The following is a 72,089-nucleotide window of genomic DNA, read 5'->3' as shown; positions in this document are numbered from 1 at the left end:
GGCGCAATAGAAAAGCAAAGTTGATTGGTGAATCTGCCTTCAAGACCTCTATGGATATAGACAATGGCAATGAAAGACATGCAATGATCGAAAAGTTTGATCATAAGAGAAAGGCGATGTCTGAAGTAGTTCCATGTGTTGTTCCAAAAGAGTCAATTTGCTTTTATTGCCAAGAGAAGGGGCATTGGAGATGAAGTTGCCCTATTTACCTAAGAGATCTAAGAGATGGGAGAGTCAAAAGTATGACTACGCTTTAGGTAAGAATCCACTATCTAACTCCATTAAGTTCCTATTCATTGATTCTTAATACATGATGTGATAAGATTGCATTTAAATGTTTTGAAGGATCGGTGAAAAGAAAGGAAGTTTGATAAGAGAGCAAGATGAATCTAATCACAAGAGATGGATCTCGATCTCATGGACTTGAAGATTGGATTTTGAGCTTAGATAGTTATGATAGAGTTGTTAGAAATTTTCTTTTACATAGTTTTCAATAGATTTTGCATTGTAAGGACAAATGTTTTTCCGCTGCTTTTATAAATAAAATAATTTTTTGACTTATTTATTTATTTGTTTACTTACTTGCAATGAAATTGTTATGAAAATTGATGTTTGCATATTTCTACAACGAATGGATATGATTCTTAGTTATGTTATTTATGGAAGGGTCAAGAATTTACCAAATAGGGAGAGTTTCTCATCGCCCAAGTTTCAATTGGACCGAAACTTGGAATCATGCAACTTGGTTGCACGATGAATGAGAAATTACGTATTTGGAAATTAGACTAACTCATTGACAAAGTGTCAAGTGAAAGGACTAGGAGATCGAGTACATAAAGTTGTGTGTTGATCAAGTTCACCATAAGAGTAACAAAGATATTCGTCATCATTTACTGAAGGTTTAGTAAATATGATTATACTTACAAGATTAAGTGTAATTTTGAATTGATTAAAGGGTTTAGATCAATAGCAAAACGAATAAGAAGAATCAAGTAGGCAGAAAGATAAGAGTTTCTCCATTCTAAGAAGAAGGGAGAGTAGCTTTTATGCTTTATGATAGGTCTTAATGATTAAGAACCATATCTCAATTGATCTTCTAAGTGAATCTTGGTACAATTGTATGTCCAAGAAGAGGAATCAAAGATTGAAGAAATGGTCAAATCAAGAAGTCAATCATACTTCGTTCCAAAACAAGTCTTAAAGTCAAGATTGTGACATTGAGTGAATAGTATTAAGAAGGTTTATAACATTCATCAATTGTGGAAAGTTGTGATGTCGTGGATAAGACAGAGACCAACTAAGACCAATTTATGAAGTGTTTTGATAAAAGCTACACTAACTCTTGAATATTTGGTTGTCAACAAATGTTTATTGACAAGAGAATCTTATATGTCAAGGAGTCAGTGGGAGTCTTAATGGTCTTGAAAGGTTTCAAGAACAAATCAAATAAACCTTATTGATCATCACTAGCACACGAGTTGAGGTTTACAACCTATCGTGAAGACATTATTTTGTTTCTGTGCCAATCCAATCGAGTTAATTATGCATGTGAGTCCTATGAGTTCTTATTTGAATGAAAGGCAAGGACCTTGATCAATGGAAAGTACATTGATAGGAAAAGGTGAGCTACTTAATTACTTGGAAGACGTGGTAGGCAGCTGTGCTACCATAAGGCAAGAAATCAAGATTAAGAAAGTTCGATCCATATGAGTTTGAATTTGTCGTAAACTTTGGTTTTAACAAATTCGCATGGATAGGAACACATACACCGTTTAAATCTAAGTGTCATAAGATTTCCTCCTTCATGAAAATGATTGTGAGAAAATGCTTTCACTAAGAAAGATTTTAAAAGATAGTGATTGTAAAATTGCATTCTCAAATTCGATCATGGTTACGGCATCCCTTTCCATAATTTGAATTGTGAGGTTTGGCAATTAGTCTTAATTGTTAAGACACACATATGAACTATCTAAGGCAAAAGTGTATAAGTTCAAGAAGCCTTGATAAAAGATTATCAAAGCACTAAGTATTAGAAACATGAACTTAAGAAATTCAATAAGTATTGTTTTTCTGGAAGTTAAGATGTTTATGAATACATGTCGAAGCTAGTGGGAGCATAAGTGTTATGTTTTATAATAATCATCATGATAGTGGGAGCATAAATGTTATGATTGTATGATTATTAAGGCACGTATTGCATAGTTGGCAATATTAATTATAGAAAACAAGAGTCATACTTTGCAAAGTTGTAAGAGTTGAAAGGTTGTTTTGCTATAATTAAGGGAGAGAATATTATGCTTCATTTCAAATCTAAAGGATTAGGTTGCGAAATGTTGATAAATTTAGTCAAAGGTACATAGTGTGTTCTTAAAATTTCGATTGTGATTACGGCATTCCTCTTCGCAATTCGAATTTTGAGAACATAGCAAATAAAACATTGTGCATCATGTCCCTTACGCTTCGGGTATAGGATCGATTGCAAATGCTTTAATGTTTGACCATTCTAAAATTTTCCAAATGTCTAGTGCATTTAGAGGGAAAAGGGACTAGAATTAGTTTTGACTAAAATAATTAAACAACTATCAAAGGACAATCCAAAGTTCGACGAGGATTGGTCGCTTGTGAGTAGTTGGAAGTATAGTATTGGAAATTATGGAAGTGTTTCCATATTGGATGGACAATATCGACATCATTACGAATAGATAAGATTCTATTAAGAATGAGTTGTCATATGGAAAATATGGAAGTGTGTCCATGTTGGGAAGTAAATATTGAAAATCTATGTCTAGATTAGAAACTTTTATGCAAAAGGATGTTCAAAGGAATGTACTTTGAGAGAGAGACATCATATCTAAGGAATTGTCTTGTAACAATCTCCGATAGAGGACTTTGTAATATCATTGGCAATAGTCTTTGTGACTTTGGTGCAGTGACATTACGAAAGGATCGTTGCATAAAGTGTTAGAATCTAATATATTCTATAAGTAACAAGAATTTGATATTCTTACACTTAAGAAAATGGATTTGGAGTTGTAAAATGAGAATGATTGGAAATGTGTTCAATCTGTCTATTTCACAAAAGTAAGAACCATAGGTAAACATTGTGTGCATGCTAGGAGCATGGGACAAGTGTTGGAATTCAAATGCGAAGTTGATTACCCGAAACGACAAATAATGAGTAATCGATATGGTGATAAATAAAACGTGTTTTGTTTATACTCAAAGGTTTGAGGCCATATGGGATTAGTATTATTCTTGTGTTTCACCTTGCATGTTTTGACTTCCAGAATAATTGAGTTTATTAAGAATAATTGAATTATTCAAACGGGCCACAGTCGTTCATATGTTGGAAGTAGATATGAATGAAGACTGTCGTGAATTGGTGTGTGGATTGTCTAGAAGAGTATTAGACATAAGCAAATGTTTGCTGCAACGTTCATGAGTGCTTATGAATATGATTTGAGCATTGGATTAAACCCACGCTCACTTGGATCACTCCATGAATTGTATTACGAGTGATTGGTGAGACGATAACATCTTATATTCTTGAAACCGAGATGTGTGAGTTGTATCTTGCGAATCGGTTGCACATTGATAATATGTAAACGCACTAGTAACTTGGTGTTATAAAACATATTGTTGTGTGTGATTTGGTTAGTGAGTGCAAGCGAGCATTGTATCAAAGTTTATCCGTTCCTTTTATCCAAAGTAGGATAAAAGCGATATCTTTGGGCCCCTCGATGGTTTAGTGATGACAAACGTAAATGCTCGGCCGGGCTAGGGCTAATTTGATTTGTTCAATTAGTCTGTCGTCATAAATCGGAAATCGAGATATAGTACAAAGAGAATGATTTGAAATCATATCTAATACGATATCTAGAATGGAGGAATATATGATCCCTTATCTAAGGACACGCGTATCTGATATGATTAGAGTTGACAGCGGCTTTGGAAAGCTACGATTGCAGATCGGGATCTGAAGTCATACGCAGAATAGTTGTTAGACTTATCCAAGTGGGAGACTGTTGGATTAGTGTCTAAGTCCATAACTATTTTGGTATGTACTTGACCCGATGGTGCATGGTCCTTTTGGGTTGCCTTCACCAAAGCAACTTGATAGGATGAATTATGGAGAGTAAGGATTAAATATGATTTATTAATATATTATGGGAATAATATATTAAAGGAGAAATCATATTGTTTAATTAATATTAGTCAATAATTAATTGGTAATTAGTTTTGTGACTAAAAGAGATTAATTAAACATAAGGGACTGGAATTGTAATTATAAGATAATTATAATTTGGGCCATGGATTGCCTTGTATCAAGGGTTGGACGAATTCTATGGGGAAGCCCATAAGGAAATCGTCCAAGGGCTTGATTAAAAGGAGTCTATGGGTTGCTTAGGGCTTAAGCATCCAAATTAGGGTTTCCTTGTTAGATAACCCTAATAGCCCAACTATATAAAGATCCCTTAAGGCTCAAAAACGTGGCTAAGCTTCTTGTAAGGGTTTCTACACGTTTTTGGCAGCCTCCATCCTCTCTCCTCTTCATCCTCTTGCTTATGGTGTTTGTGAACCATTAGAGGAGTGACACTTGTGACTCTAAGCATTCCAAAGTCAATACAAGGAGATTTGGGATTGTTATTGCTACATAACAATCAAGGTAACACTGTAAACTTATTCTCATGTTAATATGATTATATGTATGCTAGAATTAGGGTTTATAGTCTTGGATTCAAAGCATGTACAATAGAGAAACCTAGATCCAAGCATTAGGGTTTGTATGAGCACATAGGATGTCTTATGACCAAAACCCAACATATAGATCTATCTTATGCTTGAGATTTGGGCATTTTGAGTATGGATGAGACCTATTTCGAGTTTGGAGTAGATATGAGATTGCTACCTCATATCTAGGTTGGTAATAATCCAGAAAGTCATAAAGTTTACGCCAATAAGTTGTTGGTGAAGCCCCTTTGTTACAAACCCTAACCCTAGAGTGTTCTAAGCCTATAACTCCTTGGTTACACGTAAAGTTTGCCACTTTACGTGTGGGTTAGGCTGTAGAGGAATGGATCTATGGATTTAAGCCCCTTCATGGCTCAAAAAGCCACTGTATGGATTAAGAACTGAAGAGACTCGGCGAGTCACATGGGTGTACTCGGCGAGTTGTTTGAACATGAGCATGGACTCGGCGAGTTGGAACAACAACTCGGCGAGTCTGTTGAAGATTGCCTTGGACTCAGCGAGTCTGGTCGCGGAACCTCAAGCCTTTTCTGATTAAGCCTCGAAGCAGTGAGTCGGGAGGTGACTCTGTGAGTTGAGCAGGATAGGACTCGGAGATCGTTAGACTCGGCGAGTCTTGGGGTGAATCAGAGAGTTGAGTCGTGTTCTAAGAATTTTCAGAGTGCATGGACTCGACGAGTCAACAGGATGACTGGCGAGTAGAGTCAGTCTGGAGGGTTGACTTTGACCAGGACTTTAGCTTTGACCTGAGTTGACTTAGTTTGACTGTTGGTGGGCAGTTTGGGACTAAGTGTTATATTTGGTATTAGTAGATCGGGGAGTTATTGGAGTAGTAGTTCGGGAGTTGTCAGATAGAAGTCAGAAGGGTATCAGCAAGAACTTCAGCAATGCAGGTGAGTTTCCTTCCAGTAGGAACGGGTCTAAGGCCACAATGCTGGGCCATTTAGTTAGCAGTAGTTTCCGGAATGCGGTCCAATGCAGTAGTTAGTATGTTTGATGCCTTCGTGGCTCAAACAGGATTTATGTGTTATGTGTTCTGGGCTACGGCCCGATGCAGTATGCAATATATGTGTTCATGCTAGTTGATATGCTATGTTATGCTATGTTTAGTCAGATCCCACCTTTGGTCCCATGCAGTTAGTCCGGACTTTGGTCTGATGTCGGGGACAAGGTCCCAGTCAGTTCCGGACTTCGGACCGATGCAGGGGGCAAGGCCCCAATTAGTTTGGACTTAGGTCCGATGTAAGGGACAAGGTCCCAGTCAGTTTCGGACTTCGGTCCGATGCAGGGGCAAGGCCCCAGTTAGTCCGGACTTCGGTCCGATGCAGGGGACAAGGTCCATGTCAGTTCCGGACTTCGGTCTGATGCAGGGGGTAAGGCCCCAGTTAGTACGGACCTCAGTCCGATGCAGTGGGCTAGGCCCAGTATGTGCTATATATGTCATTGTATGATATGTGGTAGTTTGGGGGAGCTCACTAAGCTTCGTGCTTACGGTTTCAGTTTTTGGTTTCAGGTACTCAGCTTTCAAAAGAGGAGCTCGGAGAGATTGCAAAGCACACACCATAGTCAGTTAGTCTGGGATTGTTTACTCTGATAAAAAGAATATGTTTTGAATTAATACTCTGAATTTATATCTTATATCATGACCGGTGATATTTTTTTTATAAATATGATAATATTAATGTTTTAAAAGAAATTTTTTAGTAGTGATTTTTGGATCGTTACACCCTAAAGTTTGAACGTGAAACCTACTTTATAGGGTGCCCAACCCTTATCCAATGAGCCACCAAGATCATGGTTAAGATTGTTACATATAAAGTATCTTTACAAAGTAGCTCAAAATATTGCAATGCATAATGCATATTTTTACATTCATATACAATATATTTCAATAAATATGTGTCATTTGTGCATAAATAATAGACATTTTAATGTATAAATATTTTATTTGTTATTTGACAACCATAGTCATGAGGATACATTATTATATTTAAATGTATAAATACATAAATACTCCTTATCCACTATTTTAGTTGTGGTTATTACATTGAAATGTATAAATACTAAATACTCAATTATCTATTATTTTGGTAGAAGTTAAACTATTAGTCTACTTACGTAGTATAAATCCACATAATTTGGATAATTGAGTATATATATATATATATATATATATATATATATATATATATATATATATATATATATATACTACATGTTTTTAATGTATTTATATATTGAAATGTCTTTTTTAAACGAAAAACATATATTTATTGTTAAAATATTTTATATGTACATAAAAATATATTGAAATACTTTGAGCTTAATTGTAAAAATAATTTATATGAATGTAATAATATGCAATTTTTGAACAAATTTTATAAAATTGATGGTAAAATATATACATAACAAACAATAAAATCCATGACAACAGCCATGTGACATGCCACGTATTAGCAACATACTACTACTATATGTACCATAATTGTATTTTTTGAACAAAAGATATAGTTTAATGATCATACGTGTACAAAAGTTATAGTTCATTGTAATGCGTATACACAAAAAAGTTTGATGATAATTATTTTATATAATTATAATACTTTGTTACCTTTCTGAGCAATCCATGTGTTTCAAGGCACTAAAGCGAGTTCATTCAGCTATGTATATGGGTGTTCATTGGTTTATATTCAATGTATATTTTATGAAATCGATCTAATTCAATTATCTATTGGATATTTGATTTTGTCAACCGATCTAATCAAATTTGTGATATGCAACTGAACTGAATCGGTCAAATTGGATATTAGATTAGAGTGGTTTTATCCACTAGATATATTTGAGAGGATATTCATTATTCAACCAAATCTAATCCAATTTCTTTCCAATAACAACCAAAAATAATTATTATAAATAAAAATAAAACCACACATAATTACCCAAATAAGACTAAAAAACGACACTTCAACTTCAACGACTAAGGATCAAAATTCAAAGTCCGACCAAAATACGATTGAAAAAAAAAAAGTTGTTTAAACTTTAAAGTTTGATTGCATGGTAATTGGATATTATTTGATGATTAACTGGATGTAACATTTGATTTGGATATTTATTGGATACCTAAATATTGGATGTACCTTTAATCGTTTTGGTTATTTATTGAATTTTTAGGATCATTCAAGAACTGATCCAATCCAATTGGGTTTTGAAATTTTGAAAGTGATTCAATTAAATTGTAGTTGGATATCCAATATATAGTGAGTTAGTATGTAATTGGATTGGCCGGTTTGAATTTGATTGAATAATTTTTGTACACCCTATGGGTGTGTTCGGCACGAAACGTTTGGGAGCATTTGAAAGCTATTAGTTTCTACCGTTGGATAAAACGCTTCGTTTTGAACAGAATACATTGATTGACACTACAAACTTCTAGCGTTTAGTTTAAACAAAATGCTTCAAATTTAAATGTTACTTCATGTAGCGTTTAACAAAACGCTACAAGCTATCTGCTATCTGCTACCCGCCACCAGTTAATTTTACCGAACATTCCCTATATATATATAAGTTTAAGTAGAGACAAAACCATGTTGTTCATTGGTGGATTTTGGAACTTACCTAATTTTTAAATTGTTTTTAAAATGTCTATAGAGTTTATTAAAACCTACATTTTTAGTGTTGAAAAAATTTAACGATCTACTTAATTTTCTATCAAGGACCTTCTAGATTCGCCATTAAGGATCTAGAGTATATAGAAAAGAAAAACAATTAGCTACATGTTAGAGTAAAACCGTTACATTAGCCTTTTATAGTTTTAGTGAAAAGGAAGAGGTCATTATCATGCATGGCGAAGGGGAGATTCAAGGACAATAATGTTGAGGTATCCTTTTTCGTTTTCTTTTGTTATTTATTTTCAACACAAATGAGATTTTGTGTCGTTTATGTTTCCAATTTCCAAAACCGAACATCAGTTTACAATTTAGTACACACATGGCCATAAAAAACGATAGTTTACAACACGGATTCATGAGAAAAAACATGTCTTAGTTATTTGTTTCTAATAAAAACAAAATTTTATTTTTCAAAACCAACAGAATAGAAATATAAAAGTCCATATATTTTGAAAACAAAATTACCGTCAAACATATTTTCTTCCATTTTATTTAAATCATAATACTGCTTGCACTTTGCACTAGGATGCTAAATCATTAAAACATCGAATTAATCATAAAATATATTATTTTCTACCAACAGTCCATTGGGCCGCTCATTGGATCCTGATTTCTTAAGCACACTGGACCCAACTTAAATATATGTTTATGTTTTCTAATCCAAACAAAATCAAATATGAAATTTTAAAAACTTTGCTTAAAATAAAATGAGTAAAATCGTTAAAAAGTTGTATATACAAATTAATGAATGATATTGGCATGTTCGTCCTGTCTGAATTGAACTCAATATTTTTTTACTAGAACGATTTTATTAAGATTTTAATAAGATATAACAAATACCAATTATTTGCTCATTTTGTTTTGTGTTCAGAACATCTGTTCATGCTTTCCGATTAAATTAAAACTATTTCATGTACTTGTGTTATTAAATTGTTGTTACAGCTATAACTTGGTAAGAATTTAACCGATCATTAAAAAATATTTAAACAATTTACCGTTTTTTGGAAAAGCTAAAAAACCCACTTATTATTATTATTATTATTATTATTATTATTATTATTATTATTATTATTTTGCATGTGTAACCATGTTGTTAGAAAATGATTTTCCAAACAGTATTGTTAGTTTCGAAATATTTTTTTCTCATATTTTTCTTACTATATTCTTTCAAAATATTGATTTTTAATGAAGAAGATTAATTGATTGCTACACAACATAGTTCATCTCTTAGAATCCATTTACAATATTCACAATTATTTTCTTCGAAACAATCATGTTATTCTTTTAGTTTTTCAGTTATAATTACATATATATAAATAACATAAAAAAACTAATTTTAATATTTTGTAAGTATTCATAAGTAAATAGATTGAGAAAAGCAATGCGGGTTAAAGATAGTATTCTAATATTACAAGTTAATTATATTTTTAATAATAATAAATTAATTTAAAAATAGTGTTTTTATTTTTTTAATTTATTAAATATGATTAAATTAATTATATATATATATATATATATATATATAATTAATTTAATCATATTTAATAAATTAAAAAAATAAAAACACTATTTTTAAATATATATATATATATATATATATATATATATATATATATATATATATATATATATTCAGGTTCACTTGAAACCATTCTAATTTTGTGAGACCGTAACACCAAATCTAAAAACAATTTTAAAATGCAAAATAAATGGAAAAATCCAAAAATTCTTTTTTAAATATTATTTTCGGAACTTGAATTAACTAAAAAAAATAAAATAAATAAACAATAAATAAAAAAAATCTCATTTTCTTTTTGAAAAATACGTGAAATATTCTAATAGAATATTACATTGTATATATTTTAAAAAATAATTTTAAAATGCAAAATAAATGGAAAATTCTAAAAATTCTTTTTTTAAATATTATTTTCGGAACTTGAATTAACTAAAAAAAATAAAAAAAAAATCCCGTTTTTTTTTTTTTGAAAAATACGTCAAATATTCTAATAGAATATTACACTGTACATATTCTAAAAAATAATTTTAAAATGCAAAATAAATGGAAAATAAAAAAAAATTATTTTCGGAACTTGAATTAACTAAAAAAAATTAGAAAAAAATAAAAAAATGTGTCTCACGGTCTTACAAAATATAAGTGGTCTCAAATGAACCTAACCCTATATATATATATATATATATATATATATATATATATATATATATATATATATATATATATATATATATATATATATATATATATATATATATATATATATATATAGGTTCAGGTTCATTTGAGACCATTCTAATTTTGTGAGACCATGAGACCAAATCTAAAAATAATTTTAAAATGCAAAATAAATGGAAAAATCCAAAAATTCTTTTTTTAAATATTATTTTCGGAACTTGAATTAACTAAAATAAATAAAAATAAAAAAAAAATCCCGTTTTTTTTTAAATACGTGAAATATTCTAAATAGAGTATTACACTGACATATTCTAAAAAATAGTTTTAAAATGCAAAATAGATGGAAAAATTTAAAAATTCTTTTTTTAAATATTATTTTCGGAACTTGAATTAACTAAAAAAAAATTCTAATTTTTTTTTGAAAAATACGTGAAATATTCTAAATAGAATATATTACACTGTACATATTCTAAAAATAATTTTAAAATGTAAAATAAATGGAAAAATAAAAAAAAAATTAAATATTATTTTCGGAACTTGAATTAACTAAAAAAAATTTAAAAAAATAAAAATAAACTAAAAAAAATAAAAAAAAATACGTCTTACGGTCTCACATGTGATTGAGCGTTTTAAAATGATATTCATGTAGTTATAAAAGTTTAAAAGGATATACCTTCCTAAAAATAATAAACTTCCCTGAACGAACTATTATTTCGAGTCTATTTTGCCACTTGCCGAAATGAAAAAGATGCGTGACAAAATAGGTTTACAAACCAATTTACTTGTTTATGCTAAATTGCCATAACAATCATTATAAAAACAAATACAGAATGCCTCTTTAATATTAAATGAATAGTCGAACATATTTGATATATCTCTGTCTATGTCGACCATCATTATAATTTAGCGAATTAAAAGATGTGTAATAATTTATTATCTTTACAGGCGTGTATTTTAATATATAGGAAGAAAAGGGGAATAAAAAGGGAATAAAAAATGAATAATAATAATAATGATTTATATACATCTGCATCTGAGGCAGCACCAAGAAGCTTGGAAACCGTCCTGTTTGGCTTTATTCCGATAGTCATAATTATAATTACTATTTTTTTTATTATTCTTTTTTATAAAATATGATCTCAAAGTACTTGGTTGTGGGCTTGTAGGGTCAATGTACCCCTTAATCCACGTCACAACCATGTGTCATTATTTGTCCATTCAATCCAAAGATTCCCCTACTTTATACACATGTAGATACATAGTATAGCGACACATAAAAAAATAAAAATAATATTTGACATCCTGAATTTAATGAAATTAATCTGACAAAAAAGATATGCAAATCATATGTGTGAATAAGGTTTGTTTATTGATAAATAAGAGAATGATAAAGGAAAAAAAATATATGAATTTCATGTGATTTGCAATAGCTTGCAATTTGTCGGGAGTTTTGATGTTCGTTCGATATGGATAGAATTTATAACAAACTAACGAAGGAGATTTGAACCTACTGTTGTCCGGAATTATAATGGAATTACAATGTTTCAACATTAATTATTGATTTCTTCCAAATGTAACAAAATATTTCATATTATAAAGTATCGATTTAGTTATTTAAAAAATGGTTTTCATTTAAGAATTTTAATTTTTTTTCTTTTTGACTCATATATAAAATCATAAAATCATAAGGCATTATACTCCCTCATTCCTTCTAATGGTTTCACTTGGGATTGGATACAAGCCCCAAATGATGGGATAACTCTATACGAGTTATGGCAACTATACTTATGTATTGGCTCGATGGACATTCCCTCACAATCCCTTTCGGTTTTAGATTCATGTTAAATCCAGATGGCCGTTATACTGTCAACACGATGAGGAGATTCATAGATGCGAAAATTCATCCATATCGGGGTCCCTTAATCTCCTGGGACAAAATGGTGCCATTAAAAATCAGGTGCTTTATTTGGCGGGCTATGCTGTATCGAATTCCTGTTGTCACATCACTGGTTGAAAGAGGCATATCAGTATCTAATCATCTGTGCAAGCTATGTAACATTGAACCTGAAACGGCTGACCATCTTTTAGTTAATTGTGAATTCGCAAGAGGTGTTCGCGAATGGATCTTCAAATGGTGTGGGATAAACACGCAACACTTCTCTAACATTAGGGAGCTCATTGATTTCGTAACATCTTGGGGTAATAGTCCAAGGGAAAGATCAATCTTCAACTCCATAGTATATTGCTTACTTTGGCATATATGGATCTCAAGGAATGACAAATTATTCAATCAATTGAGAATCCCTCCCACTAAGACGGCACACAATGTTATTTCCGTATCCTATTTATGGTGCAAACATAGAAGTAGTTTCAGGTGTGGGAGTTGGGTGGAATGGAGTATCTCCCCATTTTCTCATTTTCATTCTAATATGTAATTCGGTTTTGTATTTTTGTACTTTGCACCTTAGTTTCTTGCTAAGTGTTGTTTGTTTAATATATATATATATATATATATATATATATATATATATATATATATATATATATATATATATATATATATATATATATATATATATATATATATATATCTTTTGCTGTTCAAAAAAAAAAGTGACCCCAACCCATATCTATATATCTACTAGGTTAAAACCCGTGGAACCCACGGGTGTTGTTTTTGAATTGAATTTAAAAATTAATTATTTAATAAAATATTATATCAATAATTCTGATAACTTATAAATTGTCATATTGAATATTTAAATAATTTTTTTATTGGTAATTATTTAATTACTAACTAAATGGGAAGTATTTAATTAGGAATGAAGATTTTTGAAAACTATTTTTTTTTATTCATCATTCTAATTGGACATATGCAGATGATACAATACCAATGTGTGTAATGAAATTAACATAAAATACAACAATACGTAATTATAAAAAAATACAGTAATATGATGGATTAAGTGTGATTTCCTAAAATTGAATAAAACAACGTTACAAAAAAGTTGGCTACAAATTTCGAAAAACTTCCTTATTAACAACATTGGAAGTTTTATTTCTGAGTTTGTCATCTTTATCTAAAATTAATAATTTTAATCCCTCTCTACTCTGAACTCTAGATAAGGCAACATACAATTGTCCATGTGAAAAAACTGGATCTTTCAGAAACAGACCAACCTTTGACAACGATTGTCCTTGACTTTTGTTAATAGTCATTGCAAAACATACAGCCAAAGGAAACTGTCTTCTTGTGAATTTGAAGGGAATCTTTTTTTCTGATGGAGTTAAAGACATTCTTGGAATAAAAGTCCGATTTCCAATATTAGTTCCAGTTATTATACGTGCCTCAATAACACGTTTGCCCAATGATAACACCTGTAGTCTTGTGCCATTACATAAGCCGTTTTTCTGATCAATATTTCTCAGTAACATTACTGGAACACCAATTTTTAAAACTAATTTATGATTTGGTAAACCGGATACTTTGAGTCCATTTAATACATCAGGAGAGTATAGATTTGCATCAAATTGATCATGGAGAAAGTCGGATTCACATATGCAGTCTGAACTTAAATATTCAACTTGATCTCCTGGAAACTTCTTAAGTAAACGGTCGTTTATTTCCTGGACAACTTCATTTTTTGGAGCAAGTATCGCTCTTTCTTGGAAATAATTTATATTGCTATAGTACTCTAAAATTGAAGGATATACAAACTCAATTAAGGAACCTATAGGATCATGTGAATCATTAATGAGAATATCATCCGGAATATCGATAATCGTTTCACCGTCGTTCGGACCACCAAGTTTTCCTTCTCCTATATCCAACAACCAATTTGCAAAATCTCTTATTTTTCCTATATCTGATTGATCCCTTCCAACAGTTAGCCTCATGTTTTTTGTTAATCTATGGACTTTGCAATGTTCCCATAAATATGAAGAACTCAAAGAAGCATTTACAATGTTCTGTCTACTGCCACCCGGCACAACAGGTAGAATTTGTCTTAATTGTTAATTGCGATATATGAAATACTTATCAAGTTAGGGGCAATATGGTCATTTTGAAGTAAAAGAAGCCTTGGTTATTAAATGAATCATACGAAGGATCTGTTATTTGATTTTGGAATTGGGGCGAATAATCGAACCATTTGGAGTTGCGAATTTGATTTTGAAAAGCCAATCAGTTGGGTTCGCATATAAAACAGATAAGTTTTGATTTTGGATTAGCAATTGGGTTAATTGGTTTATTGATTGAGGGACGATTCGTGAAGAAAAATGCGAAGTCAAGAAGGACTGTGAAATGTGATTTGTTCAATATTGTAGTCAAATGCAGTTCACGTGTAAAAGCAAAAAAGTTCGCATTTGGTAATACAAATCAAAATTGGGTTTCGCATATGAGGTTGTATGGATTGGGGTTAAAGATACGAAGGTGATTATGGTTAATATTCATTTCGTATTTGGTGAGACAAACAACTCAAATGCGAATGAACTAAAAAAAAATGACTGGAACATGCAAAGAAAGAGGGTGAATGAAGAATGTGAATTTTACAGTAGAATGCGAATTGGGGAAGAAAGCTAAGAATTTCGCATTTTTCTTATACAAATTGATTGATTGATTGATTTGTCTTAATTGTTAATTGCGATATATGAAATACTTATCAAGTTAGGGGCAATATATTTTATTTGAGTTATAACCAAAATCAACTAACTTGTCCAATTTAAAACAATAAAAGTATCCAAAAATATTCAAAACCAATAATATTTGACATCCTAAATACCCCAAAATAAAAATCATACCAAGCAATTAAAATATCTTTATAACCAAAACAAATGATCAAAATATATTAAATGTGTCTTATAACTGATAGAAACTCACTTTTCAATTTTTGGAATTAAGAGTGGAATTTCCTCTGCGGTTGACTTTCTTTTAGCATTAGTTGAACTTAAATCATATCCAGAATCAACATCATAAATTTCTTGGAGGTTGCGCTTCAAATCACCTGATATTTTGCAAGGACTTGTTGCGGTTGACTTATCAACTGTTGAGGGTGTAAAACTTTCGTCTGTTTGTGAGATCACATCCTAATTTTAAAAAAAAAATGTTTGATTCCTAAAAAAAATAACTAATATAATTAAAAGTTTATAAAATAAAATGAAAAACCTTTTGAACAGGCTGTACAACATCATCGGATTCCAAAGCAACTTGATTTAAGGAGACAGATTGAATACTCTAAAAAATAAAATGGAAATATGTTAATCGTTATGTACTTTAACATTAAAGAATTGTAAATTTTCAACAATAAAAAATTACATACCATAAGTTCTATTTTACTTTCCAATTCACAAACAATGGACATATCTTCTGTAACTCTGAGAACTGTGTAGATGTTATTATAGTTGTTGACATTGTATTCTGTAATATCTACAACAAAACCAAACTTGCGGTTTTTCAACACGTTAAGTTGCATTGGAAATAGGGCATCACTGTCTCCGGCCTGTAAGATATATTTTAATAAATTAAAAAAATTAAGTAAATGTTTTCTGATTTTAAAGGTATGAATAATATACCGCATCATGTATCTTTTTCAACTCGTAGGCACTTATATTTAACAACCTCCTTGCTTCCCTATCAAAAAGAGTCAATCCAATGGTTCCAGTACAATCTTGTACGTTAATTGGAATTATATACCTAAAACAAAAAATAATTATGTCATTGTTAGTGTTGTTTTAAGATTGACAAAATTAATAGAAATAAATATGTCTATACTTTATAACTGACTGAAATTCAGATTTTTTGCATTGTGCATTTGTACACTCGACAACCATAGTTTCTGAAATTCCCTCAGGGTTGGTATACGAATGATTGGTTTTGGGAACAGGGATAATTTTTTTTCCACATTTTTTGCATGCTTCATAATACCATGGTAGAGTCTGCCTTATATTAACAATGGAAGCAACTAATAAAAACTTCATTTCCTGTATCATATCAAATGTAAAAATTATTAAAATAAATTATGCAAAAATAAAATGTAAAACATATAAAATAATGCAATATACCTTAATTGGTTCGGTGATCTCACAGATTGTTTTTAATGGAAAATTGCCCTTAAAGTCATCTGTATATGAAGAAGAGTAGCTTTGAAGTGTAGTTATGCTTTTTTCAGTTATACCGAAATTGTCATGACATTTCAACCTGTAATGTTTAATTTAGATTCATGAATATTAGGTTTTGTGTTTTTTTTAAGTTAAAATACATTATAAAAAAATAAAAAACAATTGGAAACTAACTTATTTTTAAACTCATTTATTTCATAAATGTCAGAATTTATGAACAATTTCGTTACTTCAAAATGACTTTTAGCTTCACCATGACCTGTAAAAAATGTATATCCAATTATTAAAATTTATATAAAAACAGTAATTATAAACATCTATATATAAAGACTGAATACAAACCATTCCAAATGTTTATCTTCAAAAACTGCATCACGATAACAACAAAATTAACAGTCGGGTTACTTTTTAGGTATTCTGAAATTTGATATGCTTGACTTCCAAAAATAGTAACCTTCAGATGTACAGAACTAAATAAACCATAAAATAGTATATTAATATTAATTTGTGATTAATTAAAGATAATAAATAATAAATAAATAATACAATATAATCTCACTCTAGGTTGCTAAGAGTGACTTTTATATAATGCTTGGATGGTACTGGATTTGAAGTTTCAAGAGGCCTAAATGACACGATATGTCCAATAACATCTACACAACAGATACCACAAAAAAATAAAAGTTTAGGATTAAATTCGTAATATTTAAATAATAAAATGTATAACCAAAAAAACAAATGATAAAAAATGATTTTATTAATATTTTATGACTAACCAAAGAATGTGTCTTTTGGGCATGTTTGTTCTATGATAGAATTAAAGTCAACAAACATAAATCCATTGACCGGACCCGAGAAATCATCACATTTTTTTAGGATGCTTTTCCAATCCAAAGTTAAGGTCTGTTTATGACCTGTATAACTAAAAATCATTAGTAACAGCAGCCATATTGGGTTTTATAACTATATAACTTTCATCTTCCTTTAAAAGATGACGAAATCTGGAGAAATTCTGATTGAAGACACGAGCTTGGTATTGTGTACCCTGTTTAAAAAAAAATTAAAAATTATTATGTTCATGAAACATGTCTAATATTGAATGATGAATAAAAAATATATCAAATACAACAAACCTCCTCATCCATGATGATCATTTCAATGGAACAAACTTTATTATTTCTGATAAAGTTCCAAATTTTAAGCACCCGAACCTTGATATGCGATTTTTCATCTATCTGGTCAATGTTATTTAGGTAAACCTTATTTCCTATTTCCATTTTCTGCAATAAATTTAATCATTATAGAATTGTAAGGAAAATTAGCAACCTTTTAAAATATACAGAACATCCTAACCAATAAGTAAAACAGAAAAATTATAAATCAACACATGACAATAACAACTGACTTAATGTACTCATAAATTTTTAAATTGAATAATTCATTTTATAATAAAATGGAATACAAACAAAAACAAATAATTCATATGAAATAATGTTTTAGATTGAATAAAAGTTTATATAATAAGATGGAACACAAATATATAATAAACATGAAAACGACAATTATACCGAAAATGCCCCTGCAACATACTAACACTAACAGATAACATAACAATGAGTAAAACAGAAAAATTAAAAATCAACACATGACAATAACAACTGACTTAATGTACTCATAAATTTTAAAATTCTAAATTTTTTTGAGATTGTATTTAGATAAAAACAAACAAATTTTAAAATTTCATACCATAAAAAAAAGTTACTGTTCACATCTGAAAAAGACTATTTTTAATTTTTTTTAAAGAAAATGAACTTGTAATGTTCATTAGTTTTTCGTCTTTTAAACTGAAAAGGTAGAAGAAGTAGACGATTAAGAAGAATTACAAAAAAGAAGAATAATAGAAATCATACAATGAGAACGTGATAGATACAGATAAATAAGAACATGGAGGAAATAGAAATATTGGTAATTCTGATTTTTGAATACACTAACTTGATATTTAATTCTTGAAGCGTTGCAGAATAACAAAGAATGAAGAAGAATACGTTTGCTGTGGTTTCTATGGAGCATAATTGTTATGGAGCAGAATGGTAAAAAAAAAAATAACCGTATAAATGATATTTACGTTTGCTGAAAAATACTGCAGATTTTTAGGGATTTAATGATTGCAATATATTGAATTTGCAATCAAAATAAACAAACTTTCAAATTTAATCGTGATTTTCGAATCTGATTATTCATTAACATATTTTTTCAAATTATTTCCATAATCTTTATTCATTTAAAATTAATGCATGAATATTTTGAATGCAGTTGACAGCTAAAATTTCCTGATATATTGCAGCAGTTTGAACTTTTATTCAATTTTCGGATTCAATGGCATTTACGTAAATATAGAAGAAAAAATGAGCGGGAAAACTCTATTTTGGGGGGCTGGGAGAATGCCACGTGGCCGAGTTCTACTTATTTGTTAGAATTAGGATATATTACTTATAAAAGTGACCGGCATCCTATATCTATAATTTTATATACTAGTCATTGGTATTGTGATTAATGATAAAAATATAACTAAAAATCTATATATATATATATATATATATATATATATATATATATATATATATATATATATATATATATATATATATATATATATATATTTGAGACCATTATATTTTGTGAGATATAAGGACGTAATACTAACCATTCATTTTGGAAATAAAAAAAATATTTTTAAAAAACAAAATATTTGAAAACTTTTGAATTTTTTTAAAATATTATTTTCGTCATTTATATTTTCCAAAAAAAAAATTACCGTTTTTTTTGAAATATCTGTAAAAATATTCTAATAGAATATTATAGTATAAAAATTACAACAAATTTGTTAGAATATTCACATATTCTACTAAAATATTAGACTACAAATATTCAAATAATTTTAATAAAATATTATAATATTCTACTATAACATCCCAAAAATCACATCAAATTTAAAATTTTAAAAACAACCCAAAATCATAAAATGTTTACAAGATCATTGTTTTCAAATTTTTTATCCATATCACACTATCCCAAAATCATAAAGCCATAAACACGGGATGCATATGGTCACACAATCGTCTTCCCGCGATCATCAGAAGTACCTGAAACAACAACTAAAAACCGTAAGTCAGAGCTTAGTGAGTTCCCTTAAAGTACCACCAGATACAACATATCAAACAAAGACATGCATAACCGAGCCTTCAGCCTGGATGGACCGCCTTGCAGGGCCTATAACCTATTTTCACCGCCTCGCAGGGCCTACAGTCTATAGGGTTTCTGCATCCAGGGTGCATCGTGATTGTGTATTAGAGATTTTCGGGGGTCCCTATCCGATATATTTGATCCCTATCTCTATGGGGGGATGTGTGCGTGATAGTAAAGATGGATTGATCGGTTATGAGGGTCAGCGGGTGGTAGTTCGAACCCCAAGTTGGGTAAAACTAGTTATCTATGGAGAGCGTGCCAAGGTTGGTTCAGGGTTTTGTTCGGCAGCCAAGGCCCGACATTATAGTCAGCATGGTTGTGTGGGTTATCTGGCTTATATGGTTGATACTCAAGTTAGGGACCAGACTTCACTTTAAAAGGTACTAGTTGTCGGGGAGTTTGCCAATGTTTTCCTGGAGGAGTTACCCGATGTTCCTCCCGAGAGGCAGGTTGAGTTTAGTATTGATTTAGTGTCAGGTGTGGCTCCGATTGCCAAGGCGCCATACTACTTGGCACCAGCTGAGATGCAAGAGTTGTCCTCTCAGCTCCAGGAGCTGTTAGGCAAGCAGTTCATCAGACCAAGCAGTTCGTCATAGGGAGCGCTAATACTATTCGTCAAGAAGAATGACGGTTCACACCGAATGTGCATTGATTATCAGGAGTCGAACAAGTTAACGGTGAAGAACGTGATCCATTTTTGCATATTAATGACCTATTTGATCGTTTGCATGGTGCATCTTGGTTCTCCAATATCGATCTAAGGTCCGGGTATCATCAGGTGAGATTGAGAGAGGAGGACATGGGTATGACCACGTTTCGGACTCATTATGGGCATTACAAGTTCGTGGTGATGCCATTTTGGGTTCGCCAATGCATCTGCTGTGTTTATAGATTTGATGAATCGGGTGTGCAGGTTGATGCTTGACAAATCTATCATTGTATTTATTGATGATATTTTGGTGTATTCCAAGGCTAAAGAACAACATAAGGAGCACCTTCGAGAGCTTTTGAGGGTGTTGAGGCGGGAACGACTATATGCCACGATCTCGAAGTGTGAGTTTTGTTTACGAGAGGTCCAGTTCCTAGGACATCTCGTTAACCAAGATGAGATTTTGGTCGATCCCGCCAAAATCGAGGTTGTGACGCAGTGGGAGGTCCCGAGATCTCCCTTAGAGATCAGGAGTTTCTTGGGTTTAGTGGGATACTATTGGAGATTTATTCAAGATTTCTCCAAGATTAAATTACCCCTCACTCGTCTGATTAGGAAGGTAGGGGATTTTTGATGGGGCCTTAAGCAACAATCGACATTTGAGACTCTTCGGTGGAGGTTGTGTGAGGCCCCGATATTGACCCTTCCGGAGGGAGTCGAGGATTTTGTGGTATTCTGTGATGCATCCATCACCAGTTTGAGAGTAGTCCTTATGCAAAGAGGATGAATGATGGCTTATGCTTCGCAACAGATGAAGTCACATGAAACACAATATCCTACTCATGACCTGGAGTTGGGGGCAGTGGTGTTTGCGCTTAATATTTGGAGACATTATCTGGAACGTTCGTTTCAGGTATCAATTACTTTTCAGAATTTTAGGGCTTTAGACTGGAACTTGACGAGTTGGGGAGCTCCAACTCGTCGAGTAAAGATCACCAGTGGGACACGGAATTTAGGACCTTCCCAACGAGTTGGAAGGCCCAACTCGACGAGTAGGCGCTCTAAAGCAAAACCCTAATTTTTAGGGTTTTCACCCTATATAATCTCCTTAAAACCTTAAGGCTGACCTTCCATCAGCCTCCAAACCATAAGAACGTCTGTGATAAACCATAATCTCCATTTTCTCTCATATTGTGAGCTAGAGTGACTTTTGGAGCTTAAGAAGAATAAGATAGTGAGAAGATCCAACAAACAAATCCCTCACTCTTGGGCTAGCGTCTTCCGCTCTACCAAAGGAACGTATCTCGAGCGGAACATATTAGAGAACTGATTCCATGAAAGTGCATCTCGCTGCTCTAGGGTGTTTGAACTAGTAACCAACCTCTACAACTCCTTTGCTCTGGACCGAAGAAGGTTCAGAGCACACTTGACCTTCTGGTCAGTTGGGTAAGAGCACATAAAGAAGCATCCCCCGACGTCAGACAACCATCTCATGGGTATGATTGGATCCTGAACTCCATCAAATATTAGGGGATTTGTATTTTCAAAGTCCCGGTACTGGAAGACTTTCCTAGCGCCAATCCCTGCGACGGCAACAACCATAGTGCCTACAGCAGCAATGGTCTCTGAAAGTGCAGCATACATGTCGTCAAAGAACTGCATCATAGCGATCTTGATAGATCCAAATAGTTTTGGTATTTGCTCTCGACAATAGAAACAACCTCCTCCTAAATGATATCCCTAACCCGATCCTTAGTCAAACCCGACCCATCTTGGCCACCTGGCCCGGATCCTGATCCGTATCTCGACTCAAATCGCCTCGTAATCACCATACTAAAAACAAACCAGGGAGATATTAGATAAATTCATATCATACAGTGGGAAGCAACTCCCAACAAAACCGAGGGGTTATGACTTCCCTGTTATGCGTACAAGTCATGTGCTTCTAGTAGTACAAACCATACTACCTTCCACACCTACCTGTATTTGTTTCAGAGGATAATCACAACCCTAAAAATACTCACTAGAATATGCATACACTCTGCCCTCACTTCCTAGAGGAAGGCTAAACATTATGCAACTGGTCAGCTGACCCCACCCAATTCATCCATGAAACTTCCACCAAACCTGCAACACTCATGTATGCTAATCGTACATAACACTCGATCCTATAGACAATTGAATACTAAATTCTACCCTAAGGCATTCATTCGACAAGAATATTAAATAAGGCTAATCCAAACATTCTCAGGCTATAGAATCTTAGTTATGTACAACTATGTTGTATACACCAAGCAAATACAGTTTTGATGTAAATTTCATATAAGAAAGAAACCATATGCCATCAGGCATCATATAATCAGACCATTTTATCATGCAAATCCTGATGATCCCTAACCTATCACTAGCATACTGTTCTAACATATCACAACATCCAATAACATTGTGGTAATTTAGGGTCTAAGTACTAGCTCCGACTGATCATACACATCACATCCTCTTTTGATTATTTTGAAAACAACTTTAAAAATCATTTTTAAAACCTTTTCCCTTAGTTTGAGAGTGGATTCACACAAGTGTTCCTCCAATTCAGTTAAACCAAGGCTCTAATACCAACTTGTAACATCCCAAAAATCACAACAAATTTAAACTTTTAAAAACAACCCATAACCATAAAATGTTTACAAAATAATTGTTTCCAAATTGTTTATCCATATCAAAGTATCCCAAAATCATAAAGCCATAAACAAAGGATGTGTACGGTCACTCATTCACCTTCCAACGATCATCAGAATAACCTGAAAACAACAACTAAAAACCGTAAGCCAAAGCTTAGTGAGTTCCCCCAAAGTACCACCACATACAACATATCAAACAACAACATGTATAACAAAGCCTTCAGCCTGGCTGGATCGCTTCGTAGGGTCTACAACCTATCCGGACCGCTCGTCGGGCTTTCGGCTTAACTGGATCGCCTCGCAGGGCCTATAGTCTATCTAGGCCACCTTGTGTATCCTGTCCTTCAATACAAAGCAGGACTACCTCAACCCAACCAACCACAACATGTCGACATACATATAACAAATAAAAATATAACCAGACATCAGAAAAACAGGCAGATCTATAGATCACTACCGCATGTTAACATCCCATATACCAATATACAAATCTAACGGATCACTACAACATAACAACATCCAATATACCAGATTAAAAATCTAACAGATCACTACAACATAACAACATACGATAAACCGGGATATCAATCCAAATGGCCAGTCTTGGTGCTTTAGACCTGTAAGTATAGTGAGGAAAACTCACCTCACAGTCTGAAAAATAGCTAATGAGGTCCTGACTCCGAATACTAGCTCTAACCGACACCTCCAGGTGATGCCAAATGATGGTGTGTTTCTCGATCTAGAGATCTTTATTCCTCCAATATGGTCTCTACTTCCTTCCTTATTCTTCAAAGTCACAAAACACACACACACACAAGCTTAGAAATGCTTCACAAAGTGGATTAGGATTGCAAAGACGTTTGAAAGGGTGGAGGTTGATGGAAGGAGCCAAGGTTGGGAGTTAATGATGAATAAATAGGGTCCAAACTCTAAAGATTTGGGTTTGGGAATTCACCACGTACGCCTAACGTACACAAAGCGCCCATCATACGTGTCTCTGCCCCAACAATCCAAAAATGGCAATAACAGTCCCTCACATCCACAAGTCTCACATTATTAGGACCAAAATGCAATGAATCTCGATACAAGGGTAAAAAATGAAAGTACCTCAAAACACGATGTTACATCTACAAATTATAACAATTTTAATAGAATATTAGAATATTTTAACATATCTAACAATTATAGTAGAATACTAGAATATTCTAACATTCTAAAAATTTCAATTAAATATTTACATAATAATATTCTATCAGAATATTTCACGTATATTTAAAAAAAAAAACGGTAATTTTATTTTTTTATTTTTTTGGTTGAATAAAACAACAAATATAATAATTAAAAAAATATTTATTTATTTTTTAATTTTAGATTTTTTTTATCTCATAGATGAGTGATTAGGATTGCGTCGTCATGTATCACAAAATTAATATGGTTTCAAATGAATATATATATATATATATATATATATATATATATATATATATATATATATATATATATATATATATATATATATATATATATATATATATATAATTAAAAAACATAATTGTAATATTAAATATAAAACTTAAATCAACATATAAAATAAACTAAATATTATATAACGACTATTAGTTAAAAGTATTTTTAAAATGTTCAAATAAGTAATGTCAAATTAATTAAAAAAATGTTGAAAGTAATATTTAATTAAAAGATCATTTTATCATTTTGATATTAAAAAAAACATAATCGAAATTAAGAATTACCAAATGATCAAATGGGTCGTTTTAAATTTGTTAATTATAACGGTAGCTAAAATAACACCATTTCATAAAGTATATACATAATTTTATTCATGCATGGGTTAGAAGCAAGCGATATCATCATGTAGTTAGAAATATATATATATATATATATATATTTATTTGACCTGTATTACCTTGAAGTTCATATTAATACATTCTCATTATAACCAATAAATTTTCACACAAATAATGTCATTATATTTGATTTGTCAACCAACGATGCGAATGTGGTATTTTTAAAATAAAATGATATTCATATAATTTTTTTTTCTTTTGAACTTCAACCTTTAAGAACATTAATATATGCTTATCCTAAAGAATAACAATCACTATTCATTATTCAAGAAACACGCACCAAAAGTTAAATAATTATTTTATTCGATTTTAACCGGGATACCAAATTCAAAGGTACAAAGTATTAAGCGGGTTCTATGGTGTATTGTGGGACCCTTGTGAATGCGGCGAGTGGTTGCCATCAGCCCATCACTTGTATTTTTAAAAGCATTCGTAATTGGAGAAAAAGCTTATCAATTTTTTTGGCATGCCCCATTGTAGCTTTGTATAGTTTATAGTTTCACTTTTTTATCCATAGAATTTACTTTGTATTTGCATGGTTTTGGTTGTAGTCTCTTTATGGGTCTTATAGTTTCCAACTAGTAAGAAACTTAAAGCAAAAACTTTTTCAATTATTTAGATAGGGGCTACATTTATTTATTTATTTATTTTTTTATTATTTTTAACTCATAAAAAAGGTTAACTAAAAAGTTTTTTTGTATTGTGGATGTATTTTGAGATTTTTATTTTGTTGATGTGGTATGTAAAAACTTAGCCAAATTTTTTTTCTAGAATGGATGTTCTAAAGTCATTATATGTGGTCTCATAAGGTGCACTAAGAATGAAGTGGCACCATTGTGCCTACAGTGAACACCACCCCACCCCTTGATCACACCGTAATTTTGAGTATGTAGGATGGAAAATTATCGTATCCTATTCATTTTCATTCCATTTTTTCTTCTTTCTAGTGTTTCACCTAATTCATAAAATACAATATTATTAAAGCATATTTATTGGAAAAGTGGGAGAGGTGACCATTTTCAAGGTGAAAGAGGAAGTGAAAGAATGAGAATTAAGAGTGGAGTTATATGAAAGTTGTTGTGAGATTATTCTATAGTCTAAAAGAGTTGATTGTATACAACAGTTCTTTTATACACATAATAATTTATGTATACACTCTAACCCTCACTTATTTATTTGTAAATATTTAACATATTTAAATTAACAAAAGAATACAAGACAAAGTAAAATTGAAATATTTCATTAATTTAAACTAAAAGTTTTAAAATTAGATAGCACAAATCAAAAGAATCCTAAAAACGCAAAAATGTTTAAAAAAATTTAAGTTACAAGTTACATTTTTTTAAAAGTTTTTATCGCCAAATCAAAATGATCAATGGTTTTGCAAAACCAAATTTAAATCTCGACTGTTGCTTTTCTTCACGTGCCTTTTTCATTCTTACATAATTTTTATTTTTCAAATTTCTTATGCAGGTTAAAATCCAAATTAAAAAGTTCTAACTCCATTGTGCTTTTTTTTAATTGACCACAAAGAACCTTTATCTTTAGCTTTATACCGACTTTTCGGTCGGATAGATTTTTTAATTTCAACCTCGTCATTGAGGTGAAATGTGACATAAACATCAGACGGAGTAGAATAGGTGGAGACGTAAGTTTTTGATCGTTTTGAGGCACCACTTGTATGATCTCTTGTTGGCACCAAATTTCATTTTGGGCTAATTCTACAATTTTCAAAAACTCCATATGTTTGAAACTCTCCTTTATTTCCCTTCTAGTGAATATCGAGCATCTTCTAGTGAAAATCGAGTCTTGCTGTCAAAATGTTTTCTATCTTGTTTTTTTAACCGATAAATACAATATATATAATCTACTACTAAACTAACACCTAATTACATTCCTATCCACTATAGAACTTGAACCCTCGACCTCAAAGAGTGAGAGCATCAGCTGATACCACTGGTTTAGAAGCCCTTTTAAATGTTTTCATCACTTTGACCGATTTTGCATTGATTGTGTAAGTTTTTATACATTTCGTTCATGGGCATTTTGTTTATTATTGGTGATTTTAGTGTCACATGAAGTTTTATGTAATTAGAGCTAACATATGAGCTAAGCGACTTATTGTTCGTAGTCTATATTATATGTTTGGAGAATATAGAATGCATTTATATATAAGATCAGATTATAAACCGGTACGACAGAAAGACGAAAGTCAAGGGGTCTACACCCCTTGCAAGATCCTAGGGGTAGCGCCCTTAACGGGGTTCAAAGGGGAAGAACCCCTGATGGTGGTTTCACTCTTCTTGTCGGTTTGAATTAATTTTTTTGGCGGTGACCCCAAAAGGTCTTTGAAAATTTGAATTAGTTTTACTATGAAAAAAGCGAATTCTAATGGGTGATTGTTAGAGGTGGTAATTGTTGACATGACACAACAAAAATACACGACACGAAACGAAATTGAAATTCGAATTCGTGTTCGTGTTAAGCGTAAAAAACACGATTTCATATCGTGTCGTGTTCGTGTGTGAAATTCGGCACGAATTTGACACGATTTAACATTTATTTGTGGTGTTTTTCATGTTATGTATGATTAGATATTAATTAAATAAACTAATTTTTTATTATTATTTTATCTTTGTCGTGTCGTGTTTGTCGTTTTTTAATCGGTTCGTTTTCGTGTTAGTTAAAAAAACTTCGTGTTAGATAAAACATTGTTGTGTCAGACAAAAACACTACATGATGGCCCGATTTGTCACCCCTAGTGATTATGGTAAGATTGACAAATCTTATCAGTTTTGGAAATCATTGATTATTCAATTAATTTCGAGATTTGAATAACCAATTTAGAAGATTAACCCTAATATGTCATGTATATATACGACTTCACTTTTGAACCGTATACAAAACCTTTTTCTCAATTCTTCTTCTTCTTCTAAACATATACTCAAAGTTCTCTGGCGATTTGGCTTGTGTTTCTATTCCTATATACACAAGTATCATTTTGAATTATCCTAAATTAGGTTTTCTGTAACCCAGATATATGCTGAAAATATCAATTCAAAAAGTAAACATACACGATCCATAACGAATCCAGTTTTCCACATCACCCTACATTATATCCTCAACATTTATTTCACGATATTTTGTTGTAAGTTAGTCTTTGGATCTATATTCAACTCGCCCCTTTTTTTGGAAAAATGTGTTGTAATGCACCTCCAAAAATGATGCAACAAGTGTGTGCTACCGATCACCCCATCCTTCAATATGCTGACACACAAATGGACAAACATGATTTCTTCCCCCATTGTCCATGATTAAGTGACTTTTCTCGAGTTTTCCTTTTGGTTTGGACAGTTCACGTTCGAGGTCAGGTTGTGTTTTAGAAACGTATTTATGAAAGAGCGAGAAGTTGGGTTGGCAAATAGAAAGTTGCATGGGAATATAATTGGATCCTATGACAATGAAATTGGGAAGGAAGAAAATAGATTTCGGAACATGGTTTTGAAGACTCCAAAGGAAAAATATATGTAGCAGGTGTATTGAAAGTATTGGTGTTTTTTGAAGCCATTGTAAGTGAAATTGAATTGAAAATAGTAGATGTGTGGATGTTGATTCTTTCTTATGTCCTATTAGTGACAACCATCTTGAGATGAATGACTATCTTTTTATTCCATCATCCATTTGGAGACATGTTACAAGGTGGTGGGACATTAATTGTCCTTATGGTATGGTTTTTAGAATGGTGCAACGAAACTATTTGGATGTGCTGATGTGCTCATCCCAACAACTTTATGGGTGCTTTGGAACTTCCATAATCATACGATTTTTGGGTTGAAAAAACAAGAATGATGTTTTGTTTGATAAGACTGATACTTGATCTTAATTCTGTGTATGAATAGAAGTTCCAAATTAAAATAAAGCTTAATCGGATGGTTGTGAAATTCGATCCTAGCTATTTCTTTTATATAATTGTATTTTTTATATCCTTTCTAGTTTTACTAAAATTTTCGCCATTCAAATAGAGAATAACAAAGCTTTGATAATCGATAGAAGAAGTAATGATTTATGTGTTCATATAAGTTAGAATATGGATTCAGATCATACATGTAGAGCAATAAATGGAACAAAGTGATTGGTATGACTTACGAGTGATATAGTATGGATTAAGATTTTATATGTAAAGAAACAATGATTTGCATGTTTATAAAAAACTTATGAAAATGTTATATATATATTTTTTTTCCATTTTATTGATATGTCGTATGTTCTTAAGCAATTAACACCATTTAGATGTACACAAAAGATCGTATACAGATCTATTACATTTTATAAATTCTGCTACGCAACAACAATAATAAAATATCTTCAAAAGACATAACAATAAACAAGTTAAAACCATTATTTTATCATATTAACTACAACTATTTTGGCTAATGTGCCACCTACCATTTTTCATCCATGTTCATACTTAACAACTGAAAGCGATGTGCAGTCGCATGCAAAATACATGTATCTCGATTGATAAGAACAATAAAAATGTCCTTCTCTTTTGTATATTATATTGAACTTTTTTAAAATGTCCTAGGTGGATGATATCACAATCGAGTTGAAGAAATATTAGGGAGGTACCAACTAGGCAACGAATCCGCCTACCCACTGAAATATTTTGGACTCAAACTTTGGTTACATGTAAATCATGCTGTAAATCATGCATAAAGACATATATCAAAATAGTTTTATTTGTTTTTAATTAAAATGTGTTAGATAATTTTAAATATTTTGAATATTATTGTTAATTAATTTTGTATGATTTCAAATAGTTTTGTATTTATTTAAAAAAAAAATTAAATAGGTTGGAAAAGATGAAAAATATGAATCTCTGTGTTTTGAGATAAAAAGGGTATAAGTACGAGGATAGAGGAAAATCTAATGTGTCAAGTAGATTAAAATTTGTAACATACACCTTTTGAGATCGTGTTTTGTAATTAATAAAATTGTGAAATACTATGTGAAATTGATTGTTGAGTTCTAACAGATAGTTTTTACTAAAATTGAAATAAAACTATGTTTAGAATCACTTAGATAATATTGAAAGTCTTATGAGATTCCAATTAAAAGCCAAATAGTGAAATTTAGTGAAAATATAAAATTTGAAATAAGTAAAATTTTATTGATGAAAATTGTAAATAATCTCATTAGAAACTTGTAGGCGAAAACCTTGTCGAAATACGAGTTATAACGAAGAAGTTATGATCAATCAAAGATTCGCAACAAAACCAACACGACACCGAATGACGTATAAAGTGAGTTTTTTTTTTATAAACTACTTTTTAGCCTTAATGATCTAAATGAAAGTCGTAATATTCGTTAAATCGGGAAGTTCGATAAAAAGAACACTAAAATCTGACTTCGTATGAGAAAGTTATGATTTTTCTAAGTTTCGGAATAGCTGTAAACAGCTAAAAACTCGAATTTTAGATCGAGTGATTTTTATCTGACACAACCTAAACGAGAATCAAAGGTCTCATCATTTGTAGTACAACGGTAAAAAGTCTGACGAAAACGGATGTCGGATGAAGAAGTTATGAATTTTTACCGGATTTTCCTATCCCGGTCTGTTAAAAATAACAATATTAAAAATAAAGTCAAAATTAGCCGACGAAGTCTAAACGAAAGTTGTAGAATATATTCCCGTTTGCACGTGCATATAAAAAACATCAAAAACGGAGCTCGTATGCGAAAGTTATGGATTTTTGAAGTTCGGGGCTCAATTTCCGAGGAATCTCGCATCAGTGGACCGAAATCAGCCACGTCCCTCGAACGAAGCAGCCACCCCCTGATGACGAGTCCAAAGCGTGGGCCAATGAGAATCCGATGCGCCTTTCGGCATCCTAGGCGACGTCTAAGACGCCTCCTAAGACGCCTCGCATATGACCTGCCACTTGCCCTTCGCATACGAAGCCACGTACGAGCCATGAGTCCCTTCTGCCAGCGCATCATCCGAACCTCAGCCTATAAAAGGAAGGTTGTGAACATTCCCGGGTAATCTTAGAAAATTGCCATATTTTACCCCTTTTTCCATATATTCTTCATCTTAACATTCCCCGAAGCCCCGGTATCGATTATAACCCCCGAAATACGCCACGAAGTGCCTGAAAAGCCCGAAAATTTTATCTTTTCGGTTTTGAAGCCCTACCTTCGCAGAGCCCAGTTTTCAATTAAGCTCCCGGTTTTCAACTTAGAAAGTCATATTTAAAGCCGAAGTGTTGCCCAAATTACTATTTTGACCCCCGGTTAATTCAAGGTGAGTTGAATATATAGGAACATATGTATGTTATGTGTTATATGTGCTATGTGCTTTTCAGTGTTATTATTCCGAGTTATTTTCCCGTGTTATTTTATTCGCTATTTTTATAGCAAAAAGTAATACCTTTGACCATGTGATCAATGAAAGGACTTAGATTCACATTGGTACTAGTACGTAGCCTCTGGCCATGTAGTGAATGTCTCCGTAAGAGAATGACTTCTATTCTATGGCATTGGCAAATGGTTAGACAGGACTATAGGCCTGAAATCTAACAAGATGTTAATCAAAAGTTGTTTGTCTTCTATGCCATTTGGGCCAAAGTTTTATTAATGTATATCAAGTGTGGAAATTGTTATGTCTCATTGATTGTATATCGTTGAATCAAGTCATCGCATGATATGAAAAGCTTAACACATGATTCACATATGCCTTTGTTGTCCCTTGTTCCTATTTGCTTCTGCCATATTGAAGTATATATATGACACAACGTTATATTGTATCTATTATTGAACTCACTAAGCGTCATCGCTTACCCTATCAATGTTTAACAATTGCAGGTGATAAGTAACCAGTATGTTCATATACTATTGAAAGATTAGAATAGTTTGTAACAGTACTTTTGTACTTTAGTTTATGTTTGTATAAATTACAATATCCTGGGTAGTTATGTAATATATAACACTTTGTAACAGTCGTTTTGTATCTAGTAGTTTGTAACCTCTTTATCAATGTAAAATATTGCGTTTATGAATATGCAAGTAGCATGTTTTGGAGTAATAATATAGTGAAGTATGAAAGTTTGGGTCTTTCAAAATTACGAAAGTTGGGGTCTTTCAAAATTGGTGAAAAAAAAGTGGGCATCTTCCGCTTATAATATACTTGGCAAAATCGTGCAAGTTAGGATTACGTAATTATATTGTATTAACTACGAAATTATTCTTACATTATATTAATATATAAAATATAAAATTGTAAGTTTTTTTAACAACATGATAAGATAAACATATATTGTAATAAGATTTTACAATGAACTCTAGTACTCTATAGTGGTGGAGCCAAGACCAAAGTAAAGGGGTATCTCAATTTTATATTTCGGGTAATCCAAATTTTTTTTGAGGGTACTTGGCTTTCCCTGGTTCCGTTTCGGTTTTAAACTCAAACATTAATCGAATGTTCAGCTAACCTCAAGTCTTGTTATATAAACATGAAGTTGATGTATATTTTGATACTTGAATCGATGTGAGATTCAAAGTAGACATCAAATGAAGTATGATAATAACATACTTATATAATAGACAAAAATGGTTGAATTTACATATGTTTGATGATGTGGAATATAATAGTTGGGAAAATAAAAAAAATAGACAAAGGATATGTAAGGAGAAAGAATTGAACTTGAGAGCTTTACGTCAATAAACAAACGCCTTAACCAGTAGCTCTACTATTTGTTTTGTGTTATAACTAAAGGGATGCATATATATACATTGTATCGAAAAAAATTAAAAGATTCGTAAACAGAAATTACACTACCGAAATTTTTTTGAGGGGTATCCCGGGCTACCCCAGGATCCCTTTGGATCCGCCTATGGTAGTTTACATGCAGTTTACAAATAAACAAAATTAAACACAATTCTTGATTTAGTGTGATTTTAACTATTGTTATGATTATTTAATTAAAAAATTATTTATTTAATTAAGTAATATTTTTAACTATTGTTTTGGTTAAGACATTTTTTTAAAACATTTATAATAAATATTAAGGAAAATAAAAAAATCATTTTTATAACAGATCATTTAAAAAATCATTTTTATAACTTTATGGATTGAGGCTATCAAATTTATTTACAGAATGGTGGTTTTGAAGGCCATGGTAAGAAAGTTTTGGAAATAGTCATTGGACAATGATCTTTGCTGTTGATCGTAAACTCTATGGAAAAAATGTGGTAGATTACAATGTGCTGTATATGAAAGTTGGGAATGACACTAATACTAGTTTTTGGAAAGATTGATTGTTTGGAGATATTATTTTGAAAGATCAATTTCCAAGGTTAGTGAAGGTTGATTTAAACTCAAAATGTGGTGTGACGGATCGATGTACCCACAAGTTGGAAATGGAACCGGGCTAGGAGATTTAGAAGAGGGGCTGTTTAAAATCAAATAAATAATTTGTTGAATCTGTTTGGTGGGTTTCGGTGTGGTCTTGGCCGTGACGATTGGGTTTGGACCTTAGCAAATGATGGGTTTTTTTTGTTACATCTACACGTCAATGGATTGATTTCAAGGTTCTTAATTCCACTGCTAATTCTACTAGATGGTGTACTTGGGGTGCCTAGAAAAGTAAACATCTTTGTTTAGAGGCTGTTGCTTGGGAGATTACCGACTCGATGCATTGGAACAAAAAGGTATTGATCTTCCTTTTAAATGTTGTCCGATTTGTGAGTAAGAGGAAAGATTGTAGCATCCTGTTTATTAAATAAACAAATAGATAAAAATTAATGAATGAACTGTCATCCTAAATCTGTATTATTTAGTGGGGTGTTAGTTTTGGGGAGTCGAATGTTATAAATTGGATTATTCGAGGGTTAAAGAGTAATTTTGGGATTTATTCCAAAAAGGATTTTAGAAGTCAGTGGGTGATTGGTAATTATCAGACTTAGAGTGAAAGGGTTTTTAAAATGTGAGGGTTAAATGGAAACTTCTGGGACTAGGATTGTAAGGAATTGTTAAAGATAGGGGCCATTTAGTAAATATTGTACTTAGTTTGAAAGAAGAAAGGAAAGGGAGGGACCAAAGATGGTATTATGGAATGAAGTTTGTGACGGGGGTATATAACCTATCACCACTCGTTAAACCCTAACCCTAAAGCTTATACAACCGCATCACCCTTATACCTCCCACCTTCCAGCCGTCATGCTCTCAACCCTCATCATCGGCCACCGCTTCCTTACCTAATGAAGCCGGAGCACCCTACGACGCCGCCATTGTCGGAGTCGTGAAGCCACCATGAGTTCCTACTGCCGGTGACGACGAGAACCATAGGGAAAGAGCCAATGAAGACTGCCGGCGAAGGTTCAAGTATCCGCCACCATCCTTCTTCTCCTGTTTCAGCTGTCGTATTCTTCTTCTGCTGCTGCTGTGGTTGTTGTTTTCGGTGATGGATTGCCACCGTTTCCCCACCGAAAACAGCCCTATATCTCTGTTTTCGGTTATACATATTGTATTACCGCCGCTGTTGCCGTCGTTTTATGCCGTCATCGTCGTTTTGCGTCACCAGATGGGGTGGTGATCAGAAGTGTGTGCGTGTTTTGATATTAGTGTTTTCAGTGTATGTGGTTTTGTTTGACTGGAAACCATGGAAGACCATCATGGCTACCTACCATGGTGGTTATCGTCGCCTTTCCTGTTCTGCCACCACCAGTCGCCGTGTAGTGATGGTTGTATGCGCATCTTTGCATATATGTGTGTGTGAGTGTTAATTGGAAGGTCATTATGAAACTGTAATCGGCCGACATGATAATAAAAAGCAAATAACCACCATCGTGAAGTGGTGGCTGCCGCCACTACCCGCCGTGTTGGGTGGCGGTGTGCCTCGTTTGCATTTTGACTCATTTGGGATTCTTGAAACCCTAATTAGTCCAATGAAGCCCTAATTGATCTAAAAGCCCAAACATGTGACTAATGGGCTAGTATTGGGTAGGAAACCCTAATTATCGTTTGGAAAACCCTAATGTCATGAAACCCTAATTTTGGGGATTGAATGGGACTCGTACTATAATTAATTAATAAAATTAAAATAATAATTAACAATCATTGACAAATTGACTTAAGACAATATTGGACTTAATGGATTAAGTTGTTAATGGATTAAGTCCTTAATAGGTAAAGTAGGAACACTCAACCCTAATCGTCATTTTATGTGAAAAACCCTAATTTGGTCTTGGGTTCTTATTGGGCCACTTATTGGACTAAGCTACTTTGGGCCTTTATGGGCCAATTGGGAACACAATTATGGACTAAGAAGATTATTGGGCTTTAGGAGAAGTCCCATTAGAGGGACTTGGGCCTAATTTGGAAAATTGGACCATAAGTGGACCATATATTGGCCTTGAGGATTATTAGCTATTGCGCCATCAAAATGCCAATTGTTTGGACTAGAATAATTGTTTGGGCCTTAAAATAAGTCCACATAGAGGTTTGGGCCGAATTTGGAAAGTTGGGCCATGTGTTGGGCTTTGGTCCATAACTTGACTTTTAGGCCTTGGGAGTGTAAGTTGGACCTTAGGCGTGGAACCCAAATATTAATTGGGTATTGTTTGATGATTGACAGTTTAGGAACCTGTCAACCAACAACTAGAGTTTTATCCGTGGGACTTCAGCATTATCAGGTAAGTCTTCTTACCATACCAATGCGTCTAAGGCACCAAGGCCGACCCATTATATGATTATGGTATATGTGTTAGTAAATACCATGTGGGTTAGCCCATGACATGATGGTGTAAGACCCTAGGGGAATCCACAGCATCCTTACAAGTTTATGTATGTGTTTGTAGGATGCTAGTCATTCTGTGATTTGATATGCTATGAGATTGTATGTTATTACATGGAAGACCTCGGGGGGACCCTGTGGCAATTGGATGTAAGACCATGTGGGGTAGCCCATGGCATTCCCAGGTAAGGACCATGTTGGGTAACCCATGGCACATTGGATGTATGACGATGTGGGGTAGCCCATGGCATTCCCAGGTAAATTCTGAGTGGGGTAGCCCATGACACGAAGGTGTAAGACCTTGAGGGGGAGCCCACGACATCCTTACAGATTTATGTATGCATGGCTTATGTGTTATATGGAGCTTATTAGCTTATATGATATGCGTTATGTGGATTGTGTGTGGTGTATGCTCTGGGGAACTCACTAAGCTTCGTGCTTACAGTTTTGTTTATGGTTTCAGGTATGTTTGGAAAGGAAGGGCTCCGCTTGATCGCAGTGCATACACCCGTGTTTTCCGCAATACATGATATTGGGATGAACTCTGATGAATGTTTTTAATTAATTATGGTTTTAGAATGTTTGGATTTAAAGACAAATGTGTTCTGACTGTATTAAAAATGAAAATTTTACCCTAGATTTTTGGGTCGTTACAAGTTGGTATCAGAGCCTTGGTTTGAGGGATTCGGACATACTTAAGGGTGAGTCTGAACTCAAACTAAGGACCTGTAAAGTTTTCAAAAAGAAAAATGTTTTCAAGGAAAGAACTTTCTAAAATAAGAAAAGGGTGTGGTACACGCAATCAGCCGAGCTCATGTAAGTTTCCCCAGAATACCCGTATATGTTATCTGTTATGACTTTGTTTATGAATCTGTGAATCAAATGCTAGTAAGGGCTAGGGGAGACGCATAAATATGTTGTATCAGTCAGTAGACTTGCATGCTAGTGTTGAGTAGTCAACAATAGATTGGCTTGGTATGTGGTGCTTGTAGCCTTGGAGATATTGTATGCCATGCTAGAATGAGAATGATTGTTGGTATTAGAAACTGCTCGTGTATGCTTTTAAAACTGTATACGGTTAGGATGTTATAGCCTTAGAATAACTGATTTGGCCTTATTTCATGTTCCTCGTATGGTTGTGATCCTAGGGTAGATTTTGTTATTTGACATCCCCATTTTCACGGCCAGAAAAGACCGATTTTGTTTATGCTTTATAAAAATCAGAGTACCTTTTTTAATAAAAATGTTGTGGAATTTGTTCCCAGGAAAACATGATAAATACGTTATCAAAGCATTTCCGAAGAAAAGTATTTTTAATTCGTTTTAAAACAATTGGGACGTCATCGTCAATACAAAAACATAAGCATAAACAGAACTTACATTTATTTACACTAGTGATCTACATCTCCTTAATCTCTCAATGTAATGTGACGTCATCTCAACACCTGTAATATAAATAAACTGAGTGGGTTAGGTTGGGAAACCTGGTGAGTACATAGGGTTTTCAACCCACAATAATATAATTATTATGTTTAAACAATCAAACAATCGACTCAATTACCCATCCCCATTGTCTTCTTTACTCTTAAGGATCTATCCTAAGAGTCATCTATCCCGCATTCGTTCATTCTAAAGTCCTTTGCTTCTAGAGTTATAGGACTGACACTAAATCCGTAGCTGCCAATGCTCGTTCGTAAAGCACTAATTCCATAGTTGTTGGGTACTAAATCCATAGCAACCAGTGTTTATCTAATAGGTACTAAGTCCATAGCTACCAATTCCTAATAGGTACTAAGTTCATAGCTACCAGTGTTTGTCCAATAGGCACTAAGTCCACAACTGCCGATGTTATTTGCTAGGCACTAAGTCTGTAGCTGCTAATGTTTACTCACATCATCTTTTATCTTTCATCATTCATCTACTCATCTCATACCCAACATACTTGTATATTTAAAATACGTATACAGTTCAAATCATTTAAAAACATGTATAAAAAAACGTTCATCCAACATAGACAACAAGTATTCAGATAATATGCACACATAGCACGTAGTTTATATAAAATACTTCATATCTATATGTAAGATGACAGTAACTATGCACTCACCTGAGAAGGTGGTGACTCGGTACTCGGACAACACTCCGTTTACGTTAAAATAATTTCCTTCGACGAAACCCAGTATTATTACCACTAGATTTTAGTCTAATATTTACCGTGACTAATTATTAGTCTTATTATTGTTATTATTATTATTATTATTATTATTATTATTATTATTATTATTATTATATAAGCATTTAAACAATACTTTTCAACCACTATGTACAAACAGGGGCCAGACATAAAACACCAGAAGGCAGGACAATTTTGGTGTATAGCACTTCTGAAATCCAACAACCCTATGCGGCCCTTTAAACCAGATTCCCCGTACTGTGAGTAGTTAAAAAGATATTATAACGACACTTATATAAGTCATAATAATAGCTCAAATATTTATTATAAATTTATAATAATAATATTAATTTAAAATATAAGCTATATTAAAATAGGGTAAGCATAACTTACTTACAAGGGGATTTTAGCTAGGAGTCGGGCTCTGCAGGGGCAGAACTTCGTTGCTGAATCTTTCTAAGTAAGATTCGTACAGCGCTTCAGCGCTCACCTTACTATACTAAAAACTACAGAAATAGAAGGCGAATCACGAGGGACCGAAATGCTCGGGGGATAAGGAGAGAAAGACTCTTGATCAAGAGAACGGTGCAAAAATATGAGAGCCCAAGGCTCATATTTATACTAATTGAATTTTCAAAAACTACCCTCCATAATTACTTAATGACATTTTAGTTGTATAAAAAACTAAACACACCGCTATAATACTATTTTAAATGGTGTTGATGGTATTTGTACTAAACTAATATCGAAATAACTCAACATTAATCTTATAATGACCGCGTCGTCGATACCTTTCTAATGATATAACATATGTGTGTGTGTATATATATATATATATATATATATATATATATGTGTGTGTGTGTGTGTGTGTGTGTGTGTACATATATATGATTTATAGTTTATTTTAATACGTAAATATGCTATTATAATTTGTAACTCGTTCATACGAACTCCGTTTTAGACGTTATTTATATCCACGCGTAGGTGGAGACGTACTCTACAACTTTTGTTTAGACTCCGTCGGCTAATTTTGACATTATTTTTAAATTTATATTTTTAACAGGCCGGGACAGGATTAGTCCGTTAAAATCTCATAACTTCTTCATCTGATGTCCATTTTTGTCTGTCTTTTTATCGTTACACTACTCATAAAGAGATATTCGATTCTCATTTAGGTTGTGTCGGCTAAAAACCGCTCGATCTAATATTCGAATTTCGGGCTATACATTGCTAATCCGAAACTTCGAAAAAACATAACTTTCTCATATGAGGTCATATTTGGGCGTTCTTTTTATGGAAGCTTTCGGTTTAACGTATTCTATGACTTTTGTTTAGATCGCTAAGGCTAAATCTCCCTCTATCGTAAATTCACTATTTACGTTTCCCGATATCGTGTCGGTTCCGTCGCGAAACTTCGACGGTTCATAACTTCTTCGTTATAACTCGGATTTTGGCGGTCTTTATATGTACGGAAACCTTGTAACATATACTAAAACTTTGTCAAGATTATTTATTCTAAATAATATTTTGCCAAAAAGTCATTTTTGACACTTATTGTCTCTAAATTGATAAGTCCGGATCTACGGGCGTTACATATATCTGTGCTAAGTAAGTTAGTGGGGCGTTCGGTGAGGTTGGGAATGTAACGTCCGTGTTTCTGTGCTAAGAACTAAACATAATGTAATAGTCTAGGTTAACCTTTGTAACTCGTTTTGAAGTAATAAAGAGGAGTTATGTGAATATTATGTGAATTTTGTGGTTGTTTACTTAATTATTATAATTTAATGAATTAAGAATAAAAAATGAGCGTCGAAAATAAATATTAAATAAAGTCGATATCTAAGTAGAAAGTTGTAGTAGTTGAAATAAGGATTCCGGAGGTATAAAGAATACCAAAATTCGAGTTATAACAAATAAGTTATGACATGTCGAAGTTTCGCGACAGAACCGACACAACGCTATGTGACGTAAAAAGTGAATTTTCATTAAAGTTTTTTCTAGCCTTAGTGATCTAAACGAAAATCATATAATACGTTAAACCGAGGGCGTCCATAAAAAGAATGTCCAAATCTGAATTCGTATGAGGAAGTTATGATTTTTTGAAGTTTTGACTTAGCAGTATGCAGCCCAAAACTCAAAATTTAGATTAAGTGATTTTTAGCCGAAACAATCTAAACGATAATCGAAGATCTTGTTGATTGAAGTTTAACGGTAAAAAGAAAGACGAAAACGGACGTCAGAAGAAGAAGTTATGAATTTTTAACGAACTTTTTCTATCCCGGTCTGTTAAAAATATAACTTTAAAAATAAATCAAAATTAGCCGACGGAGTCTAAACGAAAGTTGTGGAACATAATCTCACCTATGCGTGAATATAAAGAAGGTCAAAAACGGAGCTCGTATGCAAAAGTTACGAATTTTTGAAGTTTAATAAATGGGAGTACGCCCAGCGTACTCGTGTTCGGGGTCCGAAATGGGCCACATAGCCTGCTACTTCGCATGAGAGACGCATGCCCGTAGCTCCGATGCGTCCTAGATGATCCACCCATACGCCCAACGTATGAGAATATAACGCCCAACGTAAATCGAGGTTCCAGCCCCTATAAATAGATGTCGAGGGCAGTCGGATTTTGTTTACATTCTTTCATGATTCTAAAAAGCGTGTCATGGCGCGCCTCAAGGCGTGCCATGAAGCGATGCGTGGTGTAGCCGTTACGAAAACGTCCAAGGCGTGTTTGTGAAGCGTGATGCCCAAATAACGAGTGAAGGCGCGCCTTATCGCGTTATAGCGCGAGTTTTTTTTCAAGGAGCGGGGTTTTTTTTTGTTTTTTTATCGGGCCTAAAATAAATGAGTTTTTGTTAACTTTTTTCTATTAGATATTAATATAACACTTATAAAAACTTAATATATTTGATAAAATTCAATAATTATATGGTTTATATATTTTAATGTATATATAATTAATCACGCCTTGAAAAACGTCATGGCTCGTCAAGACTTGTCATGGCTTAACTTTTACCTTACCGTCAAGTTACGCCTTACGTTATTTAGAACCTTGCATTCTTTACATCTTTCACCCCTAAACTCTCTCCTAAATTGCAAGAAATACCTCCGGAGTTCCGGTATCATCCCGACTCCCAAAGCAAGTCTGAGAGCCCCGAAGATCCCGAGAAAAAGAGTTTTTAAGTCGAAACTCTGCCCGTGTGGAGCCTGGTTTTTGAAAAAACACTCCGGTTTCATCGTAAAATATTATTTTTAGAGCCGGAGTACTGCCTGATTATCATCTTATCAAATTAGTGTATAGTCACTTTCACCTTACACATAGATATGAAGTATTTTTTATAAAATACGTGCAATGTGTATATTTATTGTTTGTTTATTTGAGATGAGTGTTGAATGAATGTTTTATACAGGTTTTTAAATGATTTAAAATGTATGTGTATTTTTATCTACAAAAATGTTGGGTAAAACATGGATAAATAGTTGATGTGTGATGAAATAAAATGATGAGAGACATCGATGCTATTGTGATCCAGTCATCTAGCGGAGTATGGATAACGACCACTGACTTTTCTAGACAGTCTTGTGGAACGCTGACAGGCTCGCAACCTGTAGGTGTTATTGAACATTGATGTTCATTTGTTCTAATCCATCCCCCACATGGTTGCCTTATTTGACATAAATTGTTGGGAAACCACCAAAGCAGTGTTATCACCCCGATGAAAATTCTTAGACTGGGTCCCTTGTGATAGTTGTTTTAGGGGCGTAATGTGAGAATAACGAGAATGTGTAATTGGGTTATTGATGTTTGATGAAATTTATAAACTTATTTATTGTGAGTTGAAAACCCTATATGCTCACCAGGCCCCCAAGCCTGAGTCTGACCCACTCAGTTTTCTGTATTACAGGTAGTGGACCATGAGCGTAGTTTGAAGGTTGAAGAGGGATTTTTGAATTATAAGTCAGTAGTTGTAAATATCTGTTGTAAGGCTTATAATTTTACTATTTATGCTTTTGGTCTGTTTCAGAACATGACAACCCGAGGTTTTTTGATATATAATGAAAATATTTATTTCTTTAAGAAATGTTTTGTTAAAATTTTCTTATATTTTGTTTTGGGAAAAAATTCCACTACATCTTTTGAAAAATTACTATGATTTTATTTTAAAAACATAAATTAAATCGATATTTTCTAGCTAAGAAAAATTGGGGATATCGCAGTTGGTATCAGAGCATTAGTTTAAGCAAACTAGGAATTTGTAGGATTTCTAGACTTAAACTTAGAATGCTAAGTGATGATTGTGAGACGAGTGTCTATCATATTTTAGACACGAGCACTAGAATGATTTAGGAAAATGTCGAAAGTGTTTTTATGTGCTAAATGTTATATGTTTTGCATATATGATATTATTTGTTCGGATCTACGGTCTGTTGCCGACTGGATCTGGAAACCTTATGTGTTTAGGATTCTAAGCGTTCGACTACGATATTAGAACTAACATGTAAACATTTCGGAGTGATATATATTATTTAAATATCTATCGTGAATGAGGATCTAAATTCACCTTATTCAGTGTATAGATTAAAAAAAAATGGCATGAACTACAAACGAAGTTGGAAACGCAAACTGAAACAGGAATCAACGGCCTCAACCACCAGCAATTGAGAAGGTACTTGTTGTAGCAGCTACACCAGAGCCAATGACAATGGCTGGGGTACAAGAAATGATGCAGACAATGTTAGATCATCAAATGGAGGAAACTAGACGTCTGTTTCAGCAGAATCATGAAAAATTTTCTATACTGATTGAAGAGCTCGAAGTGAATAGAGGGCAGTCAGAAGGAGGAAACTTCAATAGGATTGTTGGTCAAGGAAACCCACCAATAGTTAGACAAAACAACCAAGATGGAGGAAATGATCGACTTGGATGCAAGTACAAAGATTTTTTAACTTGCAAACCATCGACCTTCACTGGAAAAGAAGATCCGATCGGAGTTATGGATTGGATGTCGGAGATGGAATTGGCTTTCATGACATATGGTTGCAAGGGAAAATTACAAACCACATATGTAGTACGTTAGTTCAGAGGTGGAGCTGTTCGTCGGTGGTAGGGATGAGCAGTTTTTCCCAAATCTCGATCCCATACCGGAACCGGTACCGAACCGTACCGGATGTAAAAACATGGGATAGTACTTGGTACTCCAAATACATAAAATTCGGGAATCGGTACCATCAGTACGGGTACTAGTACCGAAAACTAGTACCATTCCTCGTACCGGTACCAGTGATGTTAATTCAGTTCGGTACTCGGGATTGACTTTTGACCAAATTTAGTTTTCGGGAAATCGGGAACGGTACGGGTCGGTACCGATTCCGTCCCACGCTCATCCCTAGTTGGTGGAACACTTTAGGGAAGACCCTATGCCCTAATGAGCCACTGCAACGGACTTGGGCAGAGTTCTTGGTGCAATTCAAACACAAGTTCTGCTCGGCCCAAAATCTGCTAGAGCTAGAGAACCAATTCTTGATGTTGAAGAAGGACAACATGTCCATTGATGAATACACCAATGCCTTTACAGACAAAATGGAGTTTGCTTTGCCCATCATTCCAGACGAGCTGACAAAAGTTGACTGGTAGACAAAAGGACTTCCATGGGAGTATGATGTGCCATTGCGACAGACACCTACTTTGGAGGCAGCTATTTGGGCTGCTAAGTCTGTTGAGCAAATGATCAAGGGAAGAACCGCCAGCAAGATTGAAGTTGGCAAAAAGAGAAAGTCTGAAGGAACTTCTGGTTCCAAAAAAAAAAAAAAATTCAAAGTCTAATTCGAAGAAGTTTGAAGAAGTACGATATATTTTTTAAGATTATATATATATATATATATATATATATATATATATATATATATATATATATAAAGTTTTTTTTAGAAACATCCATATATTTTTAGAATTATAAATATAGTTTTAGAAGTTTAGATACATATTTAAAAGTATAAATGTATTTTTTTTATACATGAGCACACTTTTGACTTATTTATACTTATAAATACATATTTATACTTTTAAAAATTATATTAATATATTATAAAAAATGTAAAAATTTATATTTATACTTTTAAAAAATGTATTTACATTTTCAAATACGTAAAAATATATACATGTACTTCAAAAAAACATATTTTTATGCTTTAAACCATTTAAATAGGGAAAAAATAACTTGTATATTAAGAAACAATATTTAAAATAATATATAAATACAATGTTTAATTAAAAAATCATGTATAATCCCTTTTTCTAAATACATAATATATATATATATATATATATATATATATATATATATATATATATATATATATATATATATATATATATATATAGGGTTAGGTTCATTTGAGACCACCTATATTTTATGAGACTGTGAGATGCTTTTTTTTATTTTATTTTTATTTTTTTTAGTTAATTCATGTTCCGAAAATAATATTTAAAAAAAAGAATTTTTTGATTTTTCCATTTATTTTGCATTTTAAAATTATTTTTAAAATATGTACAGTGTAATATTCTATTTAGAATATTTCACGTATTTTTAAAAAAAAATAGAATTTTTTTTATTTTTGTTTTTTTAGTTAACTCAAGTTCCAAAAATAATATTTAAAAAAAGAATTTTTAGATTTTTCCATTTATTTTGCATTTTAAAATTATTTTTTAGAATATGTCAGTTTAATATTCTATTTAGAATATATTCCAAATAGAATATATTCTAAATAGAATATTACACTGACATATTCTAAAAAATAATTTTAAAATGCAAAATAAATGGAAAAATCTATAAATTTTTTTTAAATATTATTTTCGGAACTTGAATTAACTAAAAAAATATAAAAAAATTAAAAAAAATCTTATTTTTTTAAAGATACGTGAAATATTTTAAATAGAATATTACACTGTAAATATTCTAAAAATAATTTTAAAATGCAAAATAAATGAAAAAATCAAAAAAAAAATTTAAATATTATTTTCGGAACTTGAATTAACTAAAAAAAATTAAAAAATACGTCTCACAAAATTAGACCGTCTGACATGAACCTAACCCTATATAATAAAGGTAAAAGTATTAGCATAAAAACAAAAAGATTTGTGAAATTAAGTATTTTTTCTTACAAAGTTTTATTTTATGGCGACAAATCGGTTATCATATGTAATAAAGGTAAAAGTAGTTTTTTTTATACAGTTCTGGTTTTAACTTTTAATGCAGCAAAAATCTTAAAAAGGCTTAAAAATTTGCCATTAAAATTTTTTAATAACATATATGTGTCGATATTTTAAATATATAATTTAAACTTCACAATGCACTGACATTTGCGTAAATATATTATAACCGGGTGAAAATTGAAATTATCGAATAACAATATCTTGCCATAAAAATCAAAATAGTACGTTATAATAAAATGAAGCATAATAAATAAACAATTATATACTATAATAAAAATATTAAAATATTAAGAAGAACAAAAACAATGAGTTTACTTTTTTTTTTTTTTACTGAAAAGTGAAAACTCAAGGAAAACGTTTTTGTTTGAAACAAATAATTTATTTTCCGGTTACAAGACTGAGGTTTGCTACAATGAGATTTAACAGAAGATGTAAATGGGAATCACCGGCGAACTTTCATTTTCCCCTCCTTACAAAAAACAAAATCTCCGACGGAGGGAAATCCTGTGCCCGTGAACTACAAAAAGTCGCCGGAATCTAAAATCCGGCCAAACATATTTCCTTCCAGATCAAAATTGACGCTACAACTCATCATTTGAACAGATTCAGCAGATGCACTTCTCTTCCTCCTTGAGTAAAACTATACTCTCCAAGCCCACCGGCGCCGCCCAAACACGTTGTAGTCACGGAGTCTTCAGAATTCATCGACGGACTTCCCTGCCGCCGTTTCTCAGGGAAGCCTTTAACAGCTGTAAAGCTCTGATTTATATTGAGTTCAAGATCGTGCGATTGTGTCATGTTTGATGGCGGCTCACCGGCTCGCCGACGCTTCTGCACCTTCGACCGCGGATGTGTGACCGGATCCTGAGGTTTGAGCAAGTCAAAGCGAGTTACATCTATTTCCGAGGAATCACCGAGTTTTGGCATCGTCGGGAATCCGTCGCTAAGCTCCGGGATCGGGCGTAACGTGCCGCCTCGGAGAACTGTATCCACCGATGCCTGACACATGTGCCAGTTCCCTGTCCACAAAAGTCCGACAGCTCCGTTGACTGGATTCACCGTCCGACCGGCAGCTTCAAATAATAGCGATTGAAAAAGAGCTGTAGATGCAAAATAAACTAGGTAAGTCAAAAAGTAAAACGACTCCAATTTCCAAACCCTAGCATTGAATTTGTCGTGCACTATCTACTTTAAATTACCGAAACAAACACACACACACAAACAGTTGGTTGGAATCTAAAATTAAGCAAGTTTTTGAGCGAGGTGAGGTTGTTTACATGGACGTTGGTTTTCAGGAACGGCGGAGATGAAGGACATGAGACCAGCGCGGCCGAAGAATTTGGCAACGAATACGGTGGCGTGACCTTGAGCTTCAGGAGTATCAATCCACTGCAAACAGGGGCGGAGAATACAGCTATCGCTGCACCCCTTTCGGAGGACTCGGCATCCATTGCAACTCATGGTTGAAACGTCAGGTACTTCAGATTTAGTCTGTGTGTTTGTGTGTGTGATGGGGGGGTTTGCCGACAAATATACAGAGAGAGGGAGAGGGAGAGGGAGAGGGAGAGGGAGAGGATGAGGTTTGGAGGTGGAGAAATGAAACCGAGAGGAGATATGGGGAAAATTGAGGGGAGAAGGGAATTTGTAAAGGAAGGGTGTTAGGGTTAAGTTAACCATGGTTGGGTTAAGAAAGTGGGTGGATTCCAAAGTATTGGGCGAGAGCGGCTCCGTGTTTTCGCGGAGATTTACCTCCGCTTCTATCTTTGGCAGCTTATTGGATAATATTTTTATGCCCTTTCACTTTCAGATATCACTTATTATTCACTTTTACTTTACTTTTCGATCAAATTACATTCTAGGGTAAATTACACTAATGGTCCCTATGGTTTGGAAGAACCTATATGTTTGGTCCTTAAAAAACATTTAACTCGAACGGTCTCTATTGTTTTTTTGTTGCATACTTAGTCTTAATCAGACTTGAAAAGACTATATTGCCATTTTCAAATTCTTTTTTTAAACTTTTGTTATTTAAATAGCTTTTAATATTGATTATTAAAAAGAGATGGATCTCATAACTACTCTTTCCCTACTCCTTCCTATATCTTTGTTGGAAATACTTCACCGGACCTCACCATCCCAAAATCATAATCAAATATCAAAGCAACCCATCAATCTTTTTTGGGTTCATCTTTTCCAATCCATCAAGATTAGAAAAAAAAATCAATACAGTAAGCTTGGGTGAAATCAAACCTAATTAAAAATCCTTAAATCAAAATGTACACTAAGAACATGATGGAATTATTGAACCAAAAATGGAGCAGTCGTAACTACCTTAAATCATACTCCCTCGCTTGCTTGTCTGTGTATCGCAAACAAAAACTCATGTCTCTTTAAATTGGGGTCGCAACTTCTGACATTTTTTGGAAGAAACAAACCATTGTAATTAAAGTGGTCTAACCATAACATATGGAGTCGAATATGGTGGATTTAGATCGGAGATATAGCGGGTGGAATCAAATTGTGAAAGAGGGCATATTGAGGTTTAAGGTGGGGAGTGTGGTGAGCGGTGGGGTGGTGGTGGTGGTGGACTTCAGACCATCTTCCAAAAAAACAAGAGATGGAGCGTGAAAAAAAATGAACCACACATTAGAGGGACGTTGGGGCTGAAATTGTTTCTTGATTTTTACACATCTTAAATTGATCTCAAAACCTAAATCCATCTTCCACTGCAATATGGATTTTTATCGGTACCCTTCGTCTTCTTTTGCCTCTCTCTATTTTAGCTTTGAAGAACACACTGAATCAAACCGAAGATGTAAAAATAAAATTAGAAAGGGTAAGAGGTTGATAGAGAATCTCCTAAGAAAAACAAGATTAGGAAGAAATAAGGGGTGGTGGTGGGCCCAATTTCATATTATCTTTTATCATGAAAATAAAAAATAACAAAAAGAAGTAACAATAAAATCATAAAGGGTATAATTGGCTTTCTAAATCGACCAATGACCAAGCACAACAAAAAACAATAGGTAAAAAGAATTATTAGAATCAAACGTACAAATTATTTCAAACCACAGGGACCATTCGTGTAATTTACCCTACGTTGCTACTACCTTGTATAATAAAATGATAATGCTTCCTGATTATATATAACAAATACTTATATTATTTTAGTTAAATATTACGAATAACATCTCAAATTAATTGATAAAGTATGTATGCATAGATTTAGATACACAAAAATAAAACAGAAATCGTTGTATATTTTAAGACAAAGAACTTTGTTGAATATGTTAAAAACAAAATAAAGTATAAAAAGGTACCGACGTCGTAAAACGTAATAAATGTATATAATAAAAGATTGCAAGTTGCAAGGAAAAAAACATACAAGCTGCAAATGTCACTCATATTCGTACTCATAAAGTCAAAGAAAATGCATGGATCCCATTCAAGGACTCCACCATCTCCAACTATATAATATTTTTTGAATTTATTGCAAAAACAAGGATAAACATGTTATTTAATTATAGTGTAAATATCTGGAAATTATAATACACTGTGGAATTTAATTATAGATAAAAACATCAATTTATATTTTTAACAATCAAACTTTTCATTTTATTTTTCATTTATAATTTAAATTGTTAAATATTAGTTTCGAAATCTTATCTCTTCACCTATACGGACGTTTTTTTATATTAATTTACTATAAGTTGGACTAACTTACTTGGTTAATATGATGCATAACAAGATGTCTCTAACAAAAGATCATGAGTTCAATCTTAGACATAATAAATAAAACTAATCATTGATAGAAACTATTTGCATATTTACTTTAATCTTGCTATTTGAAATATGTTTCTGTTTATTCTAATATTGTTTGTGATTTAAAACAACAAAAAGACAATCTTTTAACAAAAGACCATGTTTTATATTGGTTTTTATTACTATATAACAAGTCAAATTAACGTGCAAGTAATAAAACTTCCATCAAGTCTCTAATTTGCTAGAATTATTTATAATTTGCAAGTAATATAGCTTCCGTCAATATCTATTCAAATTGAAGCAATATAGCTAATGTCGAGATGTGGAGTTTAATGGCGAAGTGTGTTTAGTACAAAAGCAGTCCAAAGTATTTTGAAGCTTTGTAACAGTTTGGAATGGTTCAGAAGAGTTCGGATGAGTAGAAAGTCTCAAAGATATTCTTAGCGATTATAGTTGTACATGTGCGGAAGAGTTATTGTAGTGTATGTCAGCATCAATTCATAATATGATTTTAAAATACGAAGAAAGTATGATATGTCGCTAAGATGAAAACAAAATTTGACAAGTAGAAGCTGATACTCGACAATATATGGCAAACAAAATGAAAGTACATGTGTTGTAGGATGAGAGAAGTAGAACTGATAAAAAAAACATAAAAACTGATATGACAGTAAGGTGTTGTTTGATTTTTTGAAGTAAAAATTCATGAAGTCTGCGGACCACCTCTGCAACCCTCTACAGTAGAAGAGGTGGACCAAACGGTTGCAGACTATAATAAAAAGCGTGTTTGTTTTTTTAACATCCGCATACTGCTGCAGATATTAAAAAATTAAAATAAACTAATTTTATAAACCGAAAATAGCTTTTTAATACGTAAAATTTAATAATGTATAACATTTCGGTAAAAATTAATGATATTTCAGTAAAAAAAATGATATTTCAATAAAAAATAAAGATATTTTCAGTAAAAAATAATGATATTTTATCAAGAAATTATTATTATTGAATATAATAAAAATGAAAATTAAATTCAATAAGAATAAACGGAAAAAAAAAAAAAAGGAAAAAATATGAAATAAAATTTTAATAACATATAATCAAAATTTCAGCAATAAAATAAGAAGAAGAAGAGGTTGGAAGAGGCAGTACAAGTGTTGCGCCAAACAGAGCACGCGCAGAGGTTTTTGACTCAGAAGACTTCTAAAAAACAAACAGCTGCGAAATGAAAAGTGTTGCGCGTGTGCTGCGCCGCGCAGCAGTAAGAGGTTTGAAGAGGTTTTTTCCGAAAAACAAACAGCACCTAAGTTATGAATGATGGAAAATATGGACTCTCTTGACCTTAAGAGACCTTAAGAGAGACAATTTCTTAGATGAGAAGAAGCAAAAAGAGACTAGAGAAATAATATGGAGCTAGTGGGCATTTAAAAGGTGAGATAATATATGGTACCATACTTTATAGCTTAAAATATTCATAAATGACTAGTAATTTTATATGATGTGGTATATAATTAGCATAGACTTTGGACCCAGGCTGAGAACAACTTAATTACATAGTTTAGTACATTGTGGCGAAGATAATGTCGACTAGTGTATTTATTAAAGAGTCGTTTTGAATCAACTTTTATTATTCAAATATGTAATATGGAAAATTATAAAATAAATATATCAAAGACACTAGAACATAACTTTATGCATCCAAACTCTTGGATTAGTTTATTCCAAATATTATATACATGTATTATATAATTATATTTCGTTTATGTAATTAATTGGACCCTTACGAAAAACGATTGGGTTTGATCCGAACCCAATTCAACATATTACTTGACTCATACGTTCCATTTATTTGGCATAATTTTTTTTTATTCTCGTTTGCTTTAGTCTTCATGGTTTTATTTTAAATATGATCCCATTAGAGTCAAATTATGATCACCAACGAGGTTCAAATTACAGAAGTACTATATATAATTAAATAAACGACTTACTAACCACTCTTTTAATTCGTTACCACCAACAATATATAAATATATAATACAATCTTTGATCGATTATATTTATGGAAAAGCCATGGGATGGTGGGGACGAACCAATGGAGTTTTTCTTGTTGGAGTTTGGCGTGTGCCAATTAATGGATAAGGATGCCACGTTCTTACTGTTACTATTATTTGTATTTTTAGAGTACTGATTTTGATTACAACTTGAAAATTACATAGGCGTAGCGGGTAAACGAGCAACAAGTATACCGCAATTCCTTTTTAGATGACAAAATTAATACTTTTAAAAACAAAATCTATAGATCTTGGAGTCATAACATTACAATGCATGACCCGTTAGACTCTATTGAGTAGCTCTACAGCTTCTGGCGCAAGAAAACCGAAAGTATCAGATGCAAAAGGTATAAACGTGTGTTGATTTTCCATGTACGTTTTCTCATATTTTGCCACTTTACTTGATGCAGTTTTTAAAGCAGCTTGCCCCACTGTGAAAACTCAACTCCCCAAGCCCACAAAAAGGGGAGACCACTGTTAGATCCACGTATGCATGTTTTCCTCCAGCCCATCCAAATACTAAAACATCAGCTGGTCTAAGTGTTGATCTTCCTTTTAATGGGTCAGTCAGAAAGTTCACAGGTGTCTCTTTCTTGGCAGAAACCCGTGCGCGTCTAAATATGTCAAACATAACATTCCTAACCAGATCGTGTTGGTACTTGAAACACGGGAGCTCTTTTAAAAAAAATAATATGATATTTTAACAATTTAAGAAATTTGAATTTATAAGAAAATTGAGAAAAATTTTGGATTATTAAAATTAATGAGGTTTTAATACATTGAATACATTGCATATATAAACTTTTCTAATAAATAACTTATATATATATATATATATATATATATATATATATATATATATATATATATATATTAAATGTGGAATTTTAATTTAATAAAATGACAAATAGAAAATAGAAAATTCAAAAAATCTGGAAAATATCATGTGTCCAAATTAATGAGAAGAAAATATGTGACAAAAAGATTTTGATTTATTAGGGATGATTAATATCTTTTTCCGAAAAAAATGTCTCTCTGTTTGGGCCAACATACATGTATTACGATTAATCTCCGTGTATACATGAGGTTATGTATCATAACTTGGAGTCACGAATTTTCATGCTCATGAGGTTATGTTTTGATATGTAGATTATGATGTTGAAAAAGTGATGTGTTTTTTTTATTTTTGAATAACATGCTGACAATTTAATTTTTGAAAATCTAAAAGATATTATTTTTTTTATTAGGTTGTGGATACGAATTGTTAACTTCAAGTTGTGTATATACGGATCGCAGAAAATATTGGAGTTGAACCAAAATTTCATGTCAAACGTGTTTATAGTAGGAAAAAAACAATTTGATGAAGTTCAATTCCAAATACCAAAAAAGAACAACAATCATCTTAAGAAAAATTTTAGAATTGATCATTTTATTGTTATAGTAGATATTGCTCTAACTCAATTGAGAAGTGTATTTGAGCAAATGCAAGGAGACATTGTTTTGGATGAGTTTTATGTATGTTTTTGTTTGTATAACCTTGTTTTGGTTTAAGTACAAAATTTTTTCAATTTTGCTATTTTTTTTAATAAATAAAGGCATTAATTTAGAATCTCGCCCCGGGCATTGAAAATCAATGGACTGACCCTGCTCATAAGAACAACATACAACCTAATTAAAACTCGGATAAATGGAATATCGTTCACATTTTCCAGAGTATTTTACCAATAGACCATTATTCAAGTGGTTTAATGATAACAAATACATAGGGCTTAGTTTTTTTTTTAGGCTGAAATTTTTTATATTATATATTGTATATATATTTATATTAAAATAAAAAACTTATGATAACAATATATATATATATATATATATATATATATATATATATATATATATATATTCATCTTTAGCATTTAAGAATATTTGAATCCTGAATATTAGTCCTGACAAATTATATAGACCGTTGAAACAATACACATAAAATGATTATATTGTGAAAAGTTTATTGAGGACTTTTTGAAAATTGTGCTTTTCTAATTAGAAATGTTAAAACAAAACATGATCCATGTAATGATGTTTTTTTAATGAGAAAATACCGGGTATAGACAAAAAAAGAGGGAAATTCAAAAATTTAGTCACAAAAAGAAAAATTTCCAGCTATAGACATGCATTCCGCGGACCTCCGCGGAATGACGTCATCTCTGCGAGGTGGCCAAAAAATAGGTATAATGCCTTTTTAAGCATGCTCCGCGGAAACGGTTATGCGGATTCAATATAACCTCCGCGGAGATAGCTGATTGGATCTCGTAAATACCCCGCGGAGATGTCGATGCGAAGCTCCGCGGAGAGAGTGAAGCCTCCGCGGAGGAAGCAGTTGGAAATCTTAAATGGCTCCGCGGAAAGGGGGACGCGGAGCTCCGCGGAGAGAGTAATTCCTCCGCGAAGTGGGTGGTTGGAGCGGATTTTGAACACTTTTTTGATAGAAAAGTTTTTTTTTTAAAAGTTTGTTTCATTTTGGTCGATAGATCAATTCGTTTTCATTTGATTTTTAACACAAAATATGAGTTTTGTTATTTTATGTACTGGAGGTTTTTGGCAGATAACTAATGGGATTAACACCTACGTTAGACCAAAGTTAAACAACTTCGGTTTACTGCTTCCGCCTAATTTTGATTGTCGAATATTGTTTGATTTGGTCAAAAGTAAGGCTAAGGTGTTCAATAGTAATATATCATTGTCATTTCAACACCCAGTTTATGGGTATGTGATGAATATTTTAGATGAAGCAGATGTTCATCAACTCAGAAATGTAATTTCTGAAACGAAGGAGATTGTGCATTTGTATTTAGAGGTGTTTCAGGGATTGGTCGAACAGACAGAAGCGGCTGAGAAAGTTGTACCATACAATGTTGAAAACATTGTATCTGATATTGTTGAAGATTGTCCAGAAGAAGAAACTGTGGCACTGAATACAGTTGAAGAAAAAAATTTATATGAGTTTGGAAAACTGACTGACAAAACTTTCTCAGAAGGTGAAGAGTCAAATGAAGGATGGTCAGAAGATGAGTTCACACACGGGAAAAAAGCTTCAGACATATTTTACGGTATGCCTCCCATACCTGATTGTCCTGATCCTATTCTTGAACCCGGACCATTTCACAGTTTAGGTCCAAATGATGATATGTTTGTTCGTCAAACATATGACAACAAACAACAACTAATTTTTGCTTTGAGTCTTAAAGCAACAAGAGAATATATTCCGTTTCACCAAATTCCAAATGCCTCCCTTCTATATCAAATAAAAACCTCCCCATTTCAAATACTTCTTGTGTCCTTACTTCGTGCAACATCATCAGATGCACAAGTAACGGATCACCATGTGGGATATGCATCCCAAAAAATATTCCAAACGGCGAAGCTTCGAATAATTGTCGTTGTGATTGTGTTAGCCGCGGAAAATACTTATTAATGATGGTATCATGGTACCCACCACACCTTTTAAAGTTAAATCAACTTTTTGATTCAGGTCTAAGTGCTGCAAAACATAATATTTAAATTTAATTTCATATAACAGAAACATAAAAAAAAATATAATTTACAAAATTAAGGTTATTCCGCGGAGGTCATACGTCATTCCGCAGAGAAGACTCTGTGGATAGACCTTCACCCTCCGCGGAGCGTCTTTTATTTATTTTCATGGAGGGTTGGTTCCCTCTGCGGAGGATTTAGGTCATTCCACGGAGAATCCTCTGCGGATAGACCTCCACCCTCGGCTAATTCATCTATACTTCGTGGAGCATTGGTTCAGTCCGCGGAGGGTCTTCCGCGGAATGATATAATCCTCCGCGGAATGGATCTTGACCACCGTCGAACCCTAAACCCATATTTCATCCATTTTTTTGCGAATTCAGTTTAATCTAACCGGTTTTCAACAATTTCCTAACATATACTACATTAATCTAAACAAGGGAAAGTGACAATTACCCGGGAGCCTAAACCGTCACTCAAAATATTGGGGAGATTCTCCTCCATTTCTATTGTCGGGAGTCAATAGTGGTCGCCAGTTTCGTTGTCTTCATCGGTCGCCGGAGTGCTGTCGGAATCGGGCGCCAGAGTGCTGTCGGAACGGCCGGTGGAATGGGGGAATGCGGAGACACGTCTTCGTAAACGAGGAATGAGGGACCAGTGGGGGGACCAAAGAGGATGGGTCGGTTTTGTGGGAAAGATGAAGGTGAAATACCAAAAATGGCCCTCTCCGCGGAGGTAAATTACAAAAATACCCGTATCCGCGGAGGGTCCTCTACGGAATGTATGTCTATAGCTGGAAAAAAAAAATTGTGACTAAATTTTTAAATTTCCCTTCTTTTTTTATCTATACCCGGTATTTTCTCTTTTTTAATGTTAATTACATGTTACAAAAATCTAGATAACTCTTACAAATGTCAAAAGAATTAAAGAACCAAAAAAAAAAAATGGTAGAAGGAACTCATTCCCTTTTGGGTTAACTCAGATGGGACCTAGGAACTGTTCATAAACCACGAGCACACTTGTCGGATTATTCGCTCAACCTCAAACAATATTTTTCCTATCTACTTTAGGAAAGCGCAGTTTACTTCTATTGTTCTATATATATACTTCTGTATGGTATACCTACGTGGACACTTTAACCTCCTGTTTATTTTTTTTTCATTTACAAAAAATTTAGAAAAATATAAAAGAACTATATTTTCAATTGAAAAATCATTATTATTGCGTCAGAACTAATAACAAAATTATAAAACATTTCAAATAGTCGCCCCACTTACATGTATTTTAGTTTTGAGTCCAATAATAAGTGTTAATGGTGTCAAAGTTTTAATAATGATATAATTGATGTCATATACCTAACCGAGGAGGACCCCATATACATTTCCACAAAATAACAAATAATAAAATTTAAGAATATGTTTACAAACTTATTTAGCGTATGTATAGTCACAATTATTGAATCACTACCAATATACACGACCTTGGGGGTTCAAGAGCATCAACGTACAAACCAACAACTCTAAAATCGAGTTAGGAAACTATATGAAGTTTTTAAAAAAAAAGTATATTTATTTGTATTGAGATTTGAGAAATCGTAGGTATTTTGGCATTGTAGAAAGAAAAAGAACAAAGAATTTGTTATTTGTGAATTTGGTAGTCGTCATAACACATGATTTACTAATAATCATCCAAAATTTTACTAGGACTTCAAATTTATTTTAAAATGTTAGGTGTTGTTTGTTTTTTCCAAGCGAAAATTCGTGAAGTCTGCGGACCACTTCTGCAATCATTTGTAGCAGAAAAGGTGGAACAAACGGCTGCAGTCCATAAGAAAAAAACATGTTTGTTTTTTAAAATCTGCAGACTGCTGCAGTAAACTGAAATTTAAATAAACTAATTTTATAAACTGAAAATAGTTTTCAACACCGAAATTTAAATAATTCTAGTCTTAAAACATTGAAAGAGTACTAAAAAGAACATGTAAAAAAAACAAAAATATAAAGCTTAAAAAAATTACAAAAAAATAAAAGAAGCTAACAACTTTATTCTAAAAAAAACTATTTTTAAAAAACATAAAAATAATAATAATAAAAATTAAGAAAGAATTACAATAGATGTCTACAAAGTTCGTAAAAAATTCCACACGTTAAAAAAAAAAAAAAAAAAAATTGAAACTGAAAATATTACTAACAGAAATGATAAAAAAAAATTAAAGTTTTTTTAAAAAAATCAAGTTCAACAAAATTTGTAGAGACTATAATAAGAAATTGTATCAAATCCGTAAATAAAAGTTTTAAAAAATCTAAGTTTTTTATATAAAAAAAAGTAAAAAAAAATAAGTTATACCAAAATTCTAAAAAAAAACAAATCAAAAAAATGAAAGCTGAAGAGGTTTGAAGAGGTAAGTCAATTGTTGCGCCACGCAACACACGCGTAGAGGTTTTGCAGTCTGGAGTCTTCCAAAAAAACAAACTGCTGCGAAAGAGAAAATGTTGCGCGTGTGTTGTGTCGCGCAGCAGAAAGTGGTTCGAAAATGTTTTTTTAAAAAAACAAACAGCACCTTAGTGACTATTTATATTGACGTGGAAAACAAAACCTACACTGTAATCCGTGAAGGTTTGATTTGCTTAACATCTTATTCTCGAGTCAACCTAACGAAAGAAAAGGAAAAGAAATTAGTAGAAATGCAAAAAAAAAAAAAAAAAAGTAAAACAAATTGGTGTTTTCGAGTTTCATTAAAAAAATGAAGTGAAAGAAAATGAAGTAGTTATTTTTCCTCCTAACTTTCATTCTGATTTGTAAGGACAAAAAGTTTAATTTTCTTATCACTTCTCTCAAACTCGGAAACACAAAATATATATATATATATATATATATATATATATATATATATATATATATATATATATATATATATATTTCCTTCTTCTTTTTTTCTTTCCTTACTTGTTTTTCCTTTCTTTTCTTTTATTTACTAAAACTCGGAAACTAGCACTTGGATGGAGTGGAATGCAAACAAGACCTCCTATCATTTGATCTTAACAGCATCAAATATGACATAGTAGAAGAAGAAATTATAGAAGATTTATCAATGCCTCGTATATTGATTTAGAGGAATACGAAGACAATTATATTATCCAATAGGGAGACACGTTTTTTAAAATCAAAGACCAAGAGGACCAATATGAAAGCGAGCATTGTATATTTAGAGAACTAGGTGTGAGACCCATGTATTACATGGGTTTAATTAAAAAAAAATATGAAATTTTAACAATTTGAAAAGTTTGAATTTATAAGAAAAATGAAAAAAAAAATTGAATTATTAAAATTATTGAAACTTTAATGTATTAAATACATTACATATATAAACCCTTTCTAATAAATACTTTACATATATATTACATTACACATTAAATTTGGAATTTTAATTTAATAAAATGAAAAATCTAATAAAATGATAAGTGGAAAATAGAAAATTTAAAAATTTTAGAAAATGCCAAGTATCCAAATGAAGGAGAAGATGACATGTGGCAAAAAAACCTTCATTTATTATAGTAGATATTAATTTTCATAAATTATTCTTTGTGTTAAATAATCAAATATAATATATATATATATATATATATATATATATATATATATATATATATATATATATATATATATATATATATATATATATATATATATATATATCAATGGAGAAAAAAATGTGCTACGAAAATTATTTTCTATGGTTATGTTAAAATAGATGCTAACCCTAGCCCGTCTTGGGACGATTTAGTCAAGTTCGGTAATATATATATATATATATATATATATATATATATATATATATATATATATATATATATATATATATATATATATATATATATATATATGTATAGGTTATTTTGTTCTAAGTATCTATTGTGTGCATGTATGATTAATTATGAATCAATCAATCATTTCCGTTATTTTAAAAAAATAATTATTAATAATATTAAATGTTGAAAATATAATGAGTATTAATTAAATCTTCAGCATTTAATATACATTAATTATTTTCTTAAAATAACTAAAATAATTGGTTTAGAATCAATCCTAAATGCACACAACAAATATTAGAAACATTTGAACATAACTCTCTCTCTCTCTCTCTCTCTCTCTCTATATATATATATATATATATATATATATATATATATATATATATATATATATATATATCTTAAATACCTTATAAAGCATTTTTGGTCAAATGTTGAATTTTAAGTTGTACAAACATACAATGCATTTGTACAATCAATTTATGCATTACAAAAAGAGTAGAGTACATATGGTCAACAGTTGAAAAGGTCAAATCTCTTATAATCTATTCTTAGGCTATTTTGATCATGTTCATTCCTTATCTCCGTATTTCCTCAAATCTCGCAATTTCTGTTCACAAATTTTGGATGTATATCGCGGACGTTTCCATTTTTAGGGTTTAATTTATCTTTCAGCATTCAACCACCATTGTCACACCCGTCGCTTGGTGCGGGTAAACGGCTAGTGTGTGTGTGTGTGTGTGTATATATATATATAAAACATATTAATCATATATTGAATCTTAAGAGGTATAAGATACAAAGTTTTTTGTACAAATCGATTATGGATAAAAAAATGTTTAATACTTACCAAAAGTTTGAAAAATGAATTAAGGAATGTCATTAAGAAATTTTATTTGGAGCTAATTGACATTTTTAAAATACTAAATTCTAACATATAAATTAATTTTTATTTCTTAATAATATATAAACACTCGATATAAATATAAGGTCTAAACATAAATATTTTTTTAAAAATGATCTATTTTTATTACATAATAACTAATAATAATATCTAATAATTATTTCATTGTAAGAGAAGTATTCACCAAAAGAAATTTTATCGCCGCCGTTTTGCGCGGACACACATCTAATATATATATATATATATATATATATATATATATATATATATATATATATATATATATATATATATATATATATATATATATATATATATATTCTTTGACCTATTTATCAAGACAAGCCGAATGATATTTCTCATTTGTTTTTTTAGTGTTCGGTGGCAATCAAATTTGGAGATGTGTAGCTATGTGGCTCGACTTGCAGATACCAAGCTTTTCTTTGTTGGAACTTTCTTTAATAATTATGCATTGTGGGACTTATCCCGTATTGGAATCAAAAAAGAAAAAGTTATTCCTTATAAGTCTAAGGTGCTGTTTGTTTTTCTTTTAGACAAAATATCTGCAGTCTGCGGACCACATCTGTAGAACTCTGCAGTAGAAGAGGTGGACCAAACGTCTACAGTCTGAAAAAAGAAAACTGTTTGTTTTTTAACATCTGCGGGCTACTAAAATAAACTGAAATCTAAATAAACTGATTTTTTTAAATTGCAAAATGATTTTTTAATATTTTTATAACTTTGTTATAAATAATTAACGAATTTAGATCAAATTTTATGTATTATTGTATCAAAAATAAAAATAAAAATCGTATGAATTAACTTATATATTTGATAAAACCAACAACTTTAGTTGCAAAGTTATAACTAAACATTATAATTAGTGATCAAAGAATTTGATACATAAATAGATGGAAATAAACTTCGATTTTTTCAATTAAATCCATTAAAAATGTATCATAAATATTTTCTCGATAAATTGACGATACTGTATTGAATAATGTTTTACAAAATTTGGCAAAAAAATATAAGAATATATTATGATTTTTTTTAATATTTATATAAACAACTTCAACGACTATTATTGTAATAAATTTTTATTTATAAATTTGTCAAAAATATCATGTTTGTATCGTCAAACGTTTTTTTTTTTTTTTTTTAAGTTTCGTATTTTTTTTTTCAAATTATTTATCATCAATAAAGTTGGAAAAAAATATAAATTAAAAAAAAAAACTAAAAAAAATAAAGATGTATATGTTTTTTTAGGCTAGAAGATGTTTGAAGATGTTAGAAGACTTTGATCCACATCTGCGCCAACAAGAGGTCGCGCAGACATTTTTAGGTCTGCAGTCTTCAAAAAAACAAACTGTCTGCAAAGACTAATGTCTGCGCGTGGTCTGCGCGGCGCAGACAGAAGAGGCCACGCAGATCTGCAAACAAAAAACAAACACTACCTAAGTCTCACTGGTTTATCAATATGGATAAAACATTGGGCTAAGGTGGATGAGTTTGTGATGTGGTGTTAGATTAGCTGAAATAGGCTTATACTAAAAGAATATTTAATTGTCAAAAGATTGAAATTCAAAGCCATTAGGGTCTTCTTGATTAATTTTTTTTAATTACGAAATTAATTAATCTTTTACGTTAAATTTGTCATAATTGATTTGACATGTATTTTGGCAATTAAGTTCGGTTTTTGACAGTTTCCAGCTGTCATAATCAAAGCTTATAAATACTTGTTTTCTGTCATTTGTAAAGGGTTACATAATTCACATTACACCACAAAACTCTTACAAATTCGTTTTCTAAAAGATGAAGGGAGCATAGTGATTTTCAACATATTCAAGATTTTTTCTTAAATCGATTGTAGTATCATCAAGACAGACCTTTATCGGGATAATTTCTATCTTAGAACACCGCAAATTGCAGGTCTCAATCTTCTTATTTTCGAGTTTTGTGAATTTTCTGTAAACATCAACATACAAGTATGTTTCCTGTATTGTAATTCTTTGCATATAAATTTGATTTATTTATGTTTCCGATTGTTCAAATTCGTGTTTGATTACTTTTGTCATAACAATATTTGGTGACAAATATGATAGCTTGGATCGATGCTCGACTAGTGGTCAGGATGGAAATAGTGATAGTGGAGTCGGTGTTTATGACTGTGATATGAGTGCTTTGGACGTACCATAATGTTTTTTTATTTCGGCCATCTTATTATAAAAAACAATTTACTTTTAATAATATTGTTGAGCATTTTTTTTCGTTGATTCTCGTTACGAAACAATAAATCTATGTATAATTGGATTGTGTGGTTGTAAAATCCATTACTATCTTAATTTGTTGTTGCTAACTTCTAGCTAGCTTTTATTTCGGTTTTAATATATTGATGTTAGTTCAAAACAAATGAAGAGTTTGATTCGCTCAAACATCGTTATACTATTTCACCACCAAGGGGTCACGATATGACCATTTAACAAATGATAATGACTCTTTTCATAATAAAATTATACCCGCTAAGATGTGATTTGCATTATTATGTTGCATGTTGTGTCTGTATATCTTTCACTCAAACGAACCCGCTAATAAAATTAGACCCGCTAAAATTAGACATCACATCAAAATTGTGTCGATTAACCTTTTTATTTAAGTTTTTTTAGGATAAGAAAAGTAATCGTTATTAACTTATTACAGATATTAGTAATTTGTTAAACAAGTTTGAGGTTATTAGTAATCTGAATACAACTAAAATTAATAGCGTGAGCAAAATAACAATAGAAAACACCACCATTCGTGTCTGGAACACGTTTTGTGGAATTGAGGCAATATAATATTTCATCCGGATAAAAGTGAACCTCTTCAAATTGTTTCCACCATTACAAAGTATGGTTAAATTAGGGTGAAAAGTATGGTCTCATTCCTACTATCCTCTCTCTTTCATATTAACGCCAAATTAACCATTGATCAAACATTTTTATGATATGGTCAATCATTTTTTTCTTATTCCTACCATCCTAACAAAATGTACTAGAACTAAAACAATTTGTACAAGCTATGTATGCAGAGAGCTGAATGAGGGATCAACACGTCCATCCCGTTCATTAAGAAAAAATGGCTCCCAACGTGACGATACTGCATCTTTTGGGCATACTAAGTAGCATGACATGGAAGCTTTATTTGCTTTGTTAGTATCAAATATTCTAATATGTATGTCAACTTCACGTATAAAAAAGCATTAGCTAATGATAAATATTCTCATAATTAATTCTAAAATGTTTTAATTATAATGAATCTTATTATAATTAAATGTAAAATATATTTATAATGTTCATAATAAATAAATTTGGAATTAAATATGATAATACTTTTTATAATTAATATTTCTTATATGGACCTTTATTAAAAAATATCAATATTATCAAGTTAAATAATTTTGAGTAATTGACCATTTATTAAAATATGTAACCAAATTAACTAAAAGGGTTTTTTATAGTTTTTTTTTTTTTCAAATTTAAATCAATTAATTATCATCGTACAATGAGTGAGATGATAAACGTAGTGGCGAATCTAGAACTAAAAATCACGTAGTTCCTTATGTAAATAAAACTAAAAAAAATAAAAAAGTAAAAATCACTAATGGTGTTCGGTCGGGTTTTATGCCTTAAACATAACTTTAATATTTATAATAGTTTTACATTTGAACTCTATCACTATGATACTTTCTAAAACACTTTTTTCAATACATGAAATTAATCTATCATTCAAAAATTAAAATATATAAAATATGAGGACGAGGAAGTGGCGTTCGGTGGAAGGACAATGGTTGTCGGTGGTCTCGCCGGATGACAGACAATGAGATATATCGATTAGACATGCAAGAACCTTATGAGGCGTTAAACGTTAGGTGATGTCAATCGGTGATCACATTTCGTGAAGTTTTCATTTATTATTTTAAATGGATTGATCTATTGTCTAATGAATGAATTTTAAATGGATTGAGATGGTGGACTATTTTAAGTGGATTATAATATATAGAATTTAGGTTCACATACTTTTATTTTTTATTTTTATTTTTTTTACCAAAAATTACAAGGTAGGTCCTATAACACTAATAAGATTGTTCACCAATTTTTTCATATATACCTTATATTAATATTACTAATATTAAGAAAAATAGGTAGGTCCTAGGATATACCTACCTTCAAAGTAGCTACGCCCATGGGTAAACGGATAACAATCTGTGCCGCTAAACTTTTTTGTATGATAAAACTAATTCTTTTAAAGACTACATCCGAAGATCTAGGGGATATAATATTACTATGCATGATTCGTTGTACTCTATTAAGAAGCTCTACCGCATCCGGCACAAGAAAACTAAACATATCAAATGCAAATGGAATGAACACGTGTTGATTTTCCATGTACTATTTCTCATGTTTGATGACTTTATCTGTAGCTGCTTTTAAAGGAGTCTGTCCCACCGTGAAACCCCCAGCCCTCAAGCCCACGAGACGGGATACCCATGTAAGTTCCACACATGTGTGCTTCCCTTCGATCCATCTAAAGATCAAAATGTCATCCGGTCTGAAGATTGAAATTCCTTTTGTCGGGTCAGTCAAGAAATTAACAGGTACCTCTTTTTTAGCGGAAACCTCGACACGATTTCTCATGTTGGTGACTTTGTTTGTTTTTTGGCTGCAGATCTGCGAAATCACTTTTGTCTACACGACGCAGACCATGCTGAGACATATAACCTTGCAGTGTGTTTGTTTTTTCGAAGTGCACAGATCTAACAACGTATGTGCGAGGTCTTCACCACACAAACATGGATTACCCTCTTCTAAGGTCTGTGAAGTGCTTTTAACCAAAAAAATAAAGAACAAACTTTTGTTCTATCGGCGCCTCCATTCATCGACTTCCCACCCCCGAAGTCTCCCACCTATCTTCATTCGTTCCTACCTCGCTCCAACACCGAATTTCGTTGTTCCTCCTTCGATTAGAACCACCGCCTGATGTTGCCCTTGTAACCTCCTCTCTGATCTATAGCTTCTCAGTGCTTCAAATCGATTGTATCTTCAAAATTGATCGTATCCACAAAGTCGACAACCCTCCACCGTTGGTCTTCTTCAACTCATCTCCTCCTCTCGTCGCCGCTATCTAGACCAGGCGCATCATCGGCTCCATCATACCACCGACTCCGATATACCACTCGACGGATTCTTAGTTGAAAATGCAAACAAACAGATCAGAAAAATTTCTCCTGTTTCTGATTTTTTGTGTTGTTGTTTTAATACCAAATTCAATGTTATTTTTTTGCCGAAAAACTCTCCATTTTATTGAAATTAGTTGTTTAATCTTGTAGAAAAGACAAAATTGCAAAAATGGTCCCTGTGGTTGTCAAAATTCTGCAGTTTTGGTCCGAAAAAGTTTGGCGGTGCATCAGTGGTCCAATTTCGAATACCTTATGCAGTTTTGGTCCCTATAGTTGGAATTGTTGTGTGTTTTTGGTCCAAACCCAACATGAAATGATGAATATGCCCTTTGATAATTCTTTTTTATTTATTTTTAATTTTTTATTACTATTTTAATTAAAAAATAAATTAAAAGATTAAAATAAAATAACTCTCTCTCTCTCTCGGTAGCCATTCTCCAAACACCACCACTTAGTTTTGATTTAGGGATTTTGAAGATTGCTTCCAAAATTTTAACAAAGAACCACCGATGGACCTCCCGATTTCCTCCTTGAACACCACTATTCTCATCACAGTAACCAGAAAACACCACAACCGGGACCATCCTTCTTTCTTCATCTCCAGAAAACACCACCAACGGAAACCTTCTTCATTCATCGGTGGTCCCGATCTATATTTTTTAGGGCTATGGTTTCCTTGTGGTGACAAATGGTGATGGTATGCGACAACAATGGTGGTGGTCAGATCCATTGTGCAGAAGTTCAGTCAAACACAGTAGAGCACCAGAAATTAACTTGAGAAGGTGAACGAGACGGAGCCCCCTATAGAAGAAGAGAAGAACGGTCATACACAAGCCCTAATTTTCAAAAACTAGTTCAGGAGGACTTGGAAGAAGCTCCAATGGAGGATGATGTTGATGGTGGCTTTAAAGAGCGTGATTTTAGAGAAACTCCACCATTTTCGTCCATTAGAAGCCATGTTTCGATGAGTGGTCATAAGATATAGGAGAATGAGAACCAGAAGAGAACAGTGGAGGAGGGAGAAGTGACGAAGATGCTGGTAGTTGACAATGACGAAGGAGTTTGGTGTTTGTCTTCAGAAAATGGAAAAGGGGAACAGAAAGAAGAAGAAGAAGAAGAAGAAGAAAAGGAAGAGGACGATTATACGGGTTGTGTTGGAGGTCAGGTGCTCGCCGGAGTTTTGGTGTTCGTTGGATGTCTTGGTTTTGGATGAAACTCACACTTCCTGTTATGATTTCCGGTGAAAAAATAACATTCCCCCGTAAAGAAGTCTCCTACGTTTTCGGCGAAAATGGTGGACGTCGGAGGTGGTTTCAGGCGAAACAGCAGCCACCGATGGTGGTTCTGGACAAAAGAGGGTTGCACCGGTTATGGAGGTGGAGTTGGTGATGAATGGGTTTTATGATAAAGATGGAAGAGTAGTGGGTTATATATTTATTTATTTATTTATTTTGTTTTAAGATGAAAAAAATATATAAATTAAACTAATTAAAGTATTACAAAAAATAGAAAAAATAAATTATAAGGGTATAAAAGTAATTTCAAGTGTATAGGGACCAAAATCACTAAAAAGATTCAAAATTGGACCACTGGTGCACCACCAAACTTTTTTGGACCAAAACTGCATAATTTTAACAACCACAGGGACCATTTTTGCAATTTTGTCTGTAGAAAATTTGAAAACATTCCTGAAAGTAGCATTTCTTGTTTAATTTATGTTAAAAATTGTTGAAACACAATATTTCTTGATGTATCTTGCTGGAAATTTGAAATGTTGATTTTTATGTGCTTTTTTTTGTTGTAATAATAATGTTTGTGTGCAGTTTTGTGTTGAAAATGTCAAATAATAAGGTTCATATGTTGTTTTTTTGTTGAAAATGTGAAATATAATGTTTATATGCTTTTTTATTGCTGAAATTATGAAATAATGGTGTTTATTTCCGGTTTTTTTTTTTTTTTTTTTTTTTTTTTTTTGCTTGAAAATGTAAAATCATTATTTATGTGTTGTTTTTTTTTTGGTGAAAATGACTTTTTGCTTGTGTTTATTACATGAAATATAAATGTATGTGTTGAGAATCCATTTTAAGTTTGTAAAATTAATTTATTTAAAATTAAATTTATTTGAGCAGCATGCAGACATTAAAAAACAAAATTATTTTTTATTGCGGACTGCAGACGTTTGGTCTACCTTTTCTGTTGTAGATGTGATCCGCAAACTACAAACATTTTAGTTTCAGAAAAACAAACAACACCTAATTCACTTTCTATCTAACTTGCTATTTTGAAGCAAATCTAATATTAATAAACTAAAAAAATACTTAACAATAACATTACATATAAACAATATATTACAACACATGTCTTGCTTATATTCATACAAAATACATATGCGATAATAAGGAGACATTACAAATTTAATATCTAATAATCGAGATTAAACTGTTAAAATATCTCATTTTATAGACAAAACATGCCACAAACAAAAAAACCTGACCTAAAAACTTTTTTTTAATTAATTTTTTTTACATACAACAAGATCGCATACGCATTTAATAGAATATTATTGTTTGATGTTATAGACTCAAAATCTAAGATTAATTTAGTCCAATGATAAAAAGCATTCTTTGGTTTGATTATTATTGTTCTTTACATTTCCAAAAAAGCTCATGTTATGACATAAAGAGATAAGGAACTATTTGTTTTTCGCTTTTTCTTATCACAATTGTTCCAAAAGATATTGAATAACAAACTATTTTATTTTTATACATAAAATATTATTAAAATAATAATATTTTTTCAATAACATTTTATTAACACAAAGTTTCCATAGTTTACCTTCTAATAACATGTTTAACATGTTTTTTAATCGAGAGTTTTTGTATTAAAAAAAACAAAAAAAAAAAAAAAAAAAACAAGTTGCTACATGTTTATAATAACATTAACCGTACATAACCCAAGAAAATTACATAAAAAATAAAATAACACGGTCAATAAAATACACTTATTTGTCTTTTATTGATACCTTCCGTATAGTTACGAATGCATCCTTTTGTTTTCTAGCATATTTTTTTGGGGGGTGCTTTTTGAACTCATGGCCTTCAAGATCATATTATATAGACTAAAACACAATACATGAAATTCAATGAATATAAAAATACTATGAGGAAAAACAATAGTTAGTAGTAAAAAAAGTGTCACTAATCCATCATTTCCACTTGACATATTGGTGGCAAAGTAGAAGAAAATAATAAATAACGATAATTATATTACAGAAAAGTTTGATATTCAGGATCACAATTATTAAATAAATGGTTATTTTCTAATGGGTGGCATGTCATCCAAACATACCAACTATTTGCTAATTTGGTGCATCGAAGGAAACTTGAATAAGACAAATATAGAATATAAATAAAACTTCTGCCTTTTGAAAAAAACAGTGATCGTCTACAAAGGAACAGATATTTTTTGGCATGGATATTTGGACATACACTTATCAGTCCTACTATTTGTACCCGGTTCAGTTGAGCCCGGTTACGATAACGGTCATTGTCAAGGCCCATGATATATAATTATATAACCTTTACAATATTATTACTTATATTTAATGAGTGAAATATTTGAATACAAATGAATTGCAACTTTGTGTTTTTTTAGTGATTTAAGAGTGTTTTTGCTATAGAGGAGGTTCGAATTTGATCCTTATTTGAGAGTGTTTTTTATGCAAGGGAGGTTATCATTTTATTTTTATTGTCTTTATCTTTTTACATAAATCTAAACTGGATATGGATCAACTGTCTTTTTGTTTTGGATTATGACCAATTTTCAACCATCCAACTCTACTCTATTAACAAATTAGGCAGAATTAGCATTTTTCTTTTTACAAATTTGGTCTAATTCTTTTTTTTTTTTTATATATAAATTTTCCCAAGCTTTTTTTTTTTTTTTTTTTTAATATATTTTAAAAACAATATTTTTTTAATAAATTTTGTTTTCTAACTTATTCTATATTTTTCTCTACAACTTTGCTTTTGAAGAATTCGTTTTTACATAATTGATTTTTTATAACTATTTTACATCTTTGTTTTTATGCATTTAAGATTTTACCATTTTTACATCTTTTTATTATACATGATTTTTTTTTTATCACTTTACATATTAGGTTTTTGTAAAAAAAAATGTTACATATTTGCTTTAATTAATGTTTGGATTATGTTTTCCAAACTGATTTTTTAAATCACTTTACATATTACTGTTTTACTATTTAATAACATAATTTTTGTGAAATAAGTTTGAATCAAGCTTTGTACCCAAATTGGTACACAAAATATAATTTGATGTTGATAACACGTTGGATCCAACTCAAGCCTATTTCCAAAATTAATTTTGAATCCGATTCAAATTCGGTTATCTGATCTGGATCCGAATACGATCCGAAGTCAATTTGGGTGAAAGATTGTTTTACGAGATGGTAGCAAATCAAATATAATATCCTGTACATTCCGATCTGTGGGTCCCACTTTTGTGATTTTCATAGATCCTATACCCTACAAACTACAAAGGTGTTGGTTTCCAGCTGCTTTCATAAATCTACACTCAAAGATTTTGGCACACGCCTGTCCTTCGCTCATTGCTTCTTCCTCCACTCGCTCAAAACGCCATGACGTCTTATAGGGTATTATTGTAACTTTATACATCCCATGAAGCCAACTTTGTCCTTATTAGAGTCTTTTTTTTTCATTATTTTTTATTTTGTGATTCTTAAGCCAAGCCCACTACAGTCCACATACCATTCAACCATCTTTTGTAATCACCATGAAAAGAATTGGTCCATGACCATATTTTGGAATAATCATAACAATATATAAGAAAATTTGGAAGGGCTCTATCAAAAAATAACTATAAGTCTATAACTATCTTTTGATATTTACATGAGACAATTATATATTTCAAAAAATTTGTAAATTTATTTTTCTCATCTATTGATATCAGCATTTAATATATATCGACGGAAGGTAAACAACAAGCTGCCGCTAGCCATTTCTGGATGATAAAACTAATTGGAAAATCTACAGAAAAGTTTCAAACTTCTGAGAAAAATTTCAATAAAGTCCTAAAAGCTTTTTTTAATAGAAAGTCCCGAATATTTAATATTTTGCACAAATAAGGAAAGAGTCTTTTAATTTTTGACCAACAAATAACAGATTATATGATTTTTTCAAAATAATAAGACTTTTCTATTCAAAAATAAATTTTTAGGACTTTATTGAAAATTTTCCCAAAAGTTTGGGACTTTTCTATAGATTTCTTAAACTAATTCTTTTGAAAACAACATTTGCCGATCTAGAAGATATAACATTAGAATGCATGATCCGTTGGACTCTATTGAGGAGCTCCACCGCCTCTGGTGCAAGAAAACCAAATGTATCAATGACAAAAGGTATAAACACGTGTTGATTTTCTACGCATGCATTCTCGTGCTTTGCCACTTTGCACACAATGACTTTCAAAGCAGCATGGCCTGCTGTGAAACCGTTGCTCCTCAAACCGATGATAGGGGAGACCTAGTAAGATCCACACAAGCGTGCTTCGCGTCTACCCATCCAAAGACCAAAATGTCAGCCAACCTGAGTGGATCTTCCATCCAACGAGTCCGTCAAAAAGTTCACTGGTGTTTATTTTTTCACGGATATACCAACATACAAACTAGCATCAAAGAGAACATCCCTAACTATATCATGCCTGTACTTGAAATCGAGGAGCTTTCTACAATGAATCGCGTGTTCCCCAAAAGTGTCCAAACATGCCTTGCGACAAACTAGACATGTCTCGTCAATTGGGAATTAAGGAATCATGAGGCGGTGACGAATGATAGTTCGATATGCAATATGAGACATATGTTGGCCGAGGCCATCAATATGGATAGTTAACAAAAAATCTTGAACACGAGGTGCCCCGAAGACACTCAAAAACTACTTTCTGTCTAACAGTCATGTCGAAGTCAACTTCCATATCCTCGACGATTAATCAGTTGACATCCCTAAAACCATTACTCTCATATGCCTTTGAATTGATCGCCCCTATTAATCAGTTGACACTTAATTTTTCATTCGCATTCTTTTCATCACCTTCGGTTTCGAGCCCTAGTTACCATTTCTACCTTTCGAGTCAATTGGTATTCAAGCTTTCAAACAAGATTTAGTGAAAGGATAATGGTGTTGACACTGTGGAGTTTAAGGTCTCTGAATCAATACATCGAGTCTAAGAATACATATATAGTCGTGTCTCTGCTTTTTTGTATACATTCATGACTTACATGGTTAGAAAGTAATATATATATATATATATATATATATATATATATATATATATATATATATATATATATATATATATTTTTTTTTTTTTTTTTTTTGAAACCCTTTTCTTTTTGTTCTTAATGGATGACCATCTCACAACGTTCATGGAACTACATCACAAAGGTAAGTTCATCAAATTCCCTGGAAGAAGTATATAGAAGGATAAGTTCAAATCATTAACCTACTCGACATCGATAAATTTTCAGTCCATGAAACGAACACAATGGAAAAACTAGGTTATCAAGTATCCCCAATAATGTATTATATTTTAGGGTACCTATAACTCATATAGATTTTGGGTTGGTAGCTTTAGAAAACGATGATGATGCCAGTATCCTATCTCAATTTTGTCGTTTATATAAATTCCAAATACAATAAGATCGCCAATACAAAAAAATAAAAATCACCATTACTATCCCTTCGTATTTTTTTCTTGATAATACACTAATAATCAAATATCGTACATTCCTTAAACTATATTTACTGATCCAACCTTACATTTGTAAAAGTACTATTTCCAAGTCTAGCTTCCACTTTCCTACTATTGATTTGAGAGTATCTTCTTGTATAATTACATGGTCCATCATCTCAATCAATTCTCCTATTCATCCACTCCTACTACAATCAATTAACGGCAGCCAACGATCTCCCCAATTGAAAACGATGGCCAAAATAGTTTTCAACTCCAAGATGCCTTCTTTCTCTCAAATAAACATTGACAACCATTCTCACTAGTTTAATCCTCAAATGGCTCAACATGGTTCAAGACTCGTGGTGCCAATTGACGTCACCAAGAAACCACGACAACAGAAGCTCCCCCTTCACAACCGGTGGCACCCCGACATACCACCGGTGGCTCAGGTCACTGTCGGGGAGGTTTTCCGGGTAGAAATGGTCGACTTTTCCGGTGGTGGTATCACCAAAGAATACACAGCCGAAGACATCAAATACTCCGATCAGTCTGTTGTGAGTTATCATGCTTTTAAATCCGTTCAATTTCAACCAATCACAATTAGGCCCAATAACCTAATTAACAATTAAGCCCAAAAGGGAGTCAACGTCTATTATCATATTATCATATCTTCTTAGTTCTTTAGTTTCTTACTTACACACAGA

General features: G+C 32.0%; 4 protein-coding genes across 5 annotated transcripts in view; 1 reads left to right on the top strand and 3 right to left on the bottom strand.

The window, feature by feature from the left end:
* Positions 1–12,890: 12,890 nt before the first annotated feature.
* Positions 12,891–14,505, bottom strand: LOC145030229 (uncharacterized). Its single transcript, XM_078978633.1, has 2 exons — positions 13,953–14,505; positions 12,891–12,949 (listed from the first exon to the last, which is right to left on the bottom strand). Exons 1-2 carry the CDS (start codon positions 14,503–14,505, stop codon positions 12,891–12,893), a joined length of 612 nt encoding a protein of 203 aa, XP_078834759.1.
* Positions 14,506–15,483: 978 nt separating this feature from the next.
* On the bottom strand, positions 15,484–17,098 carry LOC145030228 (uncharacterized). Its single transcript, XM_078978632.1, has 8 exons — positions 17,057–17,098; positions 16,956–16,984; positions 16,669–16,804; positions 16,391–16,587; positions 16,180–16,300; positions 15,927–16,106; positions 15,773–15,841; positions 15,484–15,693 (listed from the first exon to the last, which is right to left on the bottom strand). Exons 1-8 carry the CDS (start codon positions 17,096–17,098, stop codon positions 15,484–15,486), a joined length of 984 nt encoding a protein of 327 aa, XP_078834758.1.
* A 28,595-nt stretch (positions 17,099–45,693) lies between these two features.
* Positions 45,694–46,980, bottom strand: LOC145031991 (LOB domain-containing protein 37-like). Its single transcript, XM_078980653.1, has 2 exons — positions 46,626–46,980; positions 45,694–46,448 (listed from the first exon to the last, which is right to left on the bottom strand). The coding sequence occupies exons 1-2, from the start codon at positions 46,807–46,809 to the stop codon at positions 45,940–45,942; spliced, it is 693 nt and encodes a 230-aa protein (XP_078836779.1). The 5' UTR covers positions 46,810–46,980; the 3' UTR covers positions 45,694–45,939.
* A 24,528-nt stretch (positions 46,981–71,508) lies between these two features.
* Positions 71,509–72,089, top strand: part of LOC145031990 (uncharacterized) — a 2,533-nt gene continuing 1,952 nt past the window's right edge. Inside the window, exon 1 of one of the 2 annotated variants that reach the window (XM_078980651.1) lies at positions 71,509–71,939. In XM_078980651.1, the coding sequence (XP_078836777.1) occupies positions 71,721–71,939 (219 nt within the window). In that variant the 5' untranslated portion in view covers positions 71,509–71,720. Of the gene's footprint in view, positions 71,940–72,070 lie in introns of those variants that run through there. The other variant, XM_078980652.1, reaches the window with a different exon arrangement.

Source organism: Lactuca saligna, chromosome 2 (assembly GCF_052625555.1).
Source record: "Lactuca saligna cultivar CGN05327 chromosome 2, ASM5262555v1, whole genome shotgun sequence".
Classification (NCBI taxonomy): domain Eukaryota; kingdom Viridiplantae; phylum Streptophyta; class Magnoliopsida; order Asterales; family Asteraceae; genus Lactuca; species Lactuca saligna.
This window is presented reverse-complemented; position numbering and strand designations above follow the sequence as displayed.

Coding starts and splice junctions, on each gene's coding strand:
- LOC145030229 (XM_078978633.1), bottom strand. CDS start 14,505: ATGAGGCTAACTGTTGGAAGGGATCAATCAGATATAGGAAAAATAAGA. Junction 12,950..13,952: donor CAAACGTGTTATTGAGGCAC/GTATAATAACTG, acceptor CACCATAAATAG/GATACGGAAATAACATTGTG.
- LOC145030228 (XM_078978632.1), bottom strand. CDS start 17,098: ATGCAGTTTTTGAAGATAAACATTTGGAATGGTTTGTATTCA. Junction 16,805..16,955: donor AAGCTAAAAGTCATTTTGAA/GTAACGAAATTG, acceptor TAAACATTACAG/GTTGAAATGTCATGACAATT. Junction 16,107..16,179: donor TGAAAAAGATACATGATGCG/GTATATTATTCA, acceptor TATATCTTACAG/GCCGGAGACAGTGATGCCCT.
- LOC145031991 (XM_078980653.1), bottom strand. CDS start 46,809: ATGAGTTGCAATGGATGCCGAGTCCTCCGAAAGGGGTGCAGCGATAGC. Junction 46,449..46,625: donor TCCTGAAAACCAACGTCCAT/GTAAACAACCTC, acceptor TTGCATCTACAG/CTCTTTTTCAATCGCTATTA.